The sequence below is a fragment of the Rattus norvegicus genome, chromosome 7 (assembly GCF_036323735.1).
Source record: "Rattus norvegicus strain BN/NHsdMcwi chromosome 7, GRCr8, whole genome shotgun sequence".
NCBI classification, from domain to species: Eukaryota; Metazoa; Chordata; class Mammalia; order Rodentia; family Muridae; genus Rattus; species Rattus norvegicus.
Genome location: NC_086025.1, coordinates 18,062,134 through 18,134,222, shown reverse-complemented (window position 1 = coordinate 18,134,222; position 72,089 = coordinate 18,062,134). Strand labels below are relative to the sequence as shown.

General features: G+C 38.0%; 1 protein-coding gene and 2 pseudogenes across 1 annotated transcript; 2 read left to right on the top strand and 1 right to left on the bottom strand.

Annotated features, from left to right (window-relative positions):
* The first annotated feature begins 29,442 nt into the window (after window positions 1-29,442).
* Window positions 29,443-44,211, top strand: Vom2r57 (vomeronasal 2 receptor, 57). Its single transcript, NM_001099474.1, has 6 exons — window positions 29,443-29,657; window positions 35,749-36,049; window positions 39,436-40,242; window positions 40,635-40,862; window positions 41,139-41,262; window positions 43,307-44,211. The coding sequence occupies exons 1-6, from the start codon at window positions 29,443-29,445 to the stop codon at window positions 44,209-44,211; spliced, it is 2,580 nt and encodes an 859-aa protein (NP_001092944.1).
* Window positions 43,306-44,216, top strand: Vom2r-ps87 (vomeronasal 2 receptor, pseudogene 87; annotated as a pseudogene).
* Olr1099-ps (olfactory receptor pseudogene 1099) lies at window positions 50,711-50,923 on the bottom strand (annotated as a pseudogene).

The window sequence follows — 72,089 nt, the reverse complement described above, 5'->3', positions numbered from 1 at the left end:
ATTTGTCGATTCTTGATCTTAGAGCATAAGCCATTGGTGTTTTGTTCAGGAAAATTTTTCCAATGCCCATGTGTTCCAGATGCTTCCCTAGTTTTTCTTCTATTAGTTTGAGTGTGTCTGGTTTGATGTGGAGGTCCTTGATCACTTGGACTTAAGCTTTGTACAGGGTGATAAGCATGGATCGATCTGCATTCTTCTACATGTTGACCTCCAGTTGAACCAGCACCATTTGCTGAAAATGCTATCTTTTATCCATTGGATGGTTTTGGCTCCTTTGTCAAAAATCAAGTGCCCATAGGTGTATGGATTCACTTCTGGGTCTTCAATTCTGTTCCATTGGTCTATCTGTCTGTCTCTGTACCAATACCATGCAGTTTTTAATCACTATTGCTCTGTAATATTGCTTGAGTTCAGGGATAGTGATTCCCCCTGAAGTACTTTAATTGTTGAGAGTAGTTTTAGCTATCCTGGGTTTTTTGTTATTCCAGATGAATTTGCAAATTATTCTGTCTAACTCTTTGAAGAATTGGATTGGTATTTTGATAGGGATTGCATTGAATCTGTAGATTGCTTTTGGTAAAATCGCCATTTTTACTATATTAATCCTGCCAATCCATGAGCATGGGAGATCTTTCCATCTTCTGAGGTCTTCTTCAATTTCTTTCTTCAGAGTCTTGAAGGTCTTATTGTACAGATCTTTTACTTGGTTGGTTAAAGTCACACCGAGGTACTTTATATTGTTTGGTTCTATTATGAAGGGTGTCGTTTCCCTAATTTCTTTCTAGGCTTGTTTCTCTTTTGTGTAGAAGAAGGCTGCTGATTTATTTGAGTTAATTTTATACCCAGACACTTTGCTGAAGTTGTTTATCAGCTTTAGTAGTTCTCTGGTGGAACTTTTGGGATCACTTAAATATACTATCATATCATCTGCATATGGTGATATTTTGACTTCTTCTTTTCCAATCTGTATCCCCTTGATTTCCTTTTGTTGTCTGATTGCTCTGGCTAGAACTTTAAGAACTGTATTGATTAAGTAGGGAGAGAGTGGGCAGCCTTGTTTAGTCCCTGATTTTAGTGGGATTGCTTCAAGTTTCTCTCCATTTAGTTTAATGTTAGCAACTGGTTTGCTGTATATGGCTTTTGCTATGTTTAGGTATGGACCTTGAATTCCTATTCTTTCCAGGACTTTTATCATGAAGGGGTGTTGAATTTTGTCAAATGCTTTCTCAGTATCTTATGAAATGATTATGTGATTTTGTTCTTTCAGTTTGTTTATATAATGGATCACATTGATGGTTTTCCGTATATTAAACCATCCTTGCATGCTTGGGATGAAGCCTACTTGATCATGGTGGATGATTGTTTTGATGTGCTCTTGGATTCGGTTTGCCAGAATTTTATTGAGTATTTTTGCATCGATATTCATAAGGGAAATTGGTCTGAAGTTCCTTTTCTTTGTTGGGTCTTTGTTTGGTTTAGGTATAAGAGTTATTGTGGCTTCATTGAAGGAATTCGGTTGTGCTCCATCTGTTTCAATTTTGTGGAATAGTTTGGATAGTATTGGTATGAGGTCTTCTATGAAGGTCTGATAGAATTCTGCACTGTACCCATCTGGTCCTGGGCTCTTTTTGGTTGGGAGACCTTTAATGATTGTTTCTATTTCCTTGGGAGTTATGGGGTTGTTTAACTGGTTTATCTGTTCCTGATTTAACTTTGGTACCTGGTATCTGTCTAGGAAATTGTCCATTTTCTGCAGATTTTCAAGTTTAGTTGAATATAGGCTTTTATAATAAGATCTGATGATTTTTTGAATTTCCTCTGTATCTGTAGTTCTGTCTCCCTTTTCATTTCTGATTTTGTTAATTTGGACACACTCTCTGTGTCCCCTCGTTAGTCTTTCTAAGGGTTTATCTATCTTTTTGATTTTCTCAAAGAACCAACTTTTGGTTCTGTTGATTCTTTCTATGGTCCTTTTTGTTTCTACTTGGTTGATTTCAGCTCTGAGTTCGATTATTTCCTGCCTTCTACTCCTCCTGGGTGCCTTTGCTTCTTTTTGTTCTAGAGCTTTTAGGTTTTCTGTCAAGCTGGTGACATATGCTCTTTCCTGTTTCTTTCTGCAGGCACTCAGCGCTATGAGTTTTCCTCTTAGCACAGCTTTCATTGTGTTCCATAAGTTTGGGTATGTTGTACCTTCATTTTCATTAAATTCTAAGAAGTCTTTAATTTCTTTCTTTTTTCTTCCTTGACCAGGTTAACGTTGAGTAGAGCATTGTTCAACTTCCACGTATATGTGGGCATTCTTCCATTATTGTTATTGAAGACCAGCTTTAGGCCATGGTGTTCTGATAGCATGCATGGGATTATTTCTATCTTTCTGTACCTCTTGAGGCCCGTTTTTTGACCAAATATATGGTCAATTTTGGAGAAAGTGCCATGAGAAGCTGAGAAGAATGTATATACTTTTGCTTTAGGATAGAATGTTCTATAAATATCTGTTAAGTCCATTTGGTTCATGCCTTCTCTTAGTCTGTCTACGTCTCTGTTTAATATCTGTTTTCATGATCTGTCCATTGATGAGAGTGGGGTGTTGAAATCTCCTACTATTATTGTGTGAGGTGCAATGTGTGTTTTGAGCTTTAGTAAGGTTCCTTTTATGTATGTAGGTGCCCTTGTATTTGGGCCATAGATATTTAGGATTGAGTGTTCATCTTGGTGGATTTTTCCTTTGATGAATATGAAGTGTCCTTCCTTATCTTTTTTGATGACTTTTAGTTGAAAATTGATTTTATTTGATATTAGAATGGCTACTCCAGCTTGCTTCTTCCGATCATTTGCTTGGAAAGTTGTTTTCCAGCCTTTCACTCTGAGGTAGTGTCTGTCTTTGTCTCTGAGGTGTGTTTCCTGTAGGCAGCAGAATGCAGGGTCCTCATTGCGTATCCAGTTTGTTAATCTATGTCTTTTTATTGGGGAGTTGAGACCATTGATGTTGAGAGATATTAAGGAATAGTGATTATTGCTTCCTGTTATATTCATATTTGGATATGAGGTTATGTTTGTGTCCTTTTCTTCTCTGTTTTGTTGCCAAGACGATTAGTTTCTTGCTTTTTCTAGGGTGTAGCTTGCCTCCTTATGTTGGGCTTTACCATTTATTATCCTTTGTAGTGCTGGATTTGTAGAAAGATATTGTGTAAATTTGGTTTTGTCATGGAATATCTTGGTTTCTCCATCTATGTTAATTGAGACTTTTGCTGGATACAGTAACCTGTGCTGGCATTTGTGTTCTCTTCGCGTCTGTATGACATCTGTCCAGCATCTTCTGGCTTTCATAGTCTCTGGCGAAAAATCTGGTGTGATTCTGGTAGGTCTGCTTTTATATGTTATTGACCTTTTTCCCTTACTATTTTTAATAGTCTTTCTGTATTTCCTGCATTTGGTGTTTTGACTATTATGTGTTGGGAGGTGTTTCTTTTCTGGTCCAATCTATTTGGAGTTCTGTAGGCTTCTTGTATGCCTATGGGTATCTCTTTTTTTTAGGTTAGGGAAGTTTTCTTCTACGGTTTTGTTGAAGATATTTACTGGTTCTTTTGAGCTGGGAGTCTTCACTCTCTTTTATACTTATTATCCTTAGGTTTGATCTTCTCATTGAGTCCTGGCTTTCCTGTATGTTTTGGATCAGTAGCTTTTTCCCCTTTACATTATCATTGACAGTTGAGTCGATGATTTCTATGGAATCTTCTGCTCCTGAGATTCTCTCTTCTATCTCTTGTATTTTGTTGGTGATGCTTGTATCTGTGGCTCCTTGTCTCTTCCTTTGATTTTCTATATCCACGGTTGTTTCCATGTGTTTTTTCTTGATTGCTTCTATTTCCATTTTTAATTTCTTCAATTGTTTGATTCTGTTTTCCTGGAATTCTTTCAGGGATTTTTGTGATTCCTCTCTGTAGTCTTCTACTTGTTTATTTATGTTTTCCTGTGTTTCTCTAAGGCAGTTCTTCATGTCTTTCTTGAAGTCCTCCAGCATCATGATCAAATATGATTTTGAAACTAGATTTTGCTTTTCTGGTGTGTTTGGATATTCCGTGTTTGCTTTGGTGGGAGTATTGGTCTCTGATGATGCCAAGTAGTCTTGGTTTCTGTTGCTTGGGTTCCTGTGCTTGCCTCTCGCCATCAGATTATCTCTAGTGTTACTTTGTTCTGATATTTCTGACAGCGGCTAGACTGTCCTATAAGCCTGTGTGTCAGGAGTGCTGTAGACCTGTTTTCCTGTTTTCTCTCAGCCAGTTATGGGAACAGAGTGTTCTGCTTTCGGGCGTGTAGTTTTTCCTATCTACAGGTCTTCAGCTGTTCCTGTGTCTTGAGTTCACCAGGCAGGTCGCTTGGAGCAGGAAGTTTTGTCTTACCTGTGGTCCCGAGGCTCAAGTTTGCTGGTAGGGTGTTGCTTATGAGCTCTCTGCGGGGGCAGCAACCAGGAAGATCTGCGCTGCCCTTTCCTGGAGCTTCTGTGCACCAGGGTTCCAGATGGCGTTTGGTGTTTTCCTCTGGAGTCAGAGATGTGGGCAGAGTGTAGTCTCTTCTGGTTTCCCAGGCATGTCTGCCTCTCTGAAGGTTTAGCTCTCTCTCCCACAGGATTTGTGTGCAGAGAACTGTTTACCTGATCGGTCCCTTCAGGTTCTGGCGGTGTCTCAGACGCATCGGACTTGCTGCTCCTGGGCCCTCCCCCACGGGAACCCAGAGGCCCTATACAGTTTCCTCTTGGGCCAGGGATGTGGGCAGGGGTGGGCAGTGTTGGTGGTCTCTTCCGCTCTGCAGTCTCAGAAGTGCCCACCTGACCAGTTAGTTGGTGAGGGCTCTCTCCCATGGGGTTTGGGAGCAGTGATAAAAGCTGTCTTTTTTAAACTTTATTTAAATTTCGGTTTTTGAAGCTCAAGGTAGGACAAGCTCTCTATTTTGAGTAATTCTCTGTTTTCGAATAAAGCCCCACAGCTTACCTAGCCTGGTCTTTGCAATACAGATCTGTTTTATCCATGCGATTGCAAACATAAGGGCTGACCAAATGTTAAACAAGATAACATCAATCGTAAGATAGATAGAAAAAGAATAGAAGGGTTTTTGTTTGTTTGCTTGTTTTTTAAAGAAAAACCAAAATCTAAGCCAAATGCAGCAGAGATTAAAACTCACTGGGATTGGGCTCTGAAGATTTACGGGTAATCCTTGAATAATCCTTAGAAATAGATACCTCTGATGCCAATCAGATGAAAGGGATTGGATGGATTTTCCATCACACATGACGACAAAGCCTATGTGGGGACTGGAAAGACATCGACGCTCTTCGCAGGGTCATGGAGGCACAGTTATGGAGACAGACAGGACATAAAGATACATCAGTTACAGAAGTAACCCTTCTACTACAAGGACCCCACTCCTCTGGTTATGAGGAGTAGGAGGCAGGCCTGGAAGCATGGCCGGTGCAGAGAGAGCACTTGGTAGGATGTGCAAGACCTTGGATTTCATTCCAGCATTATGGAATAAAGGAAAGAAACATCAAGAGGCAGAAAGCAAGGGACCCATTGTGAGTTAATGACTACAGAGACACGGTGTTTGATGTTTGGTTGGTTGGTTTTTCGAGACATGTCTGATAGTCATGGAACTCTGTAGACCAGGTTGTCCTCGAACACAGAGATCCACCTGCCAGAGGACAGGGATTAAAGGCGTGAGCCACCAACGCCTGGCTCTCAGGATTATTTTTTAAAAAGCAATACACTCTTCTAACCAACGAACCTTCTCTGTCCCCCCTTTTGTTTTTTACCATAAATTCATTTTAACTTACATAGTTGTTTTCACTGTAATACAGGGTGACTTTACAGTCTTCCTGCCTCTGCCTCCTATATCCCTGTGCCACCTGGCCCAGCTACAACAGGTGACTTTTGGAACAAGGAGGAAGAGCATCATCAATTTCTATCTGCATCTGCACCTGAAGGTGGCAAGGTGAAGTCAAATAAGCCCTTTTCTTTTGGTGTTTTGGAGTACAATGTCGCCATGTTTGTTCAGGCTGGCTAAGAACTCACAGTGTTAAGCCACACTGCCCTCAGACTCATTAGCTCAGCTTCTAAAAGGTCAGGGTAAGATGCATGTGCCACCGTATCCAGTTGGCTTCGTTATGTCTCAACTATATTAACACCAACCACAGTCAGTCATAGGAGGGTGTAAAATAAATATTTTTAAAGAACAAGGAAGAAGATTCAAGGAGGAAAAGTGTCAGGGTCCCTGGAACTCTATGTAGACCAGGTTGGCTTCATATTCACAGAGATCTGCCTGCCTCTGCCTCCCAAGTGTTGGGGCTAACCACACCCAACTATGGGATATTTCTTTGCAAGGCTTTTGGTAGCTTCGCAAAGTTGTGATTGTTCCGGGTATGCAATTTACTTAAAAATGAATGTCACAATGTGCATTAGTGCGTTAGTGCATTGGCTTTCTGTGGAACTACTTGGTAGCTGCATCATATTTTAATTTAATTTTTTTCATGTCAAACCCTGGACCTGTACATAATATCATTCAGTTGCATTCACCCACAGTCTTCCATTTTTTAAAAAAAATACTTTTTAAAATCTGTGTGTGTGCTTGTGTGTGTATGTCTGTGTCTGTGTGTGCAAACAATTGTTTGGGAACCCACAGAGGCTCGAAGGGATTAACCATTCCCTTGGATTTTTCAGCTGTTCTGTATAGGTACTGGGATATAAACTTCTGCAAGACCAAGCTCTTGACTGCTGAGCCATCTCTCCAGCCGCCTAGTTTGTGTGTTTGCTTTAAACCCATTCATAACAGTATAAAATCTCACTGTTTTCAATGTGCCAGAAGATGCTTGGATGCATGCATGTTTTGTAATGTTCAAATGGGGAAATAACCTACTCCTCAGACATTCATCCTTTCTTTGTTGTAAAAACATTCAAAAATCCTTTCTTCCATACAGGTAATATTTTGCATTTGTCACAAAGTATTTCTGAGATGCAAAAAGTTGTGATAATGAAATGAACACCGTACCAGCACTAAGATTATCAAATAAGGAATCAGGGTTTAGGGGTGAGACTCAGTGGTACACTGTGTGCCCAGCACACAGAAGGCCGTAGGCTCACTCCTCACAGAGAGGGACAGAGACAGAGACTCATGGGTGGATGGCTGCGTGAGTGGGACAGTATTACCCAGAAAGACTTATCCTTGGTGTAATCCTCCTTACTTGCATTTCCCTCCACTACTATCTCACTTAACCGCTTTCTGAAAGTTGATGACTGTTCAGCAGTACATTATAAATACATTCAGCACATAATAAACTGGCGTGTGTATGTGTGCGTGGTTCTAAGAAATATGCAGCACTATTTGCACACTTCAGTCCTTCTGTTTGCCTTCTAGGCATGTCTGTGGGATTTGCTCAAGTTGGTTATTCATATTTGTCACTTCTTGTCCTGTCAAATAAACATTTAATAATTGTGTTTGTGTTCTCCAGTTGTCCAATAAAGAAGTAAATAAAATATCCCTTAGCATACTGTACTTTGTTCCTTCTTAAGGACCATTTCTAAGTATAGGCATCAGAGATAAGCTGTCAAACCTTAGGAGACATTTTGCCATACTGCTTTCCAAAAGGTCTGTGCAGGTTTTATGTTGTGTACATACATACACACACATGCACACACACACACACATCCAGATAAACATATGAGAGGGGGGAGGGGGTGGGGGAGGGGGAGGGGCGGTGTGGGGAATGGGGAGGAGAGGAGAAGGGGGAGGGGAAGGGGACAGAGTGGGAGAGGGAGAGAGGGAGGGAGACAGAGTGGGAGAGGGAGAGGGAGAGGGAGAGGGAGAGGGAGAGGGAGAGGGAGAGGGAGAGGGAGAGGGAGAGGGAGAGGGAGAACAAGTCAGTTCACAGTTCACTTTCCCCTTTTCATTCTGTCCAGGACTCCCGCCCATTGAAAAGCACCACCCCCATTTAGGATGACACCTCAGCTGACTTAATCCAGATACTCTTTCACAGATATGCCTAGAGATGTGTTTCAATGGTGATTCGGGTCTCACCAAGTTGGCAATCGAGATGATTCATCACAAACCTCTTGCTGCATCTTTACATGAGTGTGGTTGGGAGCTGGGATCGGTGCCTTCCCAGGGACCAACAGAGGATAGGCTGGCTTCTTTATACTAATCTACTCTCATGGTAACTATTCCAGTCCTCCCCAGTTCCAACCAGTCCCCAGGAGATGCCATGAATCCTCTCTGAGGCCAAGCTTCTGATGACCTCATTACTTACTTCAGGCTAATCAGGTGAGAGATTGTTCTTCATATGGGGTCTCGAGCCCCTTCAAGCTCTTCCAGTCTTTTCTCTGATTTCTTCAACTGGGGTCCAGTTCTCAGTTCAGTGGTTTGTTGCTGGCATTTGCCTCTGTATTTGCTGTATTCTGGCTGAGTCTCAGGAAAGATATACATCTGGTTCCTGTCGGCCTGCACTTCTTTGCTTCATCCATCTTATCTAATTTGGTGGCTGTATATGTATCGGCCACATGTGGGGCAGGCTCTGAATGGGTGTCCTTTCTGCCTCTACTCTAAACTTTGCCTCCCTATTTCCTGCCAAGTGTTTTCTTGTTCCCCTTTTAAAGAAGGAGTGAAGCATTCACATTTTGGTCATCCTTCTTGAGTTTCCTGTGTTCTGTGCATCTAGGGTAAGTCAAGCATTTGGGCTAATAGCCACTTCTCAATGAGTGCATACCATGTGTGTTTTTCTGTCATGGGTTATCTCGCACAGGATGATATTTTCCAGTTCCCTCCATTTGCCTATGAATTTCATGAAGTCATTGTTTTTCATAGCTGAGTAATATTCCATTGTGTAGATGTACCACGTTTTCTGTATCCCTTCCTCTCTTGAAGGGCATCTTGGTTCTTCCCAGCATCTGCCTATTATAAATAAGGCTGCTATGAACATAGTGGAGCACGTGCCTTTGTTGTATGTTGGGGCATCTTTTGGGTATATGCTCAAGAGAGGTATAGCTGGGTTTTTAGGTAGTTCAATGTCCAATTTTCTGAGGAACCTCCAGACTGATTTCCAGAATGGTTGTACCAGTCTGCAGTCCCACCAACAATGGAGGAGTGTTCCTCTTTCTCCAAATCCTTGCCAGCATTTGCTATCACCTGAGGTTTTGATCTTAGCCATTCTCACTGGTGTGAGGTGAAATCTCAGGGTTGTTTTGATTTGCATTTCCCTTATGACTAAAGAAGTTGAACATTTCTTTACGTGTTTCTCAGCCATTCGGCATTCCTCAGCCGTGAATTCTTTGTTTAGTTCTGAACCCCATTTTTAATAGGGTTATTTGTCTCCCTTCAGTCTAACTTCTTGAGTTCTTTGTATATTTTGGATATAAGCCCTCTATCTGTTGTAGGATTGGTAAAGATCTTTTCCCAATCTGTTGGTTGCCATTTTGTCCTAACCACAGTGTCCTTTGCCTTACAGAAGGTTTGCAGTTTTATGAGATCCCATTTGTCGATTCTTGATCTTAGAGCATAAGCTATTGGTGTTTTGTTCAGGAAATTTTCTCCAGTGCCCATGTGTTCGAGATTCTTCCCCACTTTTTTTTTTCTGTCAGTTTGAGTGTATGTGGTTTGATGTGGAGGTCCTTGATCTACTTGGACTTAAGCTTTGTATAGGGTTATAAGCACAGATCGATCTACATTCTTCTATATGTTGACCTCCAGTTGAACCAGCACCATTTGCTGAAAATGCTATCTTTTTTCCATTGGATGGTTTTGGGTCCTTTGTCAAAAATCAAGTGACCTTAGGTGTGTGGGTTCATTTCTGGGTCTTTAATTCTATTCCATTGGTCTATCTGTCTGTCTCTGTACCCATGCTATGCAGTTTTTTTGTTTTTTTGTTTGTTTGTTTGTTTGTTTGTTTTGTTTTTTAATCACTATTGCTCTGTAATACTGCTTGAGTTTAGGGATAGTCATTCTCTCAGAAGTCCTTTATGGTTGAGGATAGTTTTAGCTGTCCTGGGTTTTTTGTTATTCCAGATGAATTTGGAAATTATTTTGTCTAACTCTTTGAAGAATTGGTTTGGTATTTTGATGCGGATTGCACTGCATCTATAGATTGCTTTTGGTAAAATGGCCATTTTTACTGTATTAATCCTGCTGATCCATGAGCGTGGGAGATCTTTCCATCTTCTGAGGTCTTCTTCAATCTTCAGAGTCTTGAAATTCTTATTGTACAGATCTTTTACTTGCTTATTTAAAGTCACACCGACGTACTTTACATTATTTGGGACTATTATGAAGGGTGTTGTTTCCCTAATTTCTTTCTCAGCTTGTTTCTCTTTTGTGTAGAGGAAGGCTACTGATTTATTTGAGTTAATTTTATACCCAGACACTTTGCTGAAGTTGTTTATCAGCTTTAGTAGTTCTCTGGTGGAACTTTTGGGATCACTTAAATATACTATCATATCATCTGCATATGGTGATATTTTGACTTCTTCTTTTCCAATCTGTATCCCCTTGATTTCCTTTTGTTGTCTGATTGCTCTGGCTAGAACTTCAAGAACTGTATTGAATAAGTAGGGAGAGAGTGGGCAGCCTTGTTTAGTCCCTGATTTTAGTGGAATTGCTTCAAGTTTCTCTCCATTTAGTTTAATGTTAGCAACTGGTTTGCTGTATATGGCTTTTACTATGTTTAGGTATGGATATTGAATTCCTAATCTTTCCAGGACTTTTATCATGAAGGGGTGTTGAATTATGTCAAATGCTTTCTCAGCATCTAATGAAATGTTCATATGGTTTTGTTCTTTCAGTTTGTTTATATAATGGATCACATTGATGGTTTTCCGTATATTAAACCATCCTTGCATGCTTGGGATGAAGCCTACTTGATCATGGTGGATGATTGTTTTGATGTGCTCGTGGATTCGGTTTGCCAGAATTTTATTGAGTATTTTTGCATCGATATTCATAAGGGAAATTGGTCTGAAGTTCTCTTTCTTTGTTGGGTCTTGTGTGGTTTAGATATAAGAGTAATTGTGGCTTCATAGAAGGAATTCAGTAGTGCTTCATCTGTTTCAATTTTTAGAATATTATGGATAGTATTGATATGACATCTTCTATGAAGGTCTGATAGAGTTCTGCACTAAACCTGTCTGAACCTGGGTTCTTTTTGGTTGGGAGACCTTTAACGACTGCTTCTATTTCGTTACGAGTTATGGGGTTGTTTACATGGTTTATCTGTTCCTGATTTAAGTTCGGTACCTGGTATCTGTCTCAGAAATTGTCCATTTCCTGCAGATTTTCAAGTTTTGTTGAATATAGGTTTTTATAGTAAGATCTGATGATTTTTTGAATTTCCTCTGAATCTGTTGTTATGTCTCCCTTTTCATTTCTGATTTTGTTAATTTGGACGCACTCATTGTGTCCTCTCGTTAGTCTGGCTAAGGGTTTATCTATCTTGATGATTTTCTCAAAGAACCAACTTTTGGTTCTGTTGATTCTTTCTATGGTCCTTTTTGTTTCTACTTGGTTGATTTCAGCTCTGAGTTTGATTATTTCCTGCCTTCTACTCCTCCTGGGTGTATTTGCTTCTTTTTGTTCTAGAGCTTTTAGGTGTGCTGTCAAGCTGCTGACATATGCTCTTTCCTGTTTCTTTCTGCAGGCACTCAGCGCTATGAGTTTTCCTCTTAGCACAGCTTTCATTGTGTCCCATAAGTTTGGGTATGTTGTACCTTCATTTTCATTAAATTCTAGAAAGTTTTTAATTTCTTTATTTCTTCCTTGACCAGGTTATCATTGAGTAGAGCATTGTTCAATTTCCACGTATATGTGGGCATTCTTCCTTGATTGTTATTGAAGACCAGTTTTAGGCCGTGGTGGTCCGATAGCATGCATGGGATTATTTCTATCTTTCTGTACCTGTTGAGGCCCGTTTTTTGACCAATTATATGGTCAATTTTGGAGAAAGTACCATGAGGAGCTGAGAAGAAGGTATATCCTTTTGCTTTAGGATAGAATGTTCTATAAATGTCTGTTAAGTTCATTTGGTTCATGACTTTTCTTAGTCTGTCTATGTCTCCGTTTAATTTGTTTCCTTGATCTGTCCATTGATGAGAGTGGGGTGTTGAAATCTCCTACTATTATTGTGTTAGGTGCAATGATGAATATGAAGTGTCCTTCCGTATCTTTTTTGATGACTTTTGGTTGGAAATCAGTTTTACTTGATATTAGAATGGCTATTCCAGCTTGCTTCTTCAGACATTTTGCTTGGATATTTGTTTTCCAGCCTTTCAGTCTTATGTAGTGTCTGTCTTTTTCTCTGAGGTGTTTTTCCTGTAGGCAGCAGAATGCAGGGTCCTCATTGCATATACAGCTCATTAATCTTTGTCTTTTTATTAGGGATTGAGTCCATTGATGTTCAGAGATATTAAGGAATAGTGATTGTTGCTTCCTGTTTTATTCGTATTTGGATGTGAGATTATGTTTGTGTGCTATTCTTCTCTTGTTTTCTTGCCAAGATGGTTAGTCTTGCTTTTTCTAGGGTGTAGCTTGCCTCCTTATATGGGGCTTTACCATTTACTATTCTTTGTAGGGCTGGATTTGTAGAAAGATATTGTGTAAATTTGGTTTTGTCATGGATTATTTTGCTTTTTCCATCTATGTTATTTGAGAGTTTTGCTGGATGCAGTAACCTGGGCTGGCATTTGTGTTCTCTTAGGGTCTGTATGACATCTGTCCAGGATCTTCTGACTTCCATTGTCTCTGGTGAGAAGTCTGGTGTGATTCTGATAGGTCTGCCTTTATATATTACTTGACCTTATCCCCTTACTTCTTTTAATATTCTTCTTTTTTGTGTGCATTTGGTGTTTTGACTATTATGTGATGGGAAGGGTTTCTTTTCTTGTCCAATCTATTTGGAGTTCTGTAGGCTTCTTGTATGTTTATGGGAATCTCTTTCTTTAGGTTAGGGAAGTTTTCTTCTATGATTTTGTTGAAGATATTTACTGGTCCTTTGAGCTGGTATTCTTTACTCTCTTCTATATCTATTATCATTAGGTTTGATCCTCTCATTGAGTTCTGGATTTCCTATATGTTTTGGACCAGTATCATTTTCCATTTTCTTTGACAGTTACGTTGATGATTTCTATGGAATCTTATGCTTCTTAGATTTCTCTCTTATCTCTTGTATTCTGTTGTTCATGCTTGTATCTACGGCTTCTTGTCTCTTCCTTTGGTTTTCTATATCCAGAGTTATCTCCCTTTGTGCTTTCTTTATTGCTCCTATTTCCATTTTTAATTCCTTCACCTGTTTGATTGTGTTGTCCTGGAATTCTTTTAGGGATTTTTGTGATTCCTCTCTATAGGCTTCAAATTGTTTATTTATTTCTCCCTGCATTTCTCTAAGGGAGTTCTTTATGTCTTTCTTGAATTCCTCCATCATCATGATCAAATGTGCTTTAAAATCAAGGTCTTGCTTCTCCAGTGTGTTTGGCTATTCAGTGTTTGCTTTAGTGGGAGAATTGGGGTCTGATGATACCATGTAGTTTTCGTTTCTGTTGCTTTGGTTCCTGAGCTTGCCTCTCGCCATCAGGCTGTCTCTTGTGTTACCCTGCTCTTCTATTTCTGACAGTGGCTAGACCATCCTTTAGGCCTGTGTGTCAGGAGTGCTGTATACCTGCTTTTCTGTTTGCTTCCAGCCAGTTATGGGAACAGATTGTTCTGCTTTCAGGCCTGTTGTCTTTCCTGTACTGATCGTTATCTCTTCCTGTGGGTATGTGTCCTGAGTCCACCAAGCAGGCCACTTGGGCAGAAATTTGGTCTTACCTCTGGCCTTGGGACTGAAGTTTCTCCTGGGCAGCTGCTTTTGAGCTCTCTGTGAGGGCGGCAACCAGAAGGGCACAGTGTAGTCTCTTCTGGGTTCCCAGGAGTGTCTGCCCCTCTGACGTTGTACCTCTCCCTCCCACGGGATTTGGGTGCAGGGAGCTGTTGACCAAGTCCCTTCAGATATTGGAGGTTTCTGGACCGCAGGGCTGGTTACAGCTGTGTAGTCTCAGCCTACTGCCATCATGAGACATTTCTTCCATGGTGTTGCCATCTTGTTTCATAACATCCTCATGCCTCATCCTACAGCCTTCCTGAAAGACCACCACAGGAACTGTAAACCACTGCAGGAATGGAGGCACCTCCTCATAAGCCCCCTCACCAACATACTTCAAAAGTGGTTGATCAGCAAAAGCCTGGTATAGCTGAGAAGGAAGTCCCACTGTATCCAATGTGCACTGTGCAGGTAAAAGGATATTAAAAACACCAATTCCTCTAGACCCCAGTTCAGGATTTGACACCTCACCAATCCTCACGCTGGACATTTCTGCTCTGAAAGTTCTGTCCCCTGAGAAATTCTATAAGCACTTTCCTTTGTTCATTTCCTGCTATCAACTTCCATGTGAAGAGGGCAGCCATTCCTGGATTTGTCTTTCCACACCCTGGACTCTACAATATATCTCGTTTTTGAGATTTTTGGCCTCATGTGTCATTCTTTTTGCAGAAACCAAGCAGAAAAGAAGCAATGAAAGAAGGAACAAAGAAATCACAGGGATGAGGCTTACAAGCAGTGAAGCTGCAGATATTCTCCCCTGGGAGCTGCAAGACCTCATACTAGGAGAAATCTCCAGAGCTGTGTGGTTCCTGAGCTCCCAGTCTCTGCATACCCTTCCACCAAGACACTGTGTGAGCTCAGAATTGTAAGTTTCCTGAGACCCAGTGGTTCAGGATACCCTTCTTTTTTGACACAGAACCATCACAGAGCTCTGTGGTTCCTGGGCTTCCAAGTCCCACAGTACCCTCCCATTTGAGCAGAAACACAAAAGGTAGGAGGAAGGAACCTGTAGGAGAAGAGTTGGAAGAGAAGTAGAGTTGGAGGGGATAAGACTTGGGGAGAAGTTGAGGTAGTTTAGGGAAGGAAAACTGAGGCCAGGATGTAATATATCAGATAAAATAAATACAAAGGAAAATGATATGAAGAAATTTTGCCTCAAGCCCACCACTATGGCAGGGCATTTTTAGTTGTCAAGCTTTCTACTTGCAATGGTGGACCATCTTCTATAATTATGAATAAAACAAATCTTCTTCCTTATGTTACCTCAGTCTGAGGCGCTTTCACAGCAATGAAAATATTGCTGGTAAATGTTATCAGATAGTGTTAAACTTTATTCTTCTAAGCCATAACTTAAATAAAAGAAGTAATGGATACTTGTCTAATATGCCCCAAATTATATTGGAGTCATATATGAAAATAACTGGTATCAAAATTGGTGGTATTTCATAGCTGGGAATTATGACCAGACCTTGGTTTCATTAATAATTATTGCAAGATAAAGCATGTTGAATGGTTACAGAGTAGAAGTTAATTTTGACTACTGATATATGATTTTCTAAGTTCATACTTGTAGCTTTTAGTGCTAGGTGACAAAAAATTGGATTAGAGCAACTAACATGATACACAACACAACATGAACCATGACTAGTTCATCCTTCCATGCGGTTAAAGTGAGCATTAGGGCTTCGAGGCAATGTTGTGACAATTTTGAGTTTTCAGTTTGTAAACATTAGCTATTAGTATATGATTAATTAAGACTTCTGCTTCAAAGGGGCAAAGTTATAGTATTGAGACACATATTCTTTTTTAAAATTCATTTATATTTCTACTTTTAAGTTTCACATATGCATTCAGTGGATTTTATTATTTTCCTCATTCACTATTCTATTAAAGCCCATAAGATCCCCTAAGGCATATCCTTTAAATAATTATGTTATTTCTATGACTCTGAGCCAGATTAGAACTGTAAGGATTTAAACACAAAATCAAAGTAGAAATTCTTTTATAATCATAAGGTAAATATTTGAAATAAATATCATTGCATTGTGATGTCTCACTCATTATATGTGTGACTTATCTGGTCCATGATGCCTTATACCTGATGGCAGTTCTCAAGAAAGGCATAATTCCCCACATATCTCTGTTTAACAAAACAGGCCTATGTTTATTCATGTATATTTGGGATGCAATCAAATGGTTTATCCCCAAAACATGCCCGCACTCCTGTATAAAACATCGAAGAGTCATAATTATGAGATGAAAAAAGCTTCCATGTGTTTCTGATAAATTTAACAATTACAATTTTCCTTACCTCCTATTCAAGATCGAGCTTGTTCAACTAACTCACCTTACTACCATTTCCACAGCCCTAATTCCATGTTAAAGTGTGGTTTTCACAGTCATGCACTATTTAAATGACTGACAGAATTCTTAAGACAATCTCATTTCAAAAAAGACCTACTACTCATGAGATAAAAAAGATTAGCTTAAAATTATGTCCTTGTTCAAATAATAGAAGCTAAAATAATGTACTCCTATTCTTTTTAGAAGAGGGAGACTAATGATTTTATTTGAAATTCATTTTTACTGTGAATATAGTTTGAATGAAACTGTTCATGAATTGACAAATCTACACAATCACATTTTATAGACACCATGTTAAATGGACTAAGTGCATTGGATATTATTCATAGCATACTGAAATACTTTAAATGTTTTTTTTTTTTTGGTTCTTTTTTTTCGGAGCTGGGGACCGAACCCAGGGCCTTGCACTTCCTAGGTAAGCGCTCTACCACTGAGCTAAATCCCCAGCCTCTTTAAATGTTTTAAAGGAAATATTTTTAGCATTACCTTTAAAACATATCCAGAGGGTTAGAGGGATGGCCCAGTGGTTAAGAGCACTGACTGTTCTTCCAGAGGTCCTGAGTTCAATTCCCAGCATCCACATGGTTGCTCACAACCACCTGTAATAGGGATTCAATGTCCTCTTCTGATGTGTCTGAAGAAAGTGACAGTGTACTCATATAAATACAATAAATACATCTTTTTAAAAAAAAAAAACATTCAGAGCAGGTCCAATACAGAGGTCAATGCTATCAGCAAACCATCCAACCGAGAATAGAACCCCTTTGAGGGGAATTAAAGTATTGAAAGAATTGAGGGAGCTTGCAACCTGACAAAAACAACAATGCCAACCAACCAGGGCTTCCAGGGACTAAACCACTATCGAAAGACTATACATGGACTGACTCAGGGATCCAACTGCATATGTAGCAGAGAACAGCCTTGTTGGGGCACCAGGGGAAGGGGAAGCCCTTGGTCCAGCCAAAGTTGGACCCCCAGTGCAGGGGAATATGGGGGACAATAAGGGGGATGTACAGGTAGAATATTTGTATGGGGCAGGGGAGGCATTGCGGAGGGAATGGGGGCTTATGGACAGTAAACTAGAAAGGGGAATAACGTTTTAAATGTAAGTAAAGAAATACATCTAATAAAAATTTTTAAAAAAAGAGTAACAATGAAATAATCAGACTTTGAAAAAGGAAAGAAATTAAAGACTTTTTAGAATTGAATGAAAATGAATGTACTACATACCCAAACTTAGGGAAACAAAATGAAAGCAGTGCTAAGTGGAAAAGTTATAGCCCTGAGAGCCTCCATAGAGAAATTGGAGAGATTATACACGAGCAGCTTAAGAGCACATCTGAAAGCTCTAAAACAAAAAGAACCACATATACCCAAGAGGAGTAGATGTTGGCAAATAATCAAACTCAGGGCTGGAATCAACCAAGTAGAAGCAAAGAGAAGTATACAAAGAGTCAACAAACCAGGAACTGGTTCTTTGAGAAAATCAACAAGATAAATAAACCCTGAGACAGACAAACTAGTGCGTACAGAGACAGTATCCAAATTAACAAAATCAAGAATGAAAAGGGAGAATAACAACTGCAACTGAGGAAGTTAAAAACATAATCAGACCCTACTACCCAAGTCTCTATTCAACAAAACTGGAAAATATAGATGAAATGGATGATTTTCTTGACAGATATCTGGTACTAAAATCAAATAAGGATCAGACAAATGGTCTAAACAGTCTTATGACCCCAAAAGGAATCAAAGCAATCAATAGAAGTTTTTCAACAAAAAACATTAGAAGGCCAGATTGCTTTAGTGCAAAATTCTATCATGTCTTCAAAGAAGATCTAATCCCAGTACTTTTCAAACTATTTCACAAAGTAGAAACCAAAGTAGCACTACCTAATTCTTTCTATATAGCAACTGTTCCTCCGATACTCTAACATACTTAACTTTATTCTCTATCTCTAAAACGTGTGTGTGTGTGTGTGTGTGTGTGTGTGTGTGTGTGTGTTAGCATATTGTTAAATTCAGACGTTTACTCAAAATCTACATCCAGGATAGCTCCAGAAAAGCAAATCACATATGCTCCAATCAATTCCCACTGATACACAAACTTCTACTGGACCTGCTTCTTCTTACCCAAAGATTGTTCTAGAGAACCTGGACAGCAAGAAAACAGCCAATTTACCTGAGAATGTAGTGAATTTCCCATAACAATTTTCTTAGGTTTCCCAGAGAAACGCCCCAAACTCAGTAGAAAGCATTTTAAGATCACTATGAACCAATTCCTACTCACCATCTCCTCTTTCCATTGGGACTCCATTCGCAGTCCAATGGTTGACTGTGAGCATCTGCCTCTGTATTTTTCAGATTCTGGTAGAGCCTATTAGGAGAAAGTTATATCAGGCTCCTATCACCATGCACTTCTTGGCATTTGCAGTAGAGTGTGGGTTAGGTGACTGAATATGGGATGGATTCCCAGGTGTGGCAGTCTTTAGAAGGCCTTTCTTTCAGTCTCTGCTCTACACTTTTTCTCCATATTTCCTCCTGTGAGTATTTTGTTCCCCCTTCTAGGGAGGACTGAAGCATCCACACTTTGGTCATTCTTCTTGAGCTTCATGTGGCCTATGGATTGTATCTTGGGTATTCCAAGCTTTTGAGCTCATATTCATGTAACGGCAAGTGCATATCATGTGTGTTCCTTTCTGATTGGGTTACCTCACTCAGGATGGTATTTTCTAATTCCATCAATTTGCCTAAGATTTTCATTGCTTTTAATAGCTGAGAAGGACTATATTGTTTAAATGTACCACACTGCAATCCCACCATCAATGGAGGAGTGTTACTTTTTCTCCACATCCTCGCCACTATCTACTGTCACCTGAGGTTTTTATCTTAGCCTTTCTGACTGGTGTGAAGTAGAATCTCAGGGTTGTTTTGATTTGCATTTCCCTGATTAGTAAGGATGTTGAACATTTCATTAGGTGGTGTTTCTGGGCCATTCACTATTCCTCAGCTGAGAATTCTTTGTTTAGCTCTGTACCCTATTTTTTAATAGTGTTATTGGTCTCTCTGGAGTCTAACTTCTTCAGTACTTTGTATATTGGAAATTAGCCCTCTATCAGATACAGGGTTGATAAATATCTTTTCCCAATCCCTTGGATGCTGTTTTGTCCTAAACAGTGTCCTTTTCTTTATAGAAGCTTATGCAACTTTATGGGACAAATTTAGTCCCATTTGTCAACTCTTGATGTTAGAGTATAAGACATTGGTGTGTTCAGGAAAATTTCTCCTGTGCCCATGTATTCGAGTCTCTTCTGCACTTTTCTTCTAATAGTATCAGTGTATCTGATGTGGAGGTTTTTAATCCACTTGTACTTGAGCTTTGTACAAGGGGATAAGAATGGGTAAATTTGCATTCTTCTACATGCTGACCTCCAGTTGAACCAGCACCATTTGCTGAAAATGCTGTCTTTTTTTCCCCATAATGGCTTTAGGTCCTTTGTCAAAGATCAAGTGACCATAGGTGTTTGGGTTCAATTTTGGGTCTTCAATTCTATTCCATTGATCTATCTGCCTGTCTCTGTAGCAATACCTTACAGTTTTTCTGTAATACAGCTTGAGGTCGGAGATGGTGATTACACCAGAAATTGTTTTATTGTTGCAGATAGTTTTCATTATGTTTGGTTTTTATTAATCCAAATGAATTTGCAATTTGCTCGTTCTAGCTCTTTGAAGAATTGACTTGGAATTTTGATGGTGATTGCATTGAATCTGTAGATTGCTTTTTGCAAGATGGTCATTTTTACAATATTAATCCTGCCCATCCACGAGCACCGGAGATGTTTTCATTTTCTGAGATTTTCTTCAATTCCTTTTTTTTTAGATACTTGAAGTTCTTGTTATACAGGCCTTTTACTTGCTTGGTTAGAGTCACACAGAGATATTTTATATTATTTTTGACTGTTGTGAAGGGTGTCATTTCCCTTATTTGTTTCTTAGTCTGTTTATTGTTTGAGTAGAGGAAGGCTACTGATTTGTTTGAGGTAATTTTATATCCATCCACTTTGCTGAAGTTGTTTATGAGGGTTAGTACTTCTCCTTTGGAGCTTTTGGGGTCACTTAACTATACTATCATATCATCTGCAAATAGTGAAATTTTGACTTCTTTCTTTCCAATTTGTCCCTTTGACCTCTTTTTGTTGTCTGATTTCTCTGCCTAGGACTTTGAGTTTTATATTGAATAAGTAGGCAGAGAGTGGGCAGCCTTGTCTAGTCCCTGATTTTAGTGGGATTGCTTCAAGCTTCTCTCCATTTAGTTTGACGTTAGCTACTGGTTTGCTGTATATGGTTTTTACTATGTTTAAGTATGGGCCTTGAATTCCTGATCTTCCAAGACTTAACATGAAGCAGTGTTGAATTTCATCAAATGTTTTCTCAGCATCTAATGAAATAATCATGTGGGTTTTTTTTTTGCTTTTTGAGGTTGTTTACATAGTGAATTACATCGAACATTGATGGATTTCCACATGTTGAACCATCCCTGCATCCCTGGGATGCAGCCTATTTGATCATGATGGATGATCATTTTGATGTGTTCTTGGATTCAGCTTGAAAGAATCATATTGAGGATTTTTGTGTCAATATTCATAAGGGAAATTGGTCCTAGGTTCTCTTTCTTTGTCTTTGTGTGGTTTAGGAATAAGCATAATTGTGGCTTCATAGAAGGAATTGGGTAGTAATCCTTTTGTTTCTATTTTTTGGAGTAATTTGGACCGTATTCGATATAAATCTTCTAGGAAGGCCTGATAGAATTCTGCACTAAACCCATGTAGTCCTGGGGTTTGTTTGGTTGAAAGACTTTTAATAACTGCTTCTATTTCTTTAGGAGTTATGGGACTGGTTGGGTGGTTGATCTGATCCAGATTTAACTTTGGTACCTGATATCTAACTAGAAAATTGTTCACTTCCTCCAGATTTTTCAGTTTTATTAAATATAGTTTTTTTTAAGTAGGATCTAACTGAGTTTTGAATTTTCTCAGTTTCTGTTGTTATGTTTTTCCTTTTCCTTCAGGTTTTGTTAATTTTTATACTGTCTCTGTGCCCTCTGTTTATTCTGGCTAAGGGTTTTTCTATCTTGTTGATTTTCTCAAACAACTAGCTCCTGTTTTTTTTTTTTAATTTTTTTTATTAACTTGAGTATTTCTTATTTACATTTCGAAGGTTATTCCCTTTCCTAGTTTCCAGGCAAACATCCCCCTAATCCCTGCCCCTCCCCTTCTTTATGGGTGTTCCCCTCCCCACCCTCCCCCCATTGCCAACCTTCCCCTACAATCACTTTCACTGGGGGTTCAGTCTTAGCAGGACCAAGGGCTTCCCCTTCCACTGGTGATCTTACTAGGATATTCATTGCTACCTATGAGGGCAGAGTCCAGGGTGAGTCCATGTATAGTCTTTAGGTAGTGGCTTAGTCCCTGGAAGCTCTGGTTGCTTGGCATTGTTGTTTATAAGGGGTCTTGAGCCCCTTCAAGCTCTTCCAGTTCTTTCTCTGATTCCTTCAACGGGGGTCCCGTTCTCAGTTCAGTGGTTTGCTGCTAGCATTCGACTCTGTATTTGCTGTATTCTGGCTGTGTCTCTCAGGAGAGATCTACATCCGGCTCCTGTCTGCCTGCACTTCTTTGCTTCATCCATCTTGTCTAATTGGGTGGCTGTATATGTATGGGCCACATGTGGGGCAGGCTCTGAATGGGTGTTCCTTCTGTCTCTGTTTTAATCTTTGCCTCTCTATTCCCTGGCAAGGGTATTCTTGTTCCCCCGTTTGAGGAAGGGGTTAAGCATTCACATTTTATCATCTGCCTTGAGTTTCATGTGTTCTATGCATCTAGGGTAATTCAAGCATTTGGGCTGATAGCCACTTATCAATGAGTGCATACCATGTGTGTTTTTCTGTGATTGGGTTACCTCACTCAGGATGATATTTTCCAGTTCCAACCATTTGTCTATGAATTTCATAAAGGCATTGTTTTTGATAGCTGAGTAATATTCCATTGTGTAGATGTACCACATTTTCTGTATCCATTCGTCTGTTGAAGGGCATCTGGGTTCTTTCCAGCTTCTGGCTATTATAAATAAGGCTGCTATGAACATAGTGGAGCACGTGTCTTTTTTATATGTTGGGGAATCTTGCAGGTATATGCTCAAGAGAGGTATAGCTGGATCCTCAGGCAGTTCAATGTCCAATTTTCTGAGGAACCTCCAGACTGATTTCCAGAATGTTTTTACCAGTCTGCAATCCCACCAACAATGGAGGAGTCTTCCTCTTTCTGCACATCCTCGCCAGCATTTGTTGTCACCTGAGTTTTTGATCTTAGCCATTCTCACTGGTGTGAGGTGAAATCTCAGGGTTGTTTTGATTTGCATTTCCCTTATGACTAAAGATGTTGAACATTTCTTTAGGTGTTTCTCAGCCATTCGGCATTCCTCAGCTGTGAATTCTTTGTTTAGTTCTGAACCCCATTTTAATAGGGTTATTTGTCTCCCAGTGGTCTAACTTCTTGAGTTCTTTTATATTTTGGATATAAGGCCTCTATCTGTTGTAGGAGTGGTAAAGATCTTTTCCCAATCTGTTGGTTGCCATTTTGTTCTAGCCACAGTGTCCTTTGCCTTACAGAAGCTTTGCAGTTTTATGAGATCCCATTTGTCGATTCTTGATCTTAGAGCATAAGCCATTGGTGTTTTGTTCAGGAAAATTTTTCCAGTGCCCATGTGTTCGAGATGCTGCCCTAGTTTTTCTTCTATTAGTTTGAGTGTGTCTGGTTTGATGTGGAGGTCCTTGATCCACTTGGACTTAAGCTTTGTACAGGGTGATAACCATGGATCGATCTACATTCTTGACCTCCAGGTGAACCAGCACCATTTGCTGAAAATGCTATCTTTTTTCCATTGGATGGTTTTGGCTCCTTTGTCAAAAATCAGGTGCCCATAGGTGTATGGATTCACTTCTGGGTCTTCAATTCTGTTCCATTGGTCTATCTGTCTGTCTCTGTACCAATACCATGCAGTTTTTAATCACTATTGCTCTGTAATATTGCTTGAGTTCAGGGATAGTGATTCCCCCTGAAGTACTTTTATTGTTGAAAATAGTTTTAGCTATCCTGGGTTTTTTGTTATTCCAGATGAATTTGCAAATTATTCTGTCTAACTCTTTGAAGAATTGGATTGGTATTTTGATAGGGATTGCATTGAATCTGTAGATCGCTTTTGGTAAAATGGCCATTTTTACTATATTAATCCTGCCAATCCATGAGCATGGGAGGTCTTTCCATCTTCTGAGGTCTTCTTCAATTTCTTTCTTCAGAGCCTTGAAGGTCTTATTGTACAGATCTTTTACTTGCTTGGTTAAAGTCACACCAAGGTACTTTATATTGTTTGGTTCTATTATGAAGGGTGTCGTTTTCCTAATTTCTTTCTTGGCTTGTTTCTCTTTTGTGTATAAGAAGTCTACTGATTTATTTGAGTTAATTTTATACCCAGGCACTTTGCTGAAGTTGTTTATCAGCTTTAGTAGTTCTCTGGTGGAACTTTTGGGATCACTTAAATATACTATCTTATCATCTGCAAATAGTGATATTTTGACTTCTTCTTTTCCGGTCTGTATCCCCTTGATCTCCTTTTGTTGTCTGATTGCTCTGGCTAGAACTTCAAGAACTATATTGAATAAGTAGGGAGAGAGTGGGCAGCCTTGTCTAGTCCCTGAATTTAGTGAGATTGCTTCAAGTTTCTCTTCATTTAGTTTAATGTTAGCAAATGGTTTGCCGTATATGGCTTTTACTATGTTTAGGTATGGGTCTTGAATTCCTATTCTTTCCAGGACTTTTATCATGAAGGGATGTAGAATTTTGTCAAATGCTTTCTCAGCATCTAATGAAATGATCATGTGGTTTTGTTCTTTCAGTTTGTTTATATAATGGATCACGTTGATGGTTTTCCGTATATTAAGCCATCCTTGCATGCCTGGGATGAAGCCTACTTGATCATGGTGGATGATTGTTTTGATGTGCTCTTGGATTTGGTTTGTCAGAATTTTATTGAGTATTTTTGCGTCGATATTCATAAGGGAAATTGGTCTGAAGTTCTCTTTCTTTGTTGTGTCTTTGTGTGGTTTAGGTATAAGAGTAATTGTGGCTTCATAGAAGGAATTCAGTTGTGCTCCATCTGTTTCAATTTTGTGGAATAGTTTTTGTGGAATAGAATTTTGTTCAATTTTGTTTGGATAGTATTGGTATGAGGTCTTTTATGAAGGTCTGATAGAATTCTGCACTAAACTCGTCTGGACCTCGGCTCTTTTTGGTTGGGAGACCTTTCATGACTGCTTCTATTTCCTTAAGAGTTATGGGGTTGTTTAACTGGTTTATCTGTTCCTGATTTAACTTCGGTACCTGGTATCTGTCTAGGAAGTTGTCCATTTCCTGCAGATTTTCAAGTTTTCTTGAATATAGGCTTTTATAGTAAGATCTGATGATTTTTTTAATTTCCTCTGAATCTGTAGTTATGTCTCCCTTTTCATTTCTGATTTTGTTAATTTGGAAACCCTCTCTGTGTCCTAGCTCCTGGTTTTGTTGATTCTTTGTATATTTCTTTTTGTTTCTACTTGGTTGATTTCAGTACTGCATGATTTTTCTCCTGCCTTCTACTCCTCTTGGGTGAATTTGCTAGTTTTTGTGTTTACTTTTCAGGTATGCAGTCAACTTGTTAGTGTATGCTTTCCCCAATTTTTTGCAGGCCTTAGAGCTATGAGTTTTCCTCTTCAAACTCCTTTCATTGTATTCCATAAGTTTGCACATGATGTGCCTACCTTTTTATTAAATTCTAAAAAGTCTTTAATTTCTTTCTTTACTTTTTCCTTGACAAAGTTATTATTGAGTGGAGCATTGTTTGGCTTCCTTTTTTGTGTGTGTTTTCTGTTGTATTTTCATCATTGAAGAACAGCTTTAGGTTGTGGTGATCTGATAGGATCCTTGAGATTATTTCAATTTCTTTGTATCTTTTGAGCCCTGTTTTGTGAAAAATTATAGGGTCAGTTTTTGAGAAGGTACCATGAGTTGCTGAGCAGAAGTTGTATACTTTCTGGATGAAATGTTTTATAGGTATCTGTAAAATACACTTGACTCAAAACTCCTGTTAATTATTCTGTGTCTCTTTTTAGTTTCTGTTTCCATTGTCTGCTCATTTGTGTGAATATTGCAGTTAAGTCTCCTAGCCTTATTGTGTGTGGTGCGTTGTATGCTGATAGCTTTAGTAAAGTTACTCTTATGAATGTTGGTAACCTTTTACTTGGAGCATAGTTATTCAGAATTGAGAGTTCATCTTGGTAGATTTTTTTCTTTGATGAGTATGAAGTGTCTTTCCTTATCTTTTTTGATAACTTTTGGTTGAATGTCAATTTTATTTGATATTAGAATGACTACTCAAGCTTGGTTTTGTGACCATTTGCTTGGGAAGTTTTGTTCCAGTCTTTTAGGTATTGTTTGTCTTTTTCACTGATGTACATTTCCATATGCAGCAAAATGCTGGGTCCTGTTTACTTCTCCAGTCTGATAATCCATGTCTTTTTATTGGGGAATTGAGCCCATTAATGTTAATAGATTTTAAGGAATAGTGATTGTTGTTTTGTGTTATTTTTGTTTTTAGAGATGGAGTCATGTTTGTGTGGCTATTTTTTTGGGGGGGTTCATTGCAGGAAGATTACTTTCTTGCATTTTATAGGGTGTAGTTTCCCTCTTTGTGTTGGAGTTCTCTATCCATTATCCTTTGTAGGGCTGGATTTATATAAAGATTTTGTGTAAATATTTTTGTCATGGTATATTTTGGTTTCTCCATCTATGTTAATTGAGATTTTTGTTGGATATAGTAGCCCAGGCTGGCATTTGTGCTCTCTTAGGGTCTGTATGACACCTGCCCATGATCTTCTGGCTTTTAGAGTCTGTATTGAGAAATTTTGTGTAATTCTTATAGATCTGCCTTTATATGTTTTTTGACCTTTTTCCCTTTCTGCTTTTAATATTCTTTCTTTGCAAACAGAATTTTCATTGTGTGTGTGTGTGTGTGTGTGTGTGTGTGTGTGTGTATTAAACAGTAAGCTGATAAACCAGTGGTCACTTTCTTCCTGTCTCTGCAGCATTACTGATACGTTAGTTTCTAAGACCCTGGGTCAGTGGTTTCTACCACTGGATGCTTTGACTTGGATGGGTTTTGCATGAAGCCCAAAGTGATTCCTGTGAGTGGTGTCAGTGTGTGTGTTTTTACATCCTAGCTGAGGACTTGTCCTCCTTTTTCAGTCTTCACTCTTGCTTCAAGGTGTCTGTTTGGACTTGCTGATGTTTTTTGGTCCAGCAACCCTAACTAATTACATTGTGCCTCCCTCCATGCTGTCAGTTCTGGCACATCATGGCCATGTCTCTGCCCATGCCACACATTTGTAATTCTCAAGCACAGTCCTTTTGCTTCTTTGCCTACTCCCAAAGCCATCACTGTGGTCATGGGGGTGAACGTCCCTTTTCGTACTGAGAACCCTTGCTTCTCCTCTGTCTCTGGCTGGCTACCAAACATCTGCAGCCATCAGACTTTCTCCTGTAAAACTACAGCACATTGTTGCTCCCTGCTTAGACCAGACCATGATCCAGGAGGACACTGTGCTGAGTCCTGTTCGCTTACCCTTGGTAGTGACCACACCGGGTGTCAATAACTTGAGATACAAGGTATGCAGCTCTATGCCCCATGTTAGTACCCCAACCCTTTAGTAAAAAATGTGTGCAAAAAGCCCACATCTGTCTCGGTCTCACTAGTAAGTCTTTGTGAAAAACCTGAGGCAGCAGATTCACTGGCAGTGCCTACGTACTTCTGCTGCTTCCCACATTGGCCAAACTTAATGTGAACCCTTTCTTTTCTACTTAACCTGACACAGCAGCAGCCCAGCTTCCCACAGAGACTCACCACCCTCAGGGGCACAGGACATACCACATTCCTGCCCACCTTGGGTAGAGGAACCCAAAGACCCTGAGCCTAGAGTTTACCAAGGCCAACACTAAGATGGTCAAGATCAAACTAATAGGGACATCAGATCCCTTATGACCTGATGGAGGGTCTCTTATTCCTGTATCCCCAGAGGCCTGGCTCCCTTACACTTTCTACACTGCAGAGCTGACTCCACCCATTTCACATAGTACTTTCCCCTGCCCAGCTGCCACTAGTGCTGCTGCTGCCTCCCTATGTGCTCAGATGCACTGGTACCATTCCTCTGTCACCACTCAGCAAGGGTGGATGTATTGGCAGTTCTTTTAGCTTCTCAGTCTTCTCACCCTGGAGTTGGTCATGGGTTGTTTGGAACCCAAACAGGGCTCTGCCATCACTGCCACTTGAGGACTACATAGAATTGCTCCTTCTCTCTAGACACTGTGAATCTTAACCCTTACTATATGGCTGTTGTTTTTTTTTTCCTTGGTTCTCTTAGGCCTTCAGGAGAATTGGGAGGGGCCTTCTTACTGGGATACTTAGACCCAGTTTGCAAGCCTCACTTGGACCCAGCACAGCCTACTTGTTTCTGTAGTTTTTCATCAAGGGATGTTTAATTTAGCATGTTTATAAATTGTGACAGGTGTGAATATGTGTGTAAGATTTGTTCCCACACTGTCACCATAGCTACAGGTCTTGGCAATGGAGGCTTGTCAAGCCTAGTTCCTCCCTCCACTTATGACTCCTATACTTACCCTGCCTCAAGGAAGCCTGAACCTTGTGGCCCCTTCTGCCTTGCGAGCACAGGTTAGTTGACCATGTAGGTTTTCTTCTGGTGTCTTTGACCACTCTGGCTTGCTGAATTCTATCCTCCACTTTTCCGCAAGTTTCATTGAGTTCCGTCTGGAATTTGGCTGTGGGTCTTTGCATCTGTCCCCATCCACTGCTGGATGAAGCCTCTCAGGAGACAGTTATACTATGTTCCTGTCCAAAAGCATAGCAAAATATCATTAGTGTCAGAGGTTGGTACATATAATGCGTCTTAAGTTGGGACAGTCATTGATTGGCTATTCCCTCTGTCTCTGCTTTATCTTTGTCACTGCATATCTTGAAGACACCATAAATTTTGGGTTGAAGTTGTTTGGGTGGACTGATGATCTTCTCCTTCCTCTGGGACTCCTTCCTTGCTACAAGAAGTAGCCATGAGGGGAAGGAAGTTGGAAAGGAAAGTTGTAACACATCTGAGATGGGTAGCTGGTAAGGGTGTGTGGGCTGTTATAAATCTGGGTGTGACACTGGGGGTGAATTTGGAGGAAACAAGGAAGTAATGGAGATCTAAATTTAGCCTCCTTGCTTCCCAGGCCAAATTGGACAGTAGGTTCAGAGTGATATGTGTTCCATTACAAGATCTTTATCCTTAGAAGGGGATAAGCAGAAATGTATGTGACATTTTAGAGGATATATATGTATGAAGTTTAGCATCTGCATTGACATTGATGCATAGACTAGAAGTTACTAGACCAAGGATTAGATTAACTTCTGAATTTTATTTGTGATTGGTTTTCTATATTATAAAAGGACATTATTTTTAGGTAGAATTCATAAGTGTGACTACTGTGAAATAATATATCCATACAGAATATTTTGTTGAATGCTGAAAAGTCAGTATGTGAGACTACCTCTGCATATAATGGATGATGACATCATAATGGGTCAGGTGTTTGCATAGGGTCTGTGTGGAATGTATATGTATGATTTTTAACCTCATTAACCTCATTTCTAGCTTTGGATCCCATGATGAAATTCATATATGAGATTTCAAATGGCTTTCTGACACAGGCCTGGGACTAACTATCCCCAGAACATCGATGCCATGAACATTAATGAAATAACTACCCTAAGGCAAGAATGGACGATCTTAAAAACATATTTTCCATCTTATGGTTCATATTTACTTCAAATGTAAAGCCCTTGGGCCAATTGTTTGCATTCCTCTAAGGACAGTTGGTCAGAGTCAGAAGAAAGTAGCTCGGGGAGTTTGTGGTCAGATTGAATGGCAAGGATTCATGGACAATTTGAGTTGCCTCTCTAGTCAGTAATGGTAATAAAAACCAGGCACACACGTGTCCATGACTACATGATCAGAGTGTGTTCATGGGACTGCACATGTAACCTCTGCTCAGGCTTACTGAATGGCAGACATGGAAAAGGCGTACACTTTGATTGTGTTCTTCCTGCTGCTGAGACTTTCTTTCATCTTGTGCGGTTTTCCAGAAGCCACTTGTTTTTGGAGAATAAATCACAATGAACATCTTGAGAGCAACATGAGGAAGGACTGTGGTTTCATCCTTTTCACAATACCTGTTCATCTAGTGGAAGATCACTTCAGGGTGCTGCTGGATTTTCCGTGAGTGCTTCCGTTGTGTGTTCATGTTTCTGTTACTGAAATATAACTGGGAAGACAGGCATTAAGTGACTCTCCCCGTTTCAAACTCATATCAATTTAGGAAACACTTGAAATTTAGTTTTTCTTTTTTCCCTTCTAGAAGTGGATCAGTTTATTTTATCTTTCTTTCTTATAGACTTTGATTTATAAAGATGGGATGTAGGAGAGATAGCACTCCCTATTTTTCTTCTTTATAGATTCCTCCTTTTCTCAAGAGTTATCATTGTATTCTTGGGGCCCAGTTATCTCACTTAGAAATACAATTCAAACCACCGGAATTAGTTTAGCATTAGAATGTTCCTTCAACTGCTTAACATAAATATGATATATACATATCCTTAAAAAAGAGCTAATTTACATTAATTTTCTTTGTTTGGATAGTTGTATTCATACATATTATATATTCTTTCAGAAAATTTGCATCCCAGGACATCCTGCCACTTATGTTCTGTTGTTTTTGGTGATGAAATTTACTACAGTTATGGGAGGACTGTACACTGATATTTTTGTGGTTTTTGCTTTCATTTTATTGTCCCTAGCCTGTAATACCACAATCACTCATTTGTGGAATTTTCAGTGTCAGGTTTCATTGCATATTCTACCTTTAAAAAAATCAAATAATTATAGAGTTAATATATTCTAACTGCATCTATTACTGAATACTCGTACTTCTGATATAACAGAAGATGTCAGTGAAAGAAATGATAGCTCTTTCATGTATCTTATATCACAGATGTTATTATGGGTAGGAACCAACATTTTAGAGTAAAAATGAGTGTTATAAGTTGTGTTATCTTTGCTGCTATTGGATATTCTTACTATATTAATTTAAAACTATTTTCATTTTATTCTTTCAATTATAATACATTTAATTTTCTTCTTTTAGTGATTTAAATACTGCACAAGCAAATTTTGTACATTTTGCAGTGTGTATATTTTGATTCTGGTGGCTCCTGCAAACGTTTCTTGTGCTAGGTCTTAAGTATCTACCCTTTACTTATTTAAGTTCTGTTCTCCATGTATGAAGATAATTTTGTAAAGATGCATATTGTGTGGGGTAATATCTATTTACTAAAGTTGCAATGGTGTAACTTATTCCTTTGAAAGACATTTTCTGTTCCTCTCTAAATGTACCATGGGTAATACATGCAATATATACTGAGAAACAGCAGTTTTAAGATGTCTTGGTCAGCTAATAAATTACCCTATGAAGAAATAGAGAGATAATGGGAGATTGTGGTGAGGTTGAACTGGCAAATTTCATGGCCAATGACTTTTCAGACAAATTAGACACCATTTAAATGGTAGTGAATGATAATTAATGTGTATATATTTAGATAGAATATTTTGTATTGTTTGTGGCTATATATTTGGAAGCAAACATAGATTAGCTTTGACAATTCCCATGTATCTGTTTTCTATATTCAATCTCAATTCCTTTCTGAAAGGATACAGAACACATTTACTTTAAATATTCCTTTGAATCAGGTACAAACTATAACTGTAGGCATTCTTTTTTGAAAAAAGTCAACTTAAATTTTATAAAAGGATTTTTTATTCTCCTTTTATAATTGTTGTCTCAGTGGCTTAATGCCTCTGTTAACTTAGGCTTGTCTTGGAAGATTCTAGGCTCTTTACAATCTAATCTCAGCCTCTGAGATTTGCTGCTGTGTAATGTTTTCATTTCCCTGAGGAGCTGTATATTTCCATTTGCTCTCCTGGCCCTCTGGGCTTCTGTACTGTTCTTCCCCTACCCTCAGACCTGATTTTTCTCCTTTTCCTTCTCCTCCTTCCCTCTCCCTTCCAGGTCTTTACCTCCATCTGCCTCTTATGATTATTTGGCTCCCCTTTCTAAGTGGGAATAAAGTGTCTTCCCTTGGGTTTTTCTTCTTGCTAAACTTCTGAGTGCCTGTGTGTTATATCATGGGTATTCTGAACTTTTTGGCTAATAGTCACTTATCAGTGAACACATGGCATATCCTTTTGGTCTGGGATACCTCCCTCAGGATGACCTTTTCTAGTTCCTTCAATTTGCCTGCAAAACTCATAATGTTCTCGTTGTTTATAGTTGAATAGTATTCCATTGTGTAAATGTACAACATTTTCTGATTCCATTGTTCCATTGAGGGCGATCTGGGATATATCCAGGTACTGCCAATTATAAATAAGACTGTTATTAACATAGTGGAACATGTGTCCTTGTTATATGTTGGAGCATTATTTAGGTCTATGCTCAGGAGTGGTATAGCTGTGTCTTCAGGTAGAACTATTTCCCATTTTCTGAGGAACCTCCAGACTGATTTTCAAAGTGGTTGTATCAGCTTGCAATCCCACTAGCAATGGAGGAGTGTTCCTCTTTCTCCACATCTTGCCAGCATCTGCTATTGCCCGAGATTTTGATCTTACCCATTCTGACTGGTGTCAGGTGGAATCTCATGGTCTTTTTGAGTTGCATTTCCCTGATAACTTAGGATGTTGTACATTTATTTAGGTGCCTCTCAGTCATTCATGATTCCTCAGTTGAGAGTTCTTTGTTTAGTTCTGTACCCCATTTTTAATAGTGATGTTTATTCTCTGGAGTCTAACTTTTTGAGTTCTTTGTATATTTTGGATATTAGCCCTTTATTGAATGTGGGATTGGTAAAGATCTTTTCCTAATATATAGGTTGCTCTTTTGCTCTACTGACTGTGTCCTTTGCCTTACAGAAGCTTTCCTATTTTATGAAGTCCCATTTGTCAATTTTTGATCCTGGAATCTGAGCCATTAGTGTTCTGTTCAGGAAATACCCACCCCCACTCCTGTGCCAACATCTTTGAGCCTTTTTCCCATTTTCTCTTTTATTAGATTCCCTATATCTAGTTTTATGTTGAGGTCCTTGATCCACTTGGATTTGAGCTTTGTACAAGGAGATAAAATGGATCAATTTGCATTCTTCTACATGCTGGTCACCTGTTGAACCAGCATGATTTGTTGAAAATGTCTTTTCTTCTCAATGGATGGTTTTGATTTCTTTGTCAAAGATCAAGTAACCATAGGTGTATAGGTTTATTTCTGGGTCTTCAATTCTATTCTATTGATCTATTGGTCTTTCTCTGTATTAAAAATGAGTAGCCTTTCTCTACACAAAGGATAAATGGGTTGAGAAGGAAATTAGGGAGACAACACCCTTTATAATACTTAGAAATAATGTTAAATATTTTGGTATAACCAAGCAAATGTATGATCTATATGACAAGAACTTTAAATTTCTGAAAAAGGAAATTGTCGAAGACCTCAGAAGATAGAAAGATCTCCAATACTCATGGGTCAGCAGAATTAACATAATAAAAATGACCCTCTTACAAAAACTAATATATAGATTTAATGCAATACCATCAAAACTCCAACTCAATTCTTCACAGAGATAGAAAATTCAATTCTCAAATTTATCTGGATTAACAAAATCCTAGGATAGTGAAAACAATTTTAAACAATAAATGAACTTGTAGAGGCATCACCATTCCTGACTTCAAGATCTACTACAAGAGCTAGAGTGGTAGTGTCCACTTATAAGTGAGTACATACCATAAATGTCTTTCTGGGTCTGGCTTACATCATTCTAGTTCTACCCATTTGTTTCCCTGCAAATTTCATGATATCCTTTTTTTTTAATCTTTATTAACTTGAGTATTTCTTATTTACATTTCGATTGTTATTCCCTTTCTGATTTCCAGGCCAACATCCCCCTAACCCCTCCCCCTCCCCTTTTATATGGGTGTTCCCATCCCCATCTTTCCTCCATTACCGCCCTCCCCTCAACAACCATATTCACTGGGGGTTCAGTCTTAACAGGACCCAGGGCTCCCCCTTCCACTGGTGCTCTTACTAGGCTATTCATTGCTACCTATGAGGTTGGAGCCCAGGGTCAGTCCATGTATAGTCTTTAGGTAGTGGCTTAGTCCCTGGAAGTTCTGGTTGGTTGGCATCATTGTTCATATGGGGTCTTGAGCCCCTTCAAGCTCTTCCAGTTCTTTCTCTGATTCCTTCAACGGATACCCTGTTTTTTAAAAGCTAAGTAGTATTCCTTTGTGTAAATGACCCACATTTTCTTTATCCTTTCTTAATTTGAGGAAAACCTGGATTATTTCCAGTTTCTTGCTTCCAGGTTTTTTAAAAAAATCATTTAATTTTAATTATTTGTTTATTTATACACTCCAGATTTTATTCCCCTCATGGTACACCCTGCCCTGGGGGTTATACCTCCCATATGTTCTCCTTACCCCCCCCTACACTTTTGCCCCTCTCCAGAAGGATTTCCCCACCTCACCCACCCCACCAGACCTCTAAACTTCCTGGAGTCTCCATTCTCTTGAGGATTAGGTGCATCTTCTCTGACTGAACCCAGACCTGGGAGTCCTCTGCTGTATGTGTGTTGGAGGCCTCATCTTAGTTGTTTCATGCTGCCTGGTTGGTATTGCAGTGTATTAGAGATCCCACAGGTTCAGGTTAATTGAGACTGCTGGTTCTTCTATAGAGTTGCCCTCTTCCTTAGTTTTCTCTAAATTTTGCCGAATTCAACTAGAGGGATCATCAGCTTCAGTTCATTGGTTGGGTGCACATATCTGCATCTGACTCTTTCAGCTACTTGTCTTTTGGAGAGCAGTCATGGTAGATCCCTTTTTGTGAGTGCCCCATAGCTTCAGTAATGGTGTCAGGTCTTGTGGCCTCCCTTTGAGCTGGATCCTACTTTGGGTCTGTTGCTGGCTCTTCATTTCTGTCCCTGCATTTCTTTCAGACAGGATTAATTATGGGTCAGTGCTTTGGCAGTGGGATAACAACTCCATCCCTCACTTAGTGTCCTGTCTTTCTGCTGGAGGTGGATTCAATTAGTTCTCTCTTCCCACTGTAGGGCCTTTCATCTAGGGTCCCCCCATATGAGTTCTGAGAGTCTCTCACTTCCCACGTCTCTGGTACATTCTACAGGGTCTTCACAGCCTCCTTTCTCTTGAGTTTGCCTGTTTCCATCCTTTCTGTTGACCCTCAGGGCTTCAGTCCTTTTCCCCCTCCCAATACAAGATCATGTTTCCCTCTTGCCCACCCCTATCTTTTTTCCCTGGTTTCCCATTTTTTACTTCACAGAAAGCAGTGTAAAGGCCCTCATGAATCTTTTAAAAATTAAATTTAAGATTGTGCACATGGCTTAAAAAATATACTTATGGCTAACAGAGAAACTGTTTTCACCAAATTATTTATCCAACATACTTACATTTATGAAGTAATATGAGGGCCAAAAAGCTTTACTTTGCCAGGAGCAAAGGTCATTCTTCTTTTGATTACAATGTATTAGACAGAATATTGTACTTAAATTCAGAAAATAAATTAATGGATAGAAATTAAAGAATTTAAGAGCAATCAAAGAAATAACGAGAAAGTTCTTTGAAAAGATCAACCATCAAAATTGGACATTTTGATTAACCATTAAATTTAATTGAAATAAAAAGAGAAGAATCAATCAATAGTATTAAAGCAAGAAAGAAAAAGGGAGAATGAGAGAGCTAGAGAGACCCTTTAAAACAAATGCCAATGAAATATAGAAATCAACACAAACATCTGACAAGATGCCTTAAAACAGATTATAGATTCCGAAAAATGATAAATCTCTTGATTTAAATGATGTTCAAGTGTTGAGCTAAGATGATATAATTAATTTAAACACTTATAACAAGCACTGATATAGAAGCAGTAATAAAAATACTCTCCTTTTTGTTATTAATGGTATGTTAAGAGCATGCTTCTGATTCATCAATGGAATTAGGTCATTTGACAACATTCCAGTGTAAATAGGAGAGGAAAAGTTATTATGGACTTTCACAATGAAAAAATTATGAGTGGCTCCCGTTTATCAACTATTAGTTCCTAAAAGCATATTGTGTATTAATTTACCCTTAAAGGGGATTGTATCAACACAGGAAATTAGGGGATAAATATCATTAGTACATAACTCTCATTGTATTTGATTTGAAGATTCTTATGTTTGGAGCCACATCAGTAATTACTGTGTCTTGTTTTCAGTTTGCCAGTGAACACATACCCATATGTTCTGGTAATGCTTTTTGCCATAGAAGAGATCAACAGGAACCCTAATCTTTTACCTAACTCTACCTTGGGATTTACCGTTCTTGGTGACCAGTGTGACATTACATCAACAAATCTCAATAACCTAAACATGCTCTCAAAGTCTGGTGAGATTATTCCTAATTATATCTGTGAGTATAGTGACTGTGATGTAGCACTTACAGGACCAACATGGACAGTTTCTGCCCGAGTGGCAACACTCCTGCAGCTCTTCAAAATTCCACAGGTGATGTTAAATGTAATGGGTAGAGTTTAAAACATACACTCGCTCTTTCTTTCTTTCTTTCTTTCTTTCTTTCTTTCTTTCTTTCTTCCTTTCTTTCTTTCTTCCTTCCTTCCTTCCTTCCTTCCTTCTCTTCCTTCATTCTTTACTTGTTGATATTTTATTTATTTGTTTACACCACAAATGCTGATCCTTCACTGAGTCCTTTGCCATCCCTTACCCCTTCTCTGAGTGGCTGGAAACCCCCTGGGTATCTCCCCACCCTGGCATATCAAGTCTCTGTCAGATTAGTTGCTTCCTCTTCCACTGAGGCCAGATAGAGGATCCAAGAATACTGAACTGCCTTTCTGTTTTATATACTTACATGCATGCATGCATGCATGCATGCATGCATGCATACATACATACATACATACATACATACATACATACATACACACACACACCATATATGTGTGCAGGTGAGCCTCATTCCAGCCCATGTATGTTCTTTCATTGGTGGCTCAGACTCTGAGAACTGTCAGGAATTTAGATTTGTTGACTCTTTTGGTCTGCCTGTGAAGTTCTCATCTTATACTGGGTCTTTAATGCATCCCCCAACACTTCATATGTTTCCCCTATCCTCCATCTAGTATTTGTCTGCGGGTAAATGCTTGTTTCCATCCACTGCTAGGTACAGCATCTCAGAGGATTGTTATGCTAGATTTCTGTCTGCAAGCATAACAGAGCATAATTAATAATGTCTGGGATTAATGCTCGCCCATGGGATGGGTTTCAAGTTGGGCTGTTTATTGTTGGTCTTTCCCTCAGCCTCTGTTCCATCCCTGCATTTCTTTTAGATAGGACAAATTTTACGTTGAAAGTTTAGTGAGTGGGTTGGTATCCTTATCCTTCCACTAGGGGGTCTTGCATGGCTAGAGGAGTTGCCCTCTACAGATTCCATGCCTCTACTCTTAGACATCTCAGCTAAGGTCAGCCACATTGACTTCTGGTAGCCTTCCCTATCCCAGGTCTCTGGGACTTCCTAGAGATCCCCAAAGCAGATACAGTTTTCCATTCCTTCCCCTGGTCCACTGGGCCTTTCTCCTATCTCTTTTACACCTGATACATTTGATTGGAAAACTTCTTTCCAGCCCTTTACCCAGAGGTACTGTCTGTCTTTGTTGCTGAGCTGTGTGTTTCTTGTATGCAGCAGAGTGATTGATCCTGTTTACCTATTCTGTCTGTTAGTCTGTGTTGTTTTTAATTGTGGAATTGAGTTTATTGATGCTGAGAGATATTGATGATCCATGATTGTTAGTTCCTGTCATTTTTTGTTGTTGTTTCATGTGGTAATTGTGTGTGTGTGTGTGTGTGTGTGTGTGATTCTCTTCTGTTGTGTTTGTTATGACACATTTCTTGTGTTTTCTTGGGTGTAGTTACCCTCCCTTTTTTGGAATTTTTATTCTCATATTCTTTGTAGGCTGGATTCATAGAAATACACTGTTTAAATTTGGTTTTGTCATGGAATGTCTAGTTTTTCCCCATCTATAATTATTGAGAGTTTTGAGGGGTATCATAATCATGTCTGGAAATTGTGTTCTCTTACAGACTGTATGATATTTGTCCAGGATCTTTTGCATTTTAGAGCTCTGTTGAGAAGTCTGGTGTAATTTTGACAGGTCTACTTTTATATGTTCCTTAGCTTTTTTCTCTTACAGCTGTTAATATTCTTTCTTTTTCTTTATATTTAGTAGTTTGATTTTTATGTGGCATGAGAAATTTCTGTACTTGTCCAAGATATCTGGTGTTCTGTAGGCTTTTTTACGTGTATGGCTATCTCTTTCTTTAGGTTAGGGAAGCTTTTCTTTATAATTTTGTCAAAGATTTTTTCTGGCTCTTTGCACTGGAAATCGTCACCCTCTTCTATTCTTACTATTCTTAGGGTTTAGTCTTTCCACTGTGCCCCAAATTTTCTGGATGTTTTGAATTAGAAAAATTTATGCTTGGTGGTTTCTTTGAGAAATGTATCAATTTCTTCTATAGTATCTTCTATGCCTAAGATTCTCTCTTCCTTCTCTTGTATTCTGTTGTTAATACATAGGTCTATAGTTCTTTCTCTTTTCCTTAGGTTTTACAGCTTAAGGGCTTCCTCCATTTGCATTTTTATTGCTTCTATTTCTAATTTTAGGTCTTGGCCTGTTTCATTAATTTCCTTTACCAGTTTGCATTTCCCTGTATTTCTTTGAGGGATGTATTTGTTTGCTCTTTAATGGCTTCTGTATGTTTGAATGTGTTTTTAGTGCGAATTATTTTCTTCTCTTTAAGTCTTCTATCACATTCATGAGATGGCAGTTAAGGCTACTGTCTTGCTTTTCAGGTGTGTTGTGATATTTAAAGCTTGCTGGACTAGGAGAGAAGAGTTCTGATGGTGCCATATTGCATTGGCTTCTGTTGATTATATTCTTGACTTGCCTTTCACCATCTAGTTGTATCTGGTGTTAGTTAGCATGAGTGTCCTACATTGAAATAGGACTCCTTCCAGGCAGGTGGGGATGTATGTCTTGTGTTTGAGTAGACTTCCTGAGAGCCAGGAAGGGCTGTGGACTGGGAAGTCGTGTGATGATCTGTGAATGCTGTGTGCCAGGTTAGAACCAGAGTCTTGGGAGGTAGCCAGAGCTATAGAGTATGGCATGATATGCTGCCCCCTGACCATTGCTGCTACAGGTGTGCCCTGGAAGGAAGATGGAACTCTGGCTGCTGGGCTTGGGTTCCTGCAGGGGTGGGATAGTTGTAGGGTCTCATCTCTGTGTGTCTGAATAAAGCCTACCTCTTAGGAGGCAGATGCAGTTGTGGGATGTTGTGCTGCGTGCTGCACAATGTCCCTCTTCTGTGTGCTCAGTCCAGAGGCATTTGGAGTTCAGGATATGCTGCTTGTAGATATTTCAAGAATACTGAGATAGTGTCTGTGTGGATTTGCATAACCATAACAGATAACAAAGAAGAGAAAAAGAAATCCATCTCTGTCTTAAAACCATCTAGTCCTGGGATTTAATATTGGTTTGGATGCTTTTAGAAGTTATGGGACTGTTTAGATGATTTATCTGATCCCAATTTAATTTTGGCACCTGGTATCTCTCTATCATTTATAATGTAAATAAGTTAAAAAAGGAAAACTCTTCTCATGTAATATTAATGCTTTAATTTTGATAGAAAAATGTGCAATTTAGAAATAAGAATTTTATAGACTATGGAGAAAGTCAGTAGTTTTCCAGCTTACAGGAAGGAAAACATTATTTCAATGTGGTAAACACATAGTCCTTTCTCCTATTTGCACATGAGGGCTTTAAATTTCAGATCTTAATGTTAACTTCTTGGCAGTTTCATTTCTCATGTTACTTCTGGTGTTCTGTTTTATTTAGGTTACATATGGACCATTTTATGATAGTCTGAGTGACCGTGATCTGTTTCCTCATCTATATCAGATCGCCCCAAAGGACACAAGCCTTGTTCTTGCCATGGTATCCTTGATGATTCATTTCCTCTGGAAATGGGTGGGACTGGTTATCTTAGATGATGACCAGGGTGTTCAGTTTCTCTCAGATATGAAAGAAGAAATGAAGATAAACGACATTTGTTTAGCTTTTGTGAATAGGATCCCAGCAAACATGCAGTTATACATAGAAAGGGCTGGGATTTATTATTTTCAAATAATGACATCATCAGCAAATGTTGTCATCATTTATGGTAATGTGAACTCTACTCTAGAAGTGAGCTTTAGAAGATGGGAAATGTTAGGTATATGGAGATTGTGGATCACTACCTCACAATGGGATGTCATCTCAAGGTCCAGAGACTTCACCATTGACTCTTTCCATGGGACTTTGTCTTTGTCCCACCATTATCGGGAGATTTCTACTTTTAAGCATTTTATTCAGAAAACAAACTTTTCTGCTTACCCAGAAGCTGTTTCTCTGGTGAGATTGGGATGGATCTATTTTAACTGTTCAGTGTCTGTATCTGAATGCAAAACACTGAATCATTGCTTATCTAATACTATATTGGAATTATTACTGTGGCACAGTTTTGACATGGCCATGAATGATGAGCGTTACAACATATATAATGCTGTTTATGCCGTGGCCCATGCCTTTCACAATATGCATCTTCAACAAGTAGATATAAAAGTATTGGAAAGTTGGAAAGGGCTAATACCTAGATGCATGCAGGTAAATATGACTCTAGGTTGTTGCAAGTTGACATTTAAAATTAACATACTCCACATCAATTAGGACCTAAATTGGGTACCAACATCTCAGTTACAAACTGGGCAAGGATGAATCCCAGTATTGGAAAGGAAAAAAATTTAAAAAATATGTTTTAATGGCTAATAAGCAAAGCCAGAAAACCATAAGGTTCATGTTAAGTGAGAGACTCAATACACAAAAATGAAACACACACTCACCAACACACACACAAACACTGTCATTTTAACATGTTTGTTAGTTACTTTGCATTAAAGAATTTTGAATGAGAGATTTAAGAGTAAAAAAAAGTCCTCCACAAAACATTTTTGCTTAAAGTATTAGTACATTTAATAATGAAGTTATGCATTTTTTAGGTAAATGACTTTCTGAAGAATATAAGATTTATTAATCCTATAGGAGACCCAGTGACTGTTAATCAAGGAAGAAATTTAGATGCAATGTATGACATTCTCAACGTTTTGCATTTTCCACAAGGTTATGTACTAAAGGTGAAAGTAGGACAGTTCTCTCCTTATTTTGCACATGATCAACAACTGTTGTTATCTGAAGACATGATAGAGTGGGCCACAGGAAGTAGACAGGTAGGTTGCATCAAATTTTAATTTTAGTCAAACTTCTAAGCAGCAATTTTTGGCTTTAATTATTTCCTTTTCATTACTGAGAAGGATTATATATTTCCATGAATTAATTTACATATTCATTATATTATGTAGTAGAATCCATGTTTATACATTGGTAACATTGCATTTTATTTAAAGACTACTGAAAATAAGTTCATTTATATGTCAATATTTTGAAAAATACTAGATATGGAAGGAAAAATGATTTGTTATTTACACATATCTGATTTTTCTCAGTTTTCCACTTCGGTGTGCAGTATGCCTTGCCATCCTGGTTTCAAGAAATCGCATCCTGAAGGAAAAGCAGACTGCTGTTTTGATTGTCTCCGATGTCCTGCCAATGAGATTTCCAACACCACAGGTCATTGCATGGTTTGGGAGGAAATTCTTCAGACTGACTATATTGTTCCACATGCATTATGTATATGAAAAACCCTGAAAGGAACCTTAAAGATAAAATCTCCTTTTATTTTAATTAATTTATATGATAGATAAGTAGTATTGTGCCTAGATAAAACACTGACACTACTGCTTCAGTCACATTTCTTGACTATTACTAGACCCATGAAAGAGTGTATTTTTTCAGATAAGCAGGCATGAGAGCTAAATATTATGACAAGTATTACTTTTCTCAGAAATTTCATATATTTTATTACTTGTTATTTTTTCTACCAATATATAGATCACACTGAAAATACAACTCTTTCATAGCCATATCATACTAATTGCCAGATAGGTTACTGAAAATGGTCTGGTGCTCAAAGATTTTAAGTTCAGTTTAATAAATATGCATTCTTTTGGAGGTCAACTATCCTGTCAAGCATAAAATCAATGGATATGCTGTATTTTATGTTGTCATCTTGTTCACAGGTCAGTGATGAAAGTAACACATGGAAATAAAATTTGTGAGTAAGGCAGAAAACTGACATGAATATAAGCAAATCAGCTATGAGATGACATAAATAGTTGTGGTTACATGCTCGTGAGGCAAGGGTCAGTTTCTGAGATTAATCCTATTGATTATCTATTAAGTGATTGAAGTAATTTTAATAGTTTCATTATAAAAATTGACTATTAGAAAATATTATGTCTAGAAATATATTAAAAATTGATGCAGTTTAAAGTCAAAGGTGAATCCAGATCTAGCGATATGATGTGGAAAAAAGATGATCACAATTAATGAGTTTTTGTGAAGTGGTTAGTGTATAATGCAAGAACAATAAAAGTTAAGGATAATAAAGCATATGAAAGATGTCATATAATTTTTATGAATATGACACTATTCATAAATATACAGCTAATATTAATTGTTTATCAATTCACTGGTGACTAAGTATGAAATTATTGGATAGAAATTTTTCATAATTTTATTTACTTTTAATATTGTATATCAATTCTAAAATAGAAATTCTGGTATTTATAAGATGTTAAATTATGATATGCCTAAACATTAATGAAATGCATATACTTATGATTTTATCAATATTATTGAGAAAAATAAGAAACTAACTGAAAAAATATATTTCTCAGTGGAGAGCATCAATATTGGATATATATAATTCTTTAATTTAATGTAACATGTGTGAATTGCAATAAAAGTAACAGCACATATTAAAGTGGAATATATAACTCCTAGGCAGGATAAAATTTTCCCATTTGTCTTATGTGTCTTCTCAATTTGGTAGAATTTAGAAAATTATTTCTTTTATGTTGTTTTTCCAGGAAGTTCTTCTTTCCTTTATATGTTAATACAGATCAACTTTTACAATTGTAGAACTGAAAGATATGTGTAAATGCCATGCCTCCCTAAAATGAATATGTGTAAACAGAAACCCAAAGTGGTGGAAATGTGAATTATCATTTTTAAGGCAATAATTTCACTATATCTAAACTTTGAGGAATAGAATCATTACCCTTTATAAATAAAACTTTCGGGGACAGATTCCTATGCCCCTATGACCATATGAAGACAGACCCATAGGTTATTAATTCAGACAGTTTAGCTAACATAAATCCAACTTTCTCTGAGAACCCAACTGGCACATTCTCATGATCACTGTGTATAAAATTGAGACAACTACAAGTGGCCAAGTATTAGCTATGTTCTTATACAGTACCAAATTACTAAGACACAATATATTTTTTCTTACTCTCAAGATAATAAAAAAATCTCATGAATATGCAAGGTAAATAAAATTTTTATTTATAACACAAACACCAAAGGTTTTCTTTTACCACATATATGAAAGATACTGTAAAATAAGAAATGCTGCTTTAGAGCTATGGTTATTTAGAGCAACAAAGAAGGAAGGTTGTGCTAAGGTTCTTCAGAATCTTTGGCTGAGATATCCTATGAATTAGAGACAATGCAGAGCTATGCTGGTGATTCTTTGTTTTGCCAATAGACTCAGAGGAGTGTGTGAAGTGTCCAGAAGATTGGTATGCTGACACAGAGCAAACCCACTGCCTGCCAAAAGCTGTGACATTTCTGGCTTATGAAGATCCCTTGGGGATGGCTCTTGTCTGCCTGGCCCTGTGCTTCTCTGTACTTACAGCTCTTGTCCTTGGGGTCTTTCTGAAGCACAGAGAAACTCCCATTGTGAAGGCTAATAACCGTACTCTCAGCTACATTCTGCTAACGGCCCTTATATTTTGCTTTCTCTGCTCCTTGCTCTTTGTTGGAAATCCAAATACTACAACATGTATCCTACAGCAGACTACATTTGGAATTCTGTTCACTGTGTCCGTGTCCACAGTCTTGGCCAAAACTCTTACTGTGGTTCTGGCCTTCAGGATCACTCTTCCAGGCAGAAGAATGAGGGGATTGATGGTATCAAGGATACCTAAATACATCATTCCCATCTGTACAGTTGTCCAAATAATTCTCTATGGAATATGGCTATGGACATCACCTCCCTTTGTTGACATTGATACACACTCTGAACATGGCTGCATCACCATCACATGCAGCAAAGGCTCAGTTATGGCATTCTATTGTGTTCTTGGATACTTAGGTTCTCTGGCCCTAGTGAGCTTCACAGTGGCTTTCTTGGCCAGGAATCTACCTGACACATTCAATGAAGCCAAGTTCCTGACATTCAGCATGCTGGTGTTCTGCAGTGTTTGGATCACCTTCCTTCCTGTCTACCATAGCTCCAAGGGAAAAGTCATGGTAGCAGTTGAAGTGTTTTCTATTCTGGCCTCCAGTATGGGCCTGCTAGGGTGTATCTTTATCCCGAAATGCTACATTATTTTGTTAAGACCAGACAGAAACTCAATTCAAAAGTTCCGAGACAAAACACACAGTTGAATCAAAGAATATTTCTTAACTTTTAAATCATGTGTGAAGTTATTGCATAGCTTGAAGAAAACTGTTTTATTACAAACCTCAAATATTAGATTTAACATGTTATTGGTATTCATACAAGTCAATAATATTCTTTAATTATATTTGTTTCAATTATTTTTTATTAATCATTTTACTCATTTATATTTTATATGATATTCCACTTCCTGGTGATCCCTCCACAAACATTTCATCCCATTCCTTCTGTCTCCCCTTCCCCTTTGCCTCTATAAGTGTGCTCCTCTAATCACTTACATACACCTGCCTCACAACTCCCGCATCTCCCTACACTGGGGCATCAATCCTCCACAGGACCAAGTGCCACACCTCCAACTGATGTCAAATAAGGCCATCCTGTTCTACATATGTATTTACACAAATCCCTCCACGTATACTCTTTGGTTCGTGGTTTAATCTCTAGGTGCTCAGGGTGGTCTGGTTAGTTGATATCCTTCTTCATACATGGTTATGATTCCCTTGATCTTTTCAGTCCTACCCTTAGCTCTGACACTAGGTTCCCTGTGCTGAGTCCAATGGTCAGTTGTGAGTATCTGCATCTGTATTATTCAGGTGCTGGTAGAACCTCTCAGAGAAAAGCCATACCAGGTTCCTGTCAGCAAGCACGACTTGGCATCAGCAAGAGTGTGTGGGGTTGCTATCTGCAGATGGGATGAATCCCTAGGTGGGGTGGTCTCTGGCTGGTCTTTTGTTTAGTCTCTGTTCCATTTTCTCCCATCTTTCCTTTGCACAGGAGCATTTCTGGGTTAACAGTTTGAGATGGGTGCATCCTCCCATCTCTCCACTGGGGGCCGTGTCTGTCTACCTGAGGTGTTCTCTACAGGTTGCAGCTCCCCTTTGCTGAATATTTTGGTGAAAATGATGGACAGTGGGTCCTGGAAGCCTTTGACTTCCCTGGGATTGGGGACATCCTAGTGCCTACCCCCAGGTCCCCATATCTCAGTGCTACATATTTCTCTAAGATTTTTTGGCCCTCTGTACTTCTCTCTTGTCCTTTCCAATATCTGATCCTGCTCCCCCATTTTCCCTTTCCCTGCCTCCCTCCCTCTACCTTCTATGATTATTTTGTTCCTCCATCTTGTAGGGTTGATGCACATACACTTTGGTCTTCTTAAGCTCCATATAGTTTCTAGGTTGTACAATGGGTATTTTGCACTTTTGGGCTAATGTCCACTAATCAGTGAGTATATGTCATGTGTGTTCTTTTGTGTATTGGTTACTTCACTCACAATGGTATTTTCTAGTTCTATTAATTTGCCTTTGAATTTCATGGAATCATTAATTTTAACACCTGAGAAATACTCTATTGTGTAAATGTACTATATTTTCTGTACAATATTCTTCTGTTGAATGATATCCGGGTTCTTTCCAGCTTCTGGCTATTATATGTAAGACTGTTTTGAACACAGTGAAGCATGTGTCTTTGTTGTATGTTGGAACCTCTTTTGGTTATATGCCAAACAGTTGTATAGCTGAGTACTCAGGTAGTACTATGTTCAATTTTCTGAGGAAACTCCAGACTGATTTACAGCTTGCAATATCATTAGAAATGGAAGAGTCTTCCTCTTTCTTTACATCCTCACCAGCATCTATTGTCACCTGACTTTTTAATCTTAGCTATTCTGACTGCCATAAGGTGGAATCTCTGGGTTTTTTAATTTGCATTTCCCTGATGACTAAGGATATTGAACATTTCTTTAGGTGGTTCTCAGCCATTAGATATTCTTAAGTTGAGGATTCTTTGTTTAGTTCTGTACAGCAATTTTAAAAGGGTTATTTGATTCTCTGAAGTCTAACTTTTTGAGTTCTTTGTATATATTTGATATTAGCCCTCTTTCAGATGTAGGACCAGTAAGGAGCTGTTCCCAATCTATAGGTTGCCATTTTGTACTAATGACAATGTCTTTTGAATTACAGAACCTTGCTAATATATGAGGTCCCATTTGTAGATTCTTGATCTTAGAGCATAAGCCATTGGAGTTCTGTTAAGGAAAATGTCTCCAGTGCCCATGTTTTCGTGCTATTTCCCACTTTTTCTTCTATTAGTTTAAGTGGATCTGGTTTTATGTGGAGATTCTTGATTCTCTTGGACTTAAGCTTTGTACAGGGTAATATGAATGTATTGATTTGCATTCTTCTACATGCTGACATGCAGTTGAAGCAGTACCATTTGTTGAAAATACTATCTTTTTTTCCACTCCATGATTTTAGCTCCTTTGTCCAAGATCAAGTGACCAGAGGTGTGTGGGTTCATTTCTGGGTCCTCAATTCTATTCCACTGATCAACGTGCCTGTCTCTGGATGAATACCATACAGTTTTTTATCAGTATTGCTCTGTGATATTGCTTGAGGTTAGGGATGGTGATTCTCCCGGAAGTTCTTTTATTGTTGAGAATAGGTTTCACTATCCTGGGGTTTTTGTTATTCCAAATGAATTCGCAATTTGTTCTTTCTGACTCTATGAAGAATTGAGTTGGAATTTTGATGGGGATTGCATTGAATCTGTAGATTGCTTTTGGCAAAATGGCTGTTTTTCCTATAATAATCTTGCCAATCTATGAGCATGGGAGATCTTCCCATCTTCTGAGATCTTTAATTTCTGTCTTCAGAGACTTGAAGTTCGGGTTGTACAGATCTTTCACTTTCTTAATTAGAGTTACACCAAGGTATATTACTTGTGACTAGGCTGCCATTTCTCTAATTTCTTTTTCAGCCTGTTTATCTTTTGAGCATAGGAAGGCTACTTATTTGTTTGCGTTAATTTTATATACAGAGAGTTTGATGAAGTTGTTTGTCAGGTTTATGAATTCTCTGGTGGAGTTTTTGTGGTAACTTAAGTTTACTATCATATCTTCTGCTACTAGTGGATTTTTGACTTCTTCCTTTCTAATTTGTATCCAATTGACGTCCTTATTTTGTCTGATTGGTTGAGCTAGGAGTTCGAGTATTTTATTGAATCGTTAGGGAGAGAGTGGGCAGCCTTGTCTAGTCCCTGATTTTATTGGGATTGCTTCAAGTTTCTCTTCATTTAGTTTAATGTTTGCTACTTGTTTGCTGTTCCTGGCTTTTACTATGTTTAGGTATGGGCCTTGAATTCCCGATCTTTCCAGGAAGGGATGTTGAATTTTGTGAAATGTTTTCTCAGCAGCTAATGAAATGATCATGTCGTTTTTTTTTTTTTTGAGGTTGTTTATATAGTGGACTATGTTAATGAATTTCTATATATTGAACCATGTCTGCATCCCTAGGATGAAGCCTTCTTGATCAGGTTGGATGATCATTTTCATGTGTACTTGGATTCTGTTTATGAGAATCTTATTGAGAATTTTTGCATCAATATTCATAAGGCAAATTTGTATGAAGTTCTTTTACTTTGTTGGGTCTTTGTATGATTTAGGTATAAGCATAATTGTGGCTTCATAGAAGGGATTTGGTAGTGCTCCTTCTGTTTCTATTTTGTGAAATAGTTTTGACATTATCGGTATTAGGTCTTCTATGAAGGTCTGATAGACTTCTTCTCACCTTCTCACTTCTAACTCACCTGGTCCTGTGCTCTTTTGGTTTGGGAGACTTTTAATAACTGCTTCTATTTCTTTGGGAGGTATGTGATTTGCAGATTGTTTATCTGATCCTGGTTCAATTTTGACAGCTCATATTTGTCTAGAAAATTGTCAATTTCCTCCCGATTTTCCAGTTTTGTTGAATATAGGCTTTTGTAGTAGGTTCTGATGAGTCTTTGAATTTCCTCAGATTCTGTTGTTAGGTCTCCCTTTTCATTTTTGATTTTGTTAATTTGGATACACTCTCTGTGAAGTCTGGTTAGTCTGGCTAAGGGTTAATCTATCTTGTTGATTTTCTCTAAGAACCAGCTCCTGTATTTTTTTTTGTACAGTCCTTTTTGTTTCTACTTGGTTGATTTTCATCTCTGAGTTTGATTATTCACTCCCTTGTACTACTCTTGGGTTTGTTTGCTTCATATTGTTGTAGAGCTCTTAGGTGTGCTGTCAAGCTGCTAATATATGCTCTCTCCTCTTTCTTTTGGAGACATTCAGATCTATGAGTTTTCCTCTTAGAAATGTGTCCGATAAGTTTGGGTATGTTGTGCTTTCATTTTCATTAGATTCTAAAAATGTCTTTAATTTCTTTACTTCTTCCTTGACAAAACTATCATTGAGTAGAGTGTTCTTCAACTTCCCTGTATATGTAGGCTTTCTCTTGTTTTTGTTGTTGGTGAAGAACAGCCTTAGCCTATGGAATTCTGATAGGATGCATGGGATTATTTGAATTTTTCGTGTCTGTTGAGGCCTGTTTTGTGGTTGATTACATGGTCAGTTTTGGAGAAGGTACCATGAGATGCTGAGAAGAAGGTATATTCCTTTGTTTTAGGATGAAATGCTCCGTAAATATCTGTTAAGTACATTGGGTTCATAACTTCTGTTAGTTTCTCTATGTCTCTGTTTGATTTCTGTGTCCGTGACCTATCCATTGACAAGATTCGGGTATTGAAATCTCCTTCTATTATTGTGTGAGGTGCAATGTCTGATTTCTCTTATGAATGTAGGTGCCCTTGCATTTGGAGCATAGATATTTAGATTTGACAGTTGATCTTGTTTGATTTTTTTCTTTGATGAATATGAAGTGTCCTTCCCCATCTTTTTTGTTAATTTTTGGTTGAAAGTTGATTTTATTTGATATTAGCATGGCTACTCCAGCTTGTTTTTTGGGACCATTTGCTTTGAAATTTGTTTTCCATACTTTTACTCTGAGGTAACGTCTGTCTTTCTCACTGAGATGTGTTTCCATTATGCAGCAAAATGCTGGATCCTCTTTACATATCAAGTCTATTAGTCTTTATCTTTTTATTTGGGAATTCAGTTCATTGATGTTAAGACATATTAAGGAATAGTGATTGTTGCTTCCTGCTATTTTTGTTGTTAGAGGTGGAATTATGTTTACGTGTGTCTCTTCTTTTTGTTTTGTTGCAAGGAGATTACTTTCTTGCTTTTCCTAGGGTGTAGTTTCCCTCCTTGTGTTGGAGTATGCCATCTGTTATCCTTTGTGGGGTTGGACTTGTAGAACGATATTGTGGAAATTTGGCTTTGTCATAGAATATCTTGGTTTCTCTATCTATGTTTATTGAGAATTTTGCTGAATATCGTAGCCTGGAATGGCATTTGTGTTCTCTTATGGTCTGTATGGCATCTGCCCAGAATCTTTTGGCTTTCATAGTTTCTGTTGATAAGTCTGGTATAATTCTTACAGGTTTGCCTTTACATGTTACTTGACCTTTTTGCTTACTGCTTTTAATATTCTTTGTTTTGTGCATTTTGTGTTTTGTCTACTATGTGACGGTGGGAATTTCTTTGCTGGTCCAATGTATTTGCAGTTCTGTAGGCTTCTTGTATTTTTTTGTTTGTTTTTGTTGTTTTTTTTTTTTTTTTGGTTCTTTTTTTCAGAGCTGGGGACCGAACCCAGGGCCTTGCGCTTCCTAGGCAAGCGCTCTACCACTGAGCTAAATCCCCAACCGGCTTCTTGTATTTTTATGAGCATCTTTTTCTTTAGGTTAGAGAAGTTTTCTTCTATAATTTTGTTGAAGATATTTACTGGTCCTTTAATTTGGGTTTCTTCAATCTCTTTTATACCTTTTCTCCTTATGTTTGATCTTCTCATTGTGTTCTGGATTTTCTGGATGCTTTGGGCTAGGAACTTTTTGGGTTTTACATTATCTTTGACAGTTGTTTCGATGTTTTCTATAGTATCTTCTGCCCCTGAGATTCTCTCTTCTATGTCTTGTATTCTGATGGTGATGTTTGCACTCTTGATCTCTTGATCTCTTCCCTAGGTTTTCTATCTCCATGGTTGTCTCCCTTTGTGCTTTCTTTACTGTTTCTATTTCCATTTTTAAACTCTGGATGTGTTTTTTCAATTCCTTCACCTGTTGGGTTGTGTTTTCCTTTAATTGTTTAAGGGATTTTAAGGTTTCCTCTTTAAGGGTTTCTACTTGTTTATTTGTGTTGTCCTGTATTTCTTGTTTTTTTGTTGTTGTTTTTTCTTTTTCTTTTTTTTTTCGGAGCTGGGGACCGAACCCAGGGCCTTGCGCTTGCTAGGCAAGTGCTCTACCACTGAGGTAAATCCCCAACCCCGTCCTGTATTTCTTTAACGGAGTTATTTATGTCCTTCTTAAATCCTCCATTATCATCATAAAATATGATTTTTAAATCCAAATCTTGCTTTTGTGTTGTGTTTAGATGTCTAATATTTTCTTTGTGGGAGAACTGGGCTCTGATGATGGCACATAACCTTCGTTTCTGTTGCTTAGATTCCTGTGCTTTCCTCTTGCTATCAGGTTGTCTCTGGTATTAGTTTGTCTTCTGTCTTTACAGTGGCTTGATCACCCTGTAGGCCTGTGTGTCAGCACTTCTGTGGACCTGTTTTCTTTTTTTGTGATCGGGGAAACATCTAAGAGGAAAAGCTGACTGAGCAGGAAGTACATGAGTGTATGTAGCTTAGAGTTAATCTGGATCAATAAGAGTAGAATAGTGTTTCCCAGAAGGCCAATGATAAACATGGCAGCCACCAGAGAGAAAAGGAGTTCAGGTGAACCTGATCTGCTGAAGAGACTCACCAAAATAAAGTTGAAGAACTCTGATTGGTTCATATGCTTTATGTCTAATGTACAATGCTTAACTCAAGGAATAACAGATGTATCAAGAAACCCAAAATGGCAAGTCACTTGCATCTCTCATGAAGATGTCTCTCAAGTTTTTTTGTTTTTGTTTTTGTGTTTTGTTTTGTTTTTGTTTTTGTTTTTGTTTTTTTTTGAAGCTGGGGCCCGAACCCAGGGCCTTGGCTTGCTAGGCAAACACTCTACAACTGAGCTAAATCCCCAACCCCTTCTCTCAAGTTTTACTGGCTACTTGGGTAGCCATCCTGAGAAAATGTATACATCCACAGGTAAAATGAGTAAGAGAATGGAGCCTTGTTCAGTTAATAATGTTTACTAGATACAAAGCAGAAAGCAAGCAATTTGAATATCTGAAGAAAACTCTCAATTTAAATGATAACCACTGAATCTAGAGAGATGGATCAGTGGGCAAAATGCATGCTGTATAGTCAACAAGTGTGATTGACAAGGTTAAAATACCCAGAACCCTATAAATGCCAAGTAGGTATAGCAGCGTGGTTATAATTCTATTCTTTACAAGGTAGAGACATTGAATCCTTTAAATAAGCTGGATATCTAGAGTAGTCACTTGGGCTAATTAGGTTTAATTGAAAGACTGGGCATCAATATATCACATGGAGAAACAGTGAAGATTCCATGTAATAAAATGCCTTCATATATATATATATATATATATATATGTGTGTGTGTGTGTGTGTGTGTGTGTGTGTGTGAAGTCTGCAAAAAATGAACCCACCTGCTTATGGATGTATAAGCCCACACAAGTGTTTATCACATAAAAGTACAGATATAAAATTAAAAAAATACTATTGATTTTTGTTAAAATATTTGGGGTGAAAATTACAAATACTAGACTTCTAGATGTTAATATAACATTCATCCCTGGGATGCTCTGGTGAGATTTGGGAAGTATGGCAAACTTTTTGTAACATCTAGGGACTCAGTACAGCATATAAGGGACTATACATAAATGCTGGGATAGAAGTATAGACAGAAACAAATCTGTCATCAGTCATCATGGGATAAAATTGCTCTTACAATTCTATGGAGTACAAAACATGAAGATACCATGAACATAGGTTTAATGAAAGTAGACTTAGGTTTTCACAATGTGAGTTATTATGGAGTCATCAGTAAACAAGTCATTATTGATGGCTTAATTTTATTTTGAGCAGTGTGCTTTATTTTAGGTAGTTTTAAAGATACCTAAAGTATTCTTTAGGTATAACAATACCATGATACAGAAGTAGATTTAAAATATCGGATATAGATTTACAGGGTGACTAAAATGGTCAAGTATTAAGATTAAGAACCAGCAGCCCTCACACACTTAAATCAGGAAAATATTTTCTCAGCAATGTTGACATTGAGCTAGATTTCATTTGGCATGCACAATTTCACCAACATCAATGCACAGAAAGACATTGGAGTAAGTTTGTAAGATGACAATTTTTTTCAGGCAGCTAGAATATGGAATATTATAGCAGATAAATAGTAATAATGCATATGCTTTGCATGAGCTTGGGAAAAATATAATTATTCTGGGCTTAAATACTTTAAGTTACAACAGAGTGATCTTGGATAATTTGTTGACATAATTTTCTTCTTCCAAAAAATATTTGGCAAAGACCATGGTTACTAGCACTGCTGTTAAAGTGAAATCAAAGGATGATGTCATGTGATAAGTGCTCAATAATACCAATTCTGTAGTGTGGAAATATTTTAAAATCACTTACTGAGCAAGCCATAGTTGTGGTGTTTGTAGAAATCAATTGAGGTTAATATATTAAAAATAGATATACTTTTATCTTTATTATAACCTTATTCAGAATATTTGAAAAATGAATATAACTTGCTAATATATGAGTAAATGAATAAAGTGTGTGTGTGTGTGTGTGTGTGTGTGTGTGTGTGTTTGATTCAACCACTTATCAAAGAGCTGGGGCTACAGAACTGGCTCATGCGTAAATATGATGACATGCGTTGAACTGCCAATACAGATGCAAATGTTGGGTGCTAACCACAGGTCTTTGAATTCTCATGCTCCTTTGGGAAGATAGTGATCAGAGATATAATTATTACAGAGTCTCACAGGTCAGGGAGCATAGTACACAGAATAAACAACAGACCACCTTTCAAGCAATATTGCAGATAATAATAAACAAATAGACAGCCAACATTGTCTTCTATTACACACACACACACACACACAGACACACACACACACACACACACACACACACACACACACACGAGTTATGTACATCCAAATTCACATAGTACACATGAATGAAAGGAAGAATATTATATCAAGGTATATAAATTTGACCAAGAAAGATACATATTTTTAAGTTAAAAATAGGCTTAAAATACATAATATTATTGAGACAAAATAATTAATGGGTATAGATGAGTTGTCAGTTGGATGAGAAAAAACTTTCAACTGCTCTATAGCAGTATTAGAGTTCTTGATAAAATTAATTGACCATTTCAAAGTAACTGTGAGAAATGGTTTGACTATGCACAACATGATGAAATTATATATGTCTGATGCCAGAAAAATGAAAATTACAGTGATTTGATATATAAATATGTATGTATTGAAATCCAGTATACTAAAATATAAATATTTATGTAAACAATTACTACATGTAAATGCAAAATTAAAAAGTATTTTAAAAATATGATACATGTCTAGCCATCTAGTCTTGACTACATGGTAAAAGATTTTGAAATCTTTGATGATAAGTTATTTCTTCTTGCTATTATTACTAAACATTATGCTTTTTCCAAGCCTGAACCTACTCAATAAATTTCTTCTCTACAGTTATCCAGTGCATTATTAGAACAAGTCAAATAAAACTTCCCCTTTGCTAGACCCTGATAACTCTTGCTTACAAGCCCTTGAAATATTTCATTACCTTTTCCAGTTCAATAACATCAGGAGTTTTATTACTTGGCATTATTGAAGAAAAAGTTTTGCCACAGGGTACTCTCTTGGGTTTCAGAAGCCATATAGGAAAGGCTGAAAACATGTAAGTAAATTTTTTTGGGCATGGCCCACAATATTGCTTGACTTGTGGTAGGTGTGCTCTAAGAATGCAGGATCCTTAGAGACTACATCCCAGGATGGCTTTTTACTGTTGGTATGCCTTTTATGTCACTATTATATAGCCTAATAATTCCTGGTCATCAATCTTCCCTATGGAGAAAACTTTCTGAAGGGTGACATGGAGATGAACTTTTATGAGTTAATGCTGTTTAGATCCACCAAAGCTCCCAGGGACTAAATCCAATCCAATCCAATCCAATGTGTACACATGGAGTGAGCCATGGCTCCAGTTGCATATGTACCAGAGGCTGGCCTTATCTGGCATCAGTGAGAAGGGAGATCTTTGGTCCTCTGGAGGGTCGATGACACAGTTATCGGAATGTTAGTGTGCTATGTGGTAGTGGGTGAGTGGGTTGGTAAGCATCCTCATAGAAGCAGAGGTGATGAGACTGGGGATAGGGAGTTTAATTAGGGAGGGGGATAACATTTGAAATTTAAATAAATAAAATAACCAATGAAATAAAAATAATTTTATATGATTCAAATAGTCCTATGAAGAAAATTTAAGGAGATGGTTTTACCAGAAATATGTAATAAAGTTAAAACCAAGAATAGAATATGAGTACTCCCCATAGAATAATAAGGACTAGAATGAGTTTTCACAATTACACTAAGAGAAATAGGCTTGGGGCCAATTTGTTTTCAAGGAAAAACATTCATTCTAAGTCAGGACCAAGGATGAAGTATGCATTTTGATAAAGTGAGGCCATGAAAAATTCTTTTTCTGAACTATAATAAGGTTATAGAATGAAACCTGCTTTGAACTTATTATCAACATCTTTTTAACTCCCCTTTTATGTAACATTTTATCTATAAAGATAATTTTCTAGATATCACTTTTCTAAAAATTAAAAAACATCAGAGGGAAGAAATAAGGTGGTAGTTTAGGGGGGATCTGCCACATCTATCCAAATGTACATGCGTGACTAGGGAGGCTCTGCCCCATATGTGTGGTTTGTGGAGCTCAGTCCCATCTACCAAATGTAATATGAATGTGTTTGTCTGTCTATATTTATGTATATGTGTATATGTGTATAGGTATATGTTTATGTATGCAGGTATGTAAGAACACTTATGGATGAGACAGGAGGTTGGGACCAACAAGAGTGTGTGTGCTTGTACATGTTATCTGTACAAATGATTCACTTTATTTTTCTTTCTTTTCTCTCTTGTTCATGAAGAGTTAATAAGTTCCAAGCTTCTTCTATGGCCAGCAAGAACTTCTTAAGGCAGAGATAAAGGAAACCAGTGCTTTTTAGGACAAAATAATAATCAGTCTTTGACTTTGTCCAGTGCTGTATCCTGCCCAGTTAAGTCTCTGACATCTGTGTATTGTAAAAAGAGTGCCTTACTCTCACTATCTGTGAGATGTTAGTAGGATCTTCTGGACACCTTAAAATTCCAAAGTCAAGAGCATCCTGGGATAAAAGTGTCCTCAGTTTACAAATATTACTTTAGAAATTTGGCATGGATAGGCAGAGTGTGAAGCACAGAATTGGATAAAACAGAGATTTGGTTCCAAAATACACGTTTGCTATACTGGAAGCACACACATATACACACACACACATATATATCTTATATCATATATGTGTATATATCTATCATATATATATACATATATATATATATATAGTAGTTCTGCCACTATTGTGCTTTTTGTAAAAAACAAAACCTCAAAATAAAATTGTCATATGACATACCCTGCCTGAGTACATACAAAACTGGAAATGAAATCAGTGCATATTATGCTTTTGTTCATTAATGCATTTTTGCAAGTGCTAAAGTATAGATCAATAAGATGTGTTAAAGGGAGTTAATAAAGAATATGTGTTGCTAATAAAATATATGTGTTTGTCAGAAATAAAAATAGTTAAACACTGTTTTTAGAGGAAAGCAAATAAAACTGTATGATCCAATAAAGCAAATTAACATAAATACATAAGGTCACATAGTGTCCTTTTTCCTTTATAAATATAAGCTGAAATATGTTCTGAAATAAAAATAGGCAGAGGTTGTTAGAGTACAGGAATAAGAGTAGGGGGGAAGGAAGAGATGATGGAAGAATACGTAGATAAGATTAAGACATAATTATTACATTCAATTCACACAGGTTAACAATTATTATATAATTGTAAAACAAATTCCAAAGCATCTCTATTGCCTCACTATCTCAGTACACAGCAAACATCCAAGAAATATATCAAGTAATGCTAGAAACACACACACACACACACACACACACACACACACACACACACACAGTAACGTAAAATGAAACAAAAACAAAAACTAAACTAAACTTACCTTCCATTGTTCCTAAATGAATAAAACCCTCAGTGTTTTTTTTTTAAATAAGTCTGTCTGTTTTTTTTTTATTTATCATACAGGTGTTATTTCAATGTTCTGTTTGCTGTATATACTGTTTTCAAACCTTAAACCAACAAACTCTTTTTTTTTTTTTTTGGTTCTTTTTTTTGGAGCTGGGGACCGAACCCAGGGCCTTGCCCTTCCTAGGCAAGCGCTCTACCACTGAGCTAAATCCCCAGCCACAGCTAAATCCCCAACCCCAGCTAAATCCCCAACCCCCAAACTCTTTATAAAAGAATGTCATCATCTAACTTCACCAACAGGTCCATCACTCTCAGAACAAATTGATCTGCGAAAACAAAAGCAAACACATACAGAAAATATCCATTAATTTCTGCTGTGTGGGATGGAGCAGTAGGGTGAGTGCAAGTACCTCTGACAGGCATTACAGTTGTGCGTTACCCTGCTGCTTTCCCCATTTTTCTCAGGAAAGACAACATGTGGATCTTTGTATATGCTCTCTGAGTAAACTAAAGGTATCAGATCATATTCCGCTCTCAGCAAAACTCCCACACATCTCCACTGTGACATGCAATAGTATAAAATCTTCATCTTAGTCGTCCCATTACTGTATGAGGGTGTTCAGAATACTGACACATATTGACCATTTAATTATCTCATTTAATTTCCATGGATCAAGGAGTCAAAGTACATTTTTATTAGTGAATGTTTGTTGAATGAAAGAATCCTAAAGTGAAATGTTTTTATTAACAATAATGTTATAGATAAGTAGGCTAAAGGGAGAATGGGGTGACTAATTTGTTTAATGCCCTACAGCTGCTAAAATAATAGATTTGAGCTGATGTCTGACTGGTTTCAAGTCCTGCACTCCCTGAAGACATTGCTTCTTTTTTGAATTTGGTAATCAGTTGCCCCGCCATGACGTTGTAAATTGAGAATTCCTCTTGGTAATTCTCCTTTTCCTAGTACTCAGAAAGCAAATAAAAGATGATTGACATTCATGCCGGGCAGATTTTTCTGATTCCAGACCCATGGCTATTATCACAAAGTTATTACTACAGTATTATTCGTTTGTTGTTTTGAGTAAATTTTATTGTTATGCAGACCTATGTGTCCATGTTGGTCTAACCTTCTTAGGTTCAAAACATGAGTGATAACCATAAAAAAACCTCATTTGTGTTTGAATTAGAAAATATTGGAATAAATAAACGTCCATCGTTTCATTCAAAAGCCTACATAGACTCAACCAATGTGCTCTGGAAAGCATCCATTGGAAGGACCACAATGGTATTAACACATACTATCTCTTTTATGCCCATATCTCTCAAGAACTTCACAAACTTTAAAGTCGACACTCACCTGTGTGTAGATAGTGAGGAATTACTCTTGGTGACTCATAAGTATGTTGGCTCTATTCACTGTGAAAGTTCATGAAATCTCCCTGTATTTCACAATCATTGGCCTAATCAGTGTTATCTACAGTTATTTAAGCATGAAATCATCATAGTCAGAAAAGGAAGACTACCCAGAAAACAGTTTCATCAGTAATCCCATGAGTTTCCCTTTCTCCTATGGAGAAAATTAGTTTTAGTGGAAGCTGGAGATTGGGCATTTATATAATCCCTGGAATATTTGGGGAGATGTTTATTCACCTCTCAGTCAAACACAGGGAATAGAGTTATCATCAATGTGATTGTTGAACATAACATTTATTCATATTATTTTGTTTCTAATCAGAAGAAAGAGAAGCATGGGTGTATTGCTGTAAACTACTGCCCATAGTTAAATGGTATTTTTTAGTTATTTTGAGATTTAATAATGAAATATTGGGAGAAGTAGAACAATTGTGGCAGCCTTCTTCAATTGAGGAATGGCTTCCTTGAAAGCCGTTTGGAGGAGAAATGTTTCCATGCAGATGACTCTTGCACACAGTAGTATTGTTTGTCTCTGATCAGTGAAAGAGCAGAGATCAGAAAGCAGTTAAGATGACAGCAAATACAGATAAGCACATGGGAGTAAAGGTAGAGTGAGGTAAAAGGAGGTAACTATAAAACTACCTTTAGTCCATATGGTCAAGCATGTTTATCAAGGAGGAAGCACGGAAAAGTGGATGTACATTTTAACAAACTATAAGCATAATTTTTGTACCTTGTACAACTTTGTACTTCTAAGCGCTTGAAGCTATTAATTTTTTAGCACATTATACCTTATCATTTGGTCAACAGGGAAGTTGTGAGAAATTATTTCTGTAGATACTATTTACATATTTATGCTCCAAATACATGAGAGAGCAACTGAAAAGACACACGCATGAATGGTAGGTGTGATGAATGATTGTAAGACTGTGAATGACAGTTGACCTATGAAAAGAGAATGGATGGTTGGATTATAGAAATATGCATCATTGAATAAAAGTGGTTTTGTACTGAATGGTGGAAAGAAGAATATAGAAATAGTTTTAGAAAATTAATTATTTTAACAGGTAATTCTCAATAATATGTGTTGTCCTCAGAAAAGGGTAAGAATTCTATTCTGCAGAGTCAGTACTGTGTGTGTGTGCGTGCGTGTGTGTGTGTGTGTATTTATTCTTCTCCTATTAGCTTCCATTGTGACCATCTCCAAGTCATCTACATTACCATTTTTCTCAACATAAATGAGTCGTTTTTTATATGAGGTAGCCATGAAAGAAAAGGAAATATAAATCTGTTCAGATCTGGGAGATGAGAGACTCTCAGGACTGAGAGGAAGATATTATAGAGGAAATGCCCTACAGTGGTAAGAGGGAACTTTTAGAGTCCACCTCCAATAGAAAGGGCATCAAGTGAAGGACGTTCTTTAATTTTGGAATCAAAGAATTTTGGATTTTAATAAGATGCCTTTACGTTCAGGGAACATGTTGTTGTTGTCCATTTCCTTCAGATTTTCCTGTTTTGATGAATATTTGCTTTTGTAGTAGGATCTGATGATGTTTTGAACTTCCTCAGATTCTGTCGTTATGTCTCCCTTTTCATTTCTGACTTTGTTTATTTGGATACACTGTCTGTGCCCTCTGGTTAGTCTGGCTAAGGGTTTATTTTGTTGATTTTCTCAAAGAAACAGTTCCTGGTTATGTTGATTATTTGTATAGCTCTTTTCCTTTCTACTTGGTTGATTTCAACCTCGAGTTTGATTATGCCCTGCCTTCTACTCTTCTTTGGTGTATTTGTTTCTTTTTCTTCTAGAGCTTTCAGGTGTGCTGTACAGCTGCTGATGCATGTTGTCTATTGTTTCTTTTTGCAGGCACTCAGAGCTATGAGTTTTCCTTGTAACACTGCTTTCATTGTGTCCGATTAGTTTGGGTATGTTGTATCTTCATTTTCATTAAATTTTAAGAAATCTTTAATTTCTTTATTTCTTCCTTGACCAAGCTGTCATGGAGTAGAGCATTGTTTAACTTCAATGTATATGTGGGCATTTTGAGGTTATTGTTATTGAAGACCAGCCTTAGTCTGTGGTGATCTGATAGGGTGCATGGGATTATTTCTATCTTCCTGTATCTATTAAGGCTTACTTTGTGATGGATTATATGGTAAGATTTGGAAGATTCTGAGGTGCTGAGAAGAGGGTAAATAATTTTCTTTTAGGATGGAATGTTATGCAAATACTTGGTAAATACATTTGGTTCATATTTTTTCTTATATTCCTTTTATCTCCATCTTTATTAAATTGGGTATTTCTTATTTACATCTCAAATGTTATTCCCTTTCCTGGTTTCCCGGCCAACATCCCACTAACACCTCCCCATTTTCTTTCATATGGGTGTTCTCCTCCTCATTATCCCATTGCTGCACTCCCCCTAACAATCTAGTTCACTGGGGGGGTCAAGCTTTAGCAGAACCAAGGGCTTCCCCTTCCACTGGTGCTCTTACTAGGCTATTCATTGCAACCTATGCAGTTGGAGCCCAGGGTCAGTCCATGTATATATAGTCTTTGGGTAGTGGCTTAGTCCCTAGAAGCTCTGGTTGGTTGGCATTGTTGTTCATATGGGGTCTCGAGCCCCCTCAAGCTCTTCCAGTCCTTTCTCTGATTCCTTCAACGGGGGTCCTATTCTCAGTTCAGTGGTTTGCTGCTGGCATTAGCCTATGTATTTGCTGTATTCTGGCTGTGTCTCTCAGGAGCGATCTACATCCGGTTCCTGTCAGCCTGCACTTCTTTGCTTCATCCATCTTATCTAGTCTGTTGGCTATATATGTATGGGCCACATGTGGGGCAGGCTCTGAATGGGTGTTTATTCAGGATCTGTTCCAAACTTTGCTTCCATATCCCCTCCCAAGGGTATTCTTGTTCTGCTTTTAAAGAAGGAGTGAAACATTCACATTTTGTTCATCCTTCTTGAGTTTCATGTGTTCTGTGCATCTAGGGTAATTCATCTAGGGTAATTTCGCCTAATATACACTTATCAATGAGTGCATACCATATGTGTTTTTCTGTGATTGGTAGGATTGCAGACTGGTACAACCATTCTGGAAATCAGTCTGTAGGGTCTTCAGAAAATTGGACAGTTAAAATCCTGAGAATCCAGCAATACCTCTTTTGGGCATATACCGAAAAGATGCCCCAACATATAACAAATAAACATGCTTCACTATGTTCATAGCAGCCTTGTTTATAATAGCTAGAAGCTGGATAGAACCCAGATGCCCTTCAACAAAGGAATGGATACAAAAATTGTGGTACATCTACACGATGGAATACTACTCAGCTATCAAAAGCAATGACTTTATGAAATTCATAGGGAAATGGATGGAACTGGAAAATATCATCCTGGATTATGTAACCCAATCACAGAAAAACACACATAATTTCCAACTTTTAATCCTGACACTCTGTTACCAGATCAACCACAGTTAAGAACGGTAGTACTTATAGCACATGGATCTGGTCAAGAATTCAGTACTCTCTCCTTTCAATAATATCTCTATATAAAGGACAAGACAGTGAGCTAACAGCATTTCCTAGTCTAATGTATCAACCTAATAAAGCTATTCTTGCCTACCAAATATTGAAAATATTCAAACCATTAGGAGGTACATGTCAGTTGACACAATGCTTAGTGATTGTAATGATCAAATATGAAACACAGATAAATAAAACCAAAGATTTCTTTTCACTTTTATGAGAATAAACATGAGTCAATAGAAAAACAAAATAAATATATTTTGGGAATTCAATCAATTGGCTATTAAATAACAAATAGTGGTAATAATAATGTTTGAATCTGTACATCCCCTAAGGCATAAAAACTCACTTTCTTAAAAAAAATTTATAAAAAGCTCTCACTCTAGTATATCTATGTTTTTGCCACACTTCCCCAAGTAGCTTTGTTTGATGTGTACAAAGCATAAGTAGAGACAACATGGCAATCATCACCTTTCCTTCAAGGTAAAACACAAGTTTCACTCTAGAAAGTAACATGACTATCAATGACAAGGGAAACCTACTGTGGGATGCAGCTCTCTGACAAGGTTTTTGTTTCTTTTAAGCTCGGTTTATACTACATGTGATATAGAGTCCTGGAACAATCCTTCTACTTACTGCAGAATATGAGAATAAATATTCAAAGCTCATGCAATATCAAAGCATTTGTTCAAATTTCTGTTTCTACACAAAATTTAATCCTAGGTATTGATGTGCAAATGAAATCATTTTCAGATTTAAAGTTCTAACCTTTAATGGTTTGCCAACTTTCTTTTTTCTGTGCATTCATTACTGAGTGTTTCTTCTACTTCTCTTGTTGTGGCTTATGGAATCTAGATACACGAAGCCTTGCTGCCCTCTACTGTTCAGTTTCTCAAGCTTAGTAGATAGAGTAGGTGTCTACCATCCAATCCTCACCCTGATCTTCAATTCCCAGCATTCCCAGAGCATTGGGGTGCTCCCCCCACCAGTTTTTCTGTTGTGCAGAATGGGTAAAAGGTGCAGAACCCATCCATTTTAACAATAGATAGCAGAAATTTCAAGTCAGCCACTATACATTGTTGTTTCCCATTCCATCCATCAAATAAACACTGGGTTAAAAACTGACTACTCAGGATATGGGCATGGAGTGGGACATCATACAGGATCAATGGAAGACACCATGAAGATGATCAAGTTAGTTTTTTAATTGTAATAAATATTATTATATTTACTTTAAAAAAATAAAGTAACATAGTGCTGTTAAGGTACATATACGTTTGGGAAACTGCAGATAGAAAAATCCCAGAGAACAGCATACTAATAGAAGTAACAGAAGTGTCTGAAATTCAGAGGTCATGTGATTATGGAGAACACAGTGTCCAGCCTGCTCATAACAGAGTACATAACTGTCCATGTATATTTATAATATTGTCGTTTTAGTCTCCCCACAATCCTTCTCACATGGAGAAGATGGGAACAATCTCTAACTGTGGATTTTGCATCTGAATTCCTTCATTTAAATGAAAAATTATAGTAAAATGTTTATTGATTTTCTTATTTATCTGTACATACATAGAATTCAGCAAAGAAAAATGAGGGTTTAAAAATAGACTGATTTGGCTACAACAGTGTATGGATAAATGTATTACATCCGCAAATGTTGAGATAAATGAAATGTGAAAAAGATAGAATCAACTCATGCTGACAGTGGGCCAACCGAGAGACCATTGGTTTTTCTAACATTTCCATTGACTACAACATGGTTTGTTTACATAGGGAAATACTATTCAGCTATTAAGAACAAGGACATCATGAATTTTGCAGACAAATGGATGGAACTAGAAAATATCTTCCTTAATGGAGTAACCAAGGCCCAGGACATACATGGTGTAGACTCACTAATAAGTTGATATAAGCCAAAAGGTACAAAATACCTAGGATACAACCCACAGAATTTACAAAGTTTAACAAGCAGAAGCACCAAGTGTAGCTGCTTTAATCCAAATTAGTAGGGGAAAGAAAATAGTCACAGGAGGCAGAGGGAGAGAAGGATTTGGGTGGGAGGTGGAAGAGAGAGGGGAGGGAAGGGGAAAGAGGAACAGGACTATATATGGGGTTGGGGGGACAGAAGAGAAGCCCAGAGGGCTTAATTTGTTTAATTTTTGCCTTAAAAGACACGAGGTGGGGAGACCCTCTGAAAAGCAGAGACCTGAAAGGTGAGAGACTCTCAGGAACCAATGGGAACAACATTAAATGAAATGCCCAACAGTAAGGAGAGGAAACTCAAAGAGTCTATCTCCAGTAGATAGACAGCACCTTAAGAGCAGGGACAGTGTTACCAACCCACAGTCAAAACTTCTGACTGTGAAACATTCTTGTCTAAAAGAACTGCAGGGAAAAATGGAGAAGAGACTGGGGGAAAGGCAATCTAGTGACTGGCCCAACTGGGGATCCACCTCATCGAGAGACACCAAGCCAGACACTGTTGCTGGTCGTATCGTGTGATTAAATATAGGAGCCTACAATGGCTGTCCTCTGGGAAGCCCAACCAGCAGCTTACTGATACAGAAGCAGATACTTACATCCAACCATAGGACTGAAGTTGGGGTTCCCTAAGGTTGAGTTGGTGAAGGGATAGAAGAAGTTGAGGATGAGCGTAACCTCTTAGGAAGATCAGCAATCTCAACTCTTCTGTACCCCTGGGAACTCCCAGGCACTGAGCCAACAAGCAGGCAGCATAGAAGTGCAACTTTGACACCCTGACACGTATACAGGATAGGACAGCCTGATCTGGCATCAGTGGGAGATGCACCTAATCAGAGAGAGAAAGAGAGAGAGAGAGAGAGAGAGAGAGAGAGAGAGAGAGAGAGAGACTGACTTGATGCCCCAGAAAGGGGGGAAGGCCTGGTGGTTTTCGAATATCCTCTCAGAGACAGGATAGGAGGAATGGGATGAGGATCTGTGTGGCAGGCAGGACTGGGAAAGCGGGTAAAAGCTAGATGGTAAATAAATAAATAGATGGTAGTTGTACATCTGCTATATATGCAACAAAGACTTGTAATTCTGACCTTCTCTTTTGAGAATAGCATCAGCTAGAAAGGCACTAGTTGTGACTCTGAAATCAGATCAATATTTGATACACACTGATTTTGATATTTTAATGCAGGAACAAAACTGCAATGCCAGGACTTCTGAAATACTCTGTCAACCTTTTATTCAACTACCCTATTTCTGCATACCTAATATTAAAAATATATAACCACATCGAACTATAGGTAAGGTAGCATAATTCTAAGAGTTTGAAATTATCAAATATGGCAACTGAAATGAATAAAAGTAACATCTTTTTGTTGTTTAGGAAAGAAAGCAAGTCAATGGGGAAAACAAATTAAATAAATTTCAGGGAATGGAAGAGATGAAATATCATGTTTAATATAGATCTTATTAATGTTTGAATACATATCTCCCCTAAGACATAGTGATTATGATTTCTGACAAGAATAAATGTTATAGTCACTTGCTGTTTCTGCCCATCAATACTTCCTATGAGAAACCAGAACCCAATGGACTTGACAGCTTGTAACTCATTAGGGAAGGCCCTTGTCCAGTGGTATATGACAAATACAAAAATAACTCAATGAATTTTTGTTTTACATTGCTTGTTTACTTGACTCGTCTTTGATTATATATTATGATTTCTAAGTATGTTTTATTTTTTGATTTCATTTTTTATTGTTTTAGTTTCAATTTTTATTGGATATTTTTATTTACATTTCAAATGTTATCCCCTTTTCCCCACCCATCCACCCACCATTTCATGACTACCTATCCTGACATTCCCCTACACTGGGGGTTTGAGTCTTGGTAGGACCAAGGGCTTCTGGTCCCTTTGGTGCCCAACAATTCCATCCTCTGCTACAAATGAAGCTGGAGCCATGGGTCTGATCATGTGCACTCATTGGATGGTGGTTTAGTAACTGGGAGCTTTGGTTGGTTGGTATTGTTTTTCTTCTGGGTTTCAAGCCTCTTCAGCTCCTTCAATCCTTTTAGTAACTCCTTCAATGGGGACCCCATTCTCAGTTCAGTGGTTGGCTGTGAATGTCCACCTCTGAATTTGTCATGCTCTCGCAGAGCCTCTCAGGAGACAGCTATATCAGGCTACTGTCAGCATGCACTTCTTCACATCAGCAATATTATCTGGTTTGGTGGCTGTATGCATATGGGCTGGATCCTCAGGTGGGGCAGTATCTGGATAGCCTTTCCTTTGTACTCTGCTCCAAACGTTGTCTCCATAATTTCCTCCTGTGAATATTTAGTTTCCCCTTCAAAGATGGACTGAAGCATTAACACTTTAGTTGTCCTTCTTCTTGAGCTTCATGCTCTTTTTTGTTTGTATCAGGGGTAATCCGAGCTTTTGGGCTAATATTCCACTTATCAGTGAGTGAATACCCTGTGTGGGTTTGTGTGTGTGTGTGTGTGTGTGTGTGTGTGTGTGTGTGTGTGATTGGGTTACATCTCTAGGATAATATTTTCTAGTTCCATCAATTTGCCTATGTATTTCATCATGAAGTCATTGTTTTTAATAGCTGAGTAGTATTCGATTGTGTAAATGAACCATAATTTCAGTATTCATTCCTCATTGAAGGACATCTGGATCTTTTCCAGCTTCTAGCTATTATAAGGATGCTATGTACATAGTTGATCATATGTCCTTCTTATATATTGGACCATCTTTTGGGTATATGGCCAGGAGTGGTATAACTGGGTCCTCAGGTAGAGCAATGTCAATTTCTGAGGAACCTCTAGACTGATTTCCAGAGCGGTTGTACCAGCTTGCGATCTCACTAAAAATGGAGGAGTGTTCCTCTTTTTCAACACCTCAGCATCTGTTGTCTGTCCCCTGAGATTTTGATCTTAGACTTGTTTTGATTTGCATTTCCCTGATGACTAAGGATGTTGAATAATTCTTTAGGTACTTCTCAGCCAGTCTATATTCCTCAGCTGGGAATGCTTGTTTAGCTCTGTACCCCATTTTTTTATTAACTTGAGTATTTCTTATTTACATTTCCAGTGTTATTCCCTTTCCCAGTTTCCAGGCAAACATCCCCCTAATCTCTCCCCCTCCCCTTCTTTATGGCTGTTCCCCTCCCCATCCTCCCCCCATTGCTGCCCTCCTCCCAACAATCACGTTCACTGGGGGTTCAGTCTTAGCAGGACTAAGGGCTTCCCCTTCCACTGGTGATCTTACTAGGATATTCATTGCTACCTATGAGGTCAGAGTCCAGGGTGAGTCCATGTATAGTCTTTAGGTAGTGGCTTAGTACCTGGAAGCTGTGGTTGCATGGCATTGTTGTTCATAAGGGGTCTCGAGCCCCTTTAAGCTCTTCCAGTCCTTTCTCTGATTCCTTCAACAGGGGTCCTATTCTCAGTTCAGTGGTTTGCTGCTGGCATTCGCCTCTGTATTTGCTGTATTCTGGCTGTGACTCTCAGGAGAGATCTACATCTGGCTCCTGTTGGCCTGCACTTCTTTGCTTGATCCATCTTGTCTAATTGGGTGGCTGTATATGTATGGGCCACGTGTGGGGCAGGCTCTGAATGGGTGTTCCTTCTGTGTCTGTTTTAATCTTTGTCTCTCTATTCCCTGCCAAGGGTATTCTTGTTCCCCTTTTAAAGAAGGAGTGAAGCATTCCAATTTGATCATCTGCCTTGGGTTTCATGTGTTCTATGCATCTAGGGTAATTCAAGCATTTGGGCTAATAGCCACTTATCAATGAGTGCATACCATGTGTGTTTTTCTGTGATTGGGTTACCTCACTCAGGATGATATTTTCCAGGTCTATTCATTTGCCTATGAATTTCATAAAGTCATTGTTTTTGAAAGCTGAGTAATATTCCATTGTGTAGATGTACAACATTTTCTGTATCCATTCCTCTGTTGAAGGGCATCTGGGTTCTTTCCAGCTTCTGGCTATTATAAATAAGGCTGCTATGAACATAGTGGAGCACGTCTCTTTTTTATATGTTGGGGCATTTTTGGGTATATGCCCAAGAGAGGTATAGCTGGATCCTCAGGCAGTTCAATGTCCAATTTTCTGAGGAACCTCCAGACTGATTTCCAGAATGGTTGTAGCCATCTGCAATCCCACCAAAAATGGAGGAGTGTTCCTCTTTCTCCACACCCTTGCCAGCATCTGCTGTTGCTGGAGTTTTTGATCTTAGCCATTCTCACTGGTGTGAGGTGAAATCTCAGGGTTGTTTTGATTTGCATTTCCCTTATGACTAAAGATGTTGAACATTTCTTTAGGTGTTTCTCAGCCATTCAGCATTCCTCAGCTGTGAATTCTTTGTTTAGCTCTGAACCCCATTTTTAATAGGGTTATTTGTCTCCCAGCGGTCTAACTTCTTGAGTTCTTTGTATATTTTGGATATAAGCCCTCTATCTGTTGTAGGATTGGTAAAGATCTTTTCCCAATCTGTTGGTTGCCGTTTTGTCCAAACCACAGTGTCCTTTGCCTTACAGAAGCTTTGCAGTTTTATGAGATCCCATTTGTCGATTCTTTATCTTAGAGCATAAGCTATTGGTGTTTTGTACAGGAAAATTTTTCCAGTGCCCATGTGTTTGAGATGCTGCCCTAGTTTTTCTTCTATTAGTTTGAGTGTATCTGGTTTGATGTGGAGTTCCTTGATCCACTTGGACTTAAGCTTTGTACAGGGTGATAAGCATGGATCGATCTGCATTCTTCTACATGTTGACCTGCAGTTGAACCAGCACAATTTGCTGAAAATGCTATCCTTTTTCCATTGGATGGTTTTGGCTCCTTTGTCAAAAATCAAATGCCCATAGGAGTATGGGTTCATTTCTGGGTCTTCAATTCTGTTTCATTGGTCTGTCTGTCTCTGTACCAATACCATGCAGTTTTTATCACTATTTCTCTGTAATACTGCTTGAGTTCAGGGATAGTGATTCTCCCTGAAGTACTTTTATTTTTGAGAATAGTTTTAGCTATGCTGGGTTTTTTTTTGTTATTACAGATGAAATTGGAAATTGTTCTGTCTAACTCTTTGAAGAATTGGGTTGGTATTTTGATATGGATTGAATTGGATCTGTTGATTGCTTTTGGTAGAATGGCCATTTTTACTATATTAATCCTGCCAATCCATGAGCATGGGAGATCTTTCCATCTTCTGAGGTCTTCTTCAATTTCTTTCTTCAGAGTCTTGAAGGTCTTATTGTACAGATCTTTTATTTGCTTGGTTAAAGTCACACCGAGGTACTTTATATTGTTTGGGTCTATTATGAAGGGTGTCATTTCCGTAAATTCTTTCTCAGCTTGTTTCTCTTTTGTGTAGAGGAAGGCTACTGATTTATTTGAGTTAATTTTATACCCAGCCACTTTGCTGAAGTTGTTTATCAGCTTTAGTAGTTCTCTGGTGGAACTTTTGGGATCACTTAAATATACTATCATATCATCTGCAAATAGTGATATTTTGGCTTCTTCTTTTCCAATCTGTATCCCCTTGATTTCCTTTTGTTGTCTGATTACTCTGGCTAGAACTTCAAGAACTGTATTGAGTAAGTAGGGACAGAGTGGGCAGCCTTGTTTAGTCCCTGATTTTAGTGGGATTACTCCAAGTTTCTCTCCATTTAGTTTAATGTTAGCAACTGGTTTGCTGTATATAGCTTTTACTATGTTTAGCTATGAGCCTTGAATTCCTATTCTTTCTAGGACTTTTATCATGAAGGGATGTTGAATTTTGTCAAATGCTTTCTCAGCATCTAGTTAAATGATCATTTAGTTTTGTTCTTTCAGTTTGTTTATATAATGGATCACATTGATGGTTTTCTGTATATTAAACCATCCCTGCATGCCTGGGATGAAGCCTACTTGATCATGGTGGATGATTGTTTTGATGTGCTCTTGGATTCGTTTTGCCAGAATTTTATTGAGTATTTTTGCGTCGATATTCATAAGGGAAATTGGTCTGAAGTTCTATTTCTTTGTTGTGTCTTTGTGTGGTTTAGGTATAAGAGTAATTGTGGCTTCATAGAAGGAATTCGGTAGTGTTCCATCTGTTTAAATTTTGTGGAATAGTTTGGATAGTATGGGTATGAGGTCTTCTATGAAGGTCTGATAAAATTCTGCACTAAACCTGTCTGGACCTGGGCCCTTTTTGGTTGGGAGACCTTTAATGACTGCTTCTATTTCCTTAGGAGTTATGGGGTTGTTCAACTGGTTTATCTGTTCCTGATTTAACTTCAGTACCTGGTATCTGTCTAGGAAATTGTCCATTTCCTGCAGATTTTCAAGTTTTGTTGAATATAGGCTTTTATAGTAAGATCTGATGATTTTTTGAATTTCCTCTGACTCTGTAGTTATGTCTCCCTTTCATTTCTGATTTTGTTAATTTGGACACACTCTCTGTGTCCTCTCATTAGTCTGGCTAAGGGTTTATCTATCTTGTTGATTTTCTCAAAGTACCAACTTTTGGTTCTGTTGATTCTTTCTATTGTCCTTTTTGTTTCTACTTGGCTGATTTCAGCTCTGAGTTTGATTATTTCCTACCTTCTACTCCTCCTGGGTGCCTTTGCTTCTTTTTTTCTAGAGCTTTTAGGTGTGCTCTCAAGCTGGTGACAAATGCTCTCTTCTGTTTCTTTCTGCAGGCACTCAGAGCTATGAGTTTTCCTCTTAGCACAGCTTTCATTGTGTCCCTTAAGTTTGTGTATGTTGTACCTTCACTCTCATTAAATTCTAAAAAGTCTTTAATTTCTTTCTTTATTTCTTCTTTGACCAGGTTATCATTGAGTAGAGCATTGTTCAGCTTCCACGTATATGTGGGCATTCTTCCCTTATTGTTAATTGAAGACTAGCTTTAGGCCATGGTGGTCTGATAGCACGAATGGGATTATTTCTATCTTTCTGTACCTGTTGAGGCCCGTTTTTTGACCAACTACATGGTCAATTTTGGAGAAAGTACCATGAGGAGCTGAGAAGAATGTATATCCTTTTGTTTTAGGATAGAATGTTCTATAAATATCTATAAAAATCCATAAGTCCATTTCGTTCATGACTTCTCTTAGTCTGTCTATGTCTTTGTTTAATTTCTGTTTCCATGATCTGTCCATTGATGTGAGTGGGGTGTTGAAAGCTCCTACTATTATTGTGTGAGGTTCAATGTGTATTTTGAGCTTTAGTAAGGTTTCTTTTACGTATGTAGGTGCCCTTGTATTTGGGGCATAGATATTTAGGATTGAGAGTTCATCTTGGTGGACCTTTCCTTTGACGAATATGAAGTGTCCTTCCTTATCTTTTTGATGACTTTTAGTTGAAAATTGATTTTATTTGATATTAGAATGGCTACTCCCGCTTGATTCTTCTGACCATTTGCTTGGAAAGTTCTTTTCCTGCCTTTCACTCTGAGGTAGTGTCTGTCTTTTTCTCTGAGGTGTGTTTCCTGTAGGCGGCAAATGCAGGGTCCTCATTGCATATCTAGTTTGTTAATCTATGCCTTTTCATTGGGGAGTTAAGACCATTGATGTTGAGAGATATTAAGGAATACTGATTATTGCCTCCTGTTATATTCATATTTGGATGTGAGGTTATGTTTGTTTCTTCTCTTTGTTTTGTTGCCAAGATGATTAGTTTCTTGCTTTTTGTAGGGTATAACTTGCTTCCTTATGTTGGGCTTTACCATTTATTATGCTTTGTAGTGCTGGATTTGTAGAAAGATATTGTGTAAATTTGGTTTTGTCATGGAATATCTTGGTTTCTCCATCTATGTTAATTGAGACTTTTGCTGGATACAGTAACCTGTGCTGGCATTTGGGTTCTCTTAGTGTCTGTATGACATCTGTCCATACAGTCATCTTCTGGCTTTCATAGTCTCTGGCAAAAAGTCTGGTGTGATTCTGATAGGTCTTCCTTTATATGTTACTTGACCTTTTTCCCTTACTGCTTTTAACATTCTTTCTTTATTTTGTGCATTTCTTGTTTTGACTATTATGTGTCCGGAGGTGTTCCTCTTCTGGTCCAATCTATTTGGAGTTCTGTAGGCTCCTTGTATGCCTATGGGTATCTCATTTTTTAGGTTAGGGAAGTTTTCTTCTATGATTTTGTTGAAGATATTTACTGGTCCTTTGAGCTGGGAGTCTTCACTCTCTTCTGTACCTATTATCCTTAGGTTTGATCTTCTCATTGAGTCCTGGATTTCCTGTATGTTTTGTATCAGTAGCTTTTTCTGCTTTACATTATCTTTGACAGTTTTGTTGATGATTTCTATGGAATCTTCTGCTCCTGAAATTCTTCTATCTCTTGTATTCTGTTGGGGATGCTTGTATCTACGGCTCTTTGTCTCTACCTTTGGTTTTCTATATCCAGGGTTATTTCTATGTGTTCTTTCTTGATTGCTTCTATTTCCATTTTTAATTCCTTCAATTGTTTGATTGTGTTTTCCTGGAATTCTTTCAGGGATTTTTGTGAGTCCTCTCTGTAGGTTTCTACTTGTTTATTTATGTTTTCCTGTGTTTCTCTAAGGCAGTTCTTCATGTCTTTCTTGAAGTCCTCCAGCATCATGATCAAATATGATTTTGAAACTAGATCTTGTTTTTCTGGTGTGTTTGAATATTCTGTGTTTGCTTTGGTGGGAGAATTGGACTCTGATGATGCCATGTTGTCTTGGTTTCTGTTGCTTGGGTTCCTGTGCTTGCCTCTTGCCATCAGATTATCTCTAGTGTTACTTTGTTCTGCTGTTTCTGACAGC

What these genes read in the sequence shown, in the direction of transcription:
- Vom2r57 (NM_001099474.1), top strand. Translation starts at nt 29,443, where the DNA reads ATGGCAGACATGGAAAAGGCGTACACTTTGATTGTGTTCTTCCTGCTG. An exon ending in AGGGTGCTGCTGGATTTTCC is followed by an intron (nt 29,658 to 35,748) that starts GTGAGTGCTTCC and finishes TCTTGTTTTCAG; the next exon opens with TTTGCCAGTGAACACATACC. An exon ending in TAATACCTAGATGCATGCAG is followed by an intron (nt 40,243 to 40,634) that starts GTAAATATGACT and finishes TGCATTTTTTAG; the next exon opens with GTAAATGACTTTCTGAAGAA.